Source organism: Mixophyes fleayi, chromosome 5 (assembly GCF_038048845.1).
Source record: "Mixophyes fleayi isolate aMixFle1 chromosome 5, aMixFle1.hap1, whole genome shotgun sequence".
NCBI classification, from domain to species: Eukaryota; Metazoa; Chordata; class Amphibia; order Anura; family Limnodynastidae; genus Mixophyes; species Mixophyes fleayi.
Window position 1 is genome coordinate 229,138,479 of NC_134406.1, and position 72,089 is coordinate 229,210,567.

Consider the following 72,089-nt stretch of genomic DNA (forward strand, 5'->3'; position numbering starts at 1 on the left):
TGTATAGAAGGCTCTTTGTGGGATGAGAAAGATGGTATAGTCACACTTGTTGGAATAAGAGAGTATGCCAACCAGCTGGTGCACACGTAGGCTGTGTCTTACCTTATGGTACATCCTTCCTGGATACCTTGCCAGTCCGTTGGACATATCTAGCTCAGGTTGTATAATCCAGTTTAGATCATCTCAATATATTAAGATGTCATCCTTCAGCGAGCCTACTTGCTTCAAAACACTCTTGAAGAACTATTGCTGCCCATGGTTGGGAGCATTGAGATTTTTAAATCTAAATGTTGCAAACTTGAATTTAATTAGGAGATCTCTCCACTCCTCCAGTAATGACATTCTATATCTATGAAAAGTAAACATCTAGTAAAGAGTAGTGGCCACATTCTTGGTTTTCCCTTTACTATTGTTCAAGAAAGATGCACGGTAAAACTCAAATTGCAGAACGGAAGCACCATGCCCTGTTTTACGTGCATGCCCAGGAAGAACTCAGCATCAACTATGTCTGTACGGAATTCTGTATGGAGGCCCGCTATCTATTTTTTGGAATATTCAATCCCTTTGCATTCATAGAAATGATTTGTAACTTATTAATTGTGGGTTACTTTCCTCTACTGATCATACACCCTATGAGTTAGTGGCTAATGGTGATATTCTAGTAGGAAGGAATGGATCCTGAGTGTATGGGAGCATTGGTTGGGACAGTTGGAAATTGGGATGGCCAGATATGAAGAAATGGAAGGGAGAATGTAGGGGGAATTCGTTGTAAGATGAATGACATGTTGCAAAAAATGTTTCAGATAGTCATGGGGGTCATAACCATTCCCATGACCAGGATAATTAACTTGCAGTTAGATTTAAGAAAATCTAAGGGAACCAGGGTGTATACCTTTAACAAACAAATGTCATGTAAAAATAAAGAGACAAGTCTCTGAGGCTGAAGGGCCACTTTAATAGCTCTTGACTTATCTACAGCCAACCCAATTATTATGGTATCGAAGTCCTGCCAAAGCACCATCGATTCCCTGTTAGTTACTCATATGGTTGGACTAAAAAGCTTGAGACCTTATTTAAACATACTAATATTAATATTACCAAAAGCCTAGACCTTAAATGTTCTCACTTATTAATTCAAAGTTGGATGCAGGTAAAACAATTTTCCTTCTCATGTACAAATGAAAGTAGTTAATAAGTCCTGTTAACATACACACACTAACACATAGGCACTGTCAGTCTGAAAGGTGAATTCACAATCATAAAATCAGCAAAGACTAGGTTGTGCTGGCAACCATCATCATCACCATCAGTACGTATGTTTGCACCAGCCCTCAGGCACCTGCCGCGTATATGGCTACTGACAGGCATATCTGTGTCTCTGTGCAGGTCTGGTCTGCCTCAGTCACAATTACATGAACCAGCCATTACTGTACTCACTCTGCATTTTCACACTCCTTTACTCCCCCGTTACACCTCTCCAATCGTAAGGATGTCAGATGTGAGCAAATCTACATATGGTCATAGGCATAATTTTTTCTGTAGGCATGCGCAGTACAAAATTGCATATTTTACATTAAACAAACAGGTGTATGTTCAACTCAGCATGAGCCCCAATGTCCAGAAGCAACAGATGACAATATTAACCAATAGAGTTGTAGTCCTTTTCATTTTTTTAACTGTTTTGATGCATATATTGAGTTCACATATCAATTGCTTTTTAAGCTTAGTTCTCTTTTAACAAATCTTCTTACAGTGGGTCATATTAAGCAAAGAGTAAAATAAATGCAAATTGTATAGATACAGCTCAGAAAACAATTTCACTAATAACAATTGGTCCTTGCAATAGTGTATTCTTTGGCTACACAGTGGGTATAGCAAAGCACGCCAACATGTCACGCTCTATTAACAATATGTCATAGAAAGTTAAATGAAAAGCAATAATAATGCATACTTATTTAGTAAGTTCATTGAGAAGGAATAAAATTCTGATGTAATAACATTTTAGAAAAAGGTGTTTTCAAGTATAGGAAAGTATTGTACATTCCAAACATTGATGTTTTTCTAATTTCAGTAAATATGTTTCAGATATTATTTTTTCATGCTGACCTATAAACTTCAGAATGCTTATTGCTCCTAGACCTGCTGCAACATGTAATTCAACAATAGATGTAAATAAAAAAAAATCCTGCATACACTGTCATAAAAAAAACCAACACATTTTTATTACATTTAACCGACCCCACACCCCTCAATAGCATTTTTATTAAACCCCTAAATTCCCTTGTATGCCCCCAATCTGTCTCTCTAGATGCAAAGGATATCAGGTGCAAGTTACTTTCAACTCTAATTCAGCCAAAATTTGGGAGAACAGCAAAGCCCATTTTTGTGGTGCAAATGGATTTGTGTCCAGCTGTACATCAGCTTCTAACTTGGAAGATACAGGCTTGTGAGCCACACCCAAATGTGCCTATGTAAGCCACATTTGGGTGTAGCTCACAAGCCAGCCCTTGATAGATGTAATCCCCTATATCTGGGAGGTGAGTGCATCTCATTTTAATTGCATTGTAATGGTGTTTAAAGTATATAGATCAGTGTAGGTGATCTTGACGCTCAGATACAGGCTTAAATGTTTTGTTCAAAATATGAACTAGTACCTCATGTTTTCATTTTGCTAGATACACCTCGATATGCAGTGTTAAGGAAAACCGCTAACAACTGTCTTTTTGTTTTGTATACATATATGGGCATTTATATTGCCACGCAGCTGGTACCATATACAATATAGGATATACCGAGCGCAGGCTTATTGCCATTCATGATCCCGCAGTCATTTCATCAAACCGCAGGGGCCAATTCATGACCCACCCTGCACACTGTCCCCCTCAGAAAACACTCTGCCCCCTCTTCTGCACGCTGTCCCCTCAGAACACACTCTGTCCCCCTTTCTGCACACACTCTGTCACGCTTTCTGCATGCTGTTCCCTCAGAACACACTCTGTCCCCCTCAGAACCCACTCTGTCCCCCTTAGAACACACGCTGTTCCCCTTTCTGCACACACTCTGTCCCCCTTTCTGCACGCTGTTCTCTCAGAACACACTCTGCCCCCCTCAAAACACACATACTCTGCCCCCCTTTCTGCATAAACACAAATCTACTTACCTGTTTTCTTCTCTTCCACTGGCAATCAGCGCCTCTCACTGCAGCTCCTCACTGACACAGTCGGGACGTGATGATGACATCGCGCCCGACAGTCAGTGAGGAGGGCGAAGGGAGCAAAGGGGAGGAGTGGCTAGGAGGAGAGGGGAGGAGGGAGCAACAGTGTGGAGGAGGGGGGAGGGGTGGCTCTGTGTGCACATAATAAATAGTTCAAAAAAAATGTTTAAAAAATTCTTAACTGCTGCCTGCGCTGCAGCCCCTCACCCACACGTCCCAGCGCCCCAGGCTGCAGCCTGATCAGCCTATTGGTTGATCAGGCTCTGATTAGATGCAATTAATTGCAATGTACCTTAAATTCAAAGGAAGCATTTGCATAAGATTCTTCTTGTAACAAGTTATAGAGCATAGTATATATTTTAATGTTTGGACGTGGTTTAACGTAACTTTGTAGATCCTATAAAGTTATCTGTGTAGCAAAATGAGTTGCTTCTTCTCTCATATGACCAATGAGTGTCAAACTTTTGCTATGTAAATTCTTTTGGTTGAACTGATTCTGCTATGGGAATTTTATTCACCAAAGTTTGCTTGAATCAAGGCTGATTTGTAGAGTAACACAGTTTTACCAAATCCAAAAAATGTTTATGTATTTCAGCTTTGACCAAATTGATTCAATCATTTCTAGTACTTGCCTCCTTGCATGTCCTCTCAATTGTATTTTAAGATGTGTGTGTAATTACATCTATTACCCATACAAACATCATGGGACTTCCATCCCTTTGTGTTGGCGGAGGTGGAAATTGTAATGCCACCCCTCCCCCCGATACACTGGTCAGTGACCATGCTCTGTATTAACTGTTTGCAGAAAAGGTGTGTGCAGTGACATGAGTCATTTGCTCTCCTTTCAGAAACCAATGTATTACTAGAGTAGTGGGGTAGAAGAGGGAGGATACTTCCGCTCCCTCTCTTGATGCTACTCCATTGACTCCGCCAGTAGCTGTAGTTCCATTGCACTGGTTGCAGGAAGGAGAGCTCATGACACCATGGTCACCGCACTTCTTCTGTCAGTTAGTTATAGCAGAGTGTGACTGCTGACATGAGTGTGACTAGAGCTGGTAGCAGCAAGTTGTGGGCCCAGAGAAAATGTAAAAATATTGCCCCTAGGATGGCACCACGTGAGACAAGATTGTCACCACATCAAAGGAACTTTTCTGGCAAATGTGAGTTTTATAATAAAAAGTAAGAAAGAATAGGGGGCATTTATGAAACTTGGTGTAAAGAAAAATGTTTTTGTCCCCCATAGCAGCCTAATAGATGAATGACTTCATTTTTTTAACTGCTTTAGAGAAAGTACAATCTTTCCTGTTTTCAGAAACGTCCTCCAATGAAGGGAATTATATACAAGTAACTTAAAATATCTTTTGTTTATCTCATTTCTTCTCCTATTTGGACACCAAAGAAGTCATTAAGAGAAAAAAAACAGAGACAGAGAATAAGTCAGCATGTTGCCTTGCACACAATTATTGTCTTAATGTTCTTTAATACAATTCAAACATACAAATATGTTATTAATATATTTATGAATTAAATATCGTAGTAAAAATTACATCCTGTGAACTTTGCACATTATGTTAAATTGAGAATTTTTCATTTAAAGCTGCACACAAAATGATGCCAGATGATCACTGGGAAATTCCAGTGATATACAGGGCTGTTTAAAGACGTTTGTGAACCAGAAGTATCATCAAGTTCTGGGGTCTGGACGTCTGCGCTTGTGTGTGTAGATGCTGTGTTTAGTTTGCTGCCTGACGGAGTTCACAGGGTTTCCGGGTCTGTGGGTACTGGTTATGTGTGTTTTGTTTCTGTGACGCAACTGCGTATGTGACTGGTAGAGGTATGGTAATGTAAACTCTCAGTTTTTCTTACCTTGGTCGTTTTCTGAGTTGTCTTCAGACCCTGTTGTGTTGCTTAAGAGTGTTGTTGTTTGTGCTTTGTTATTCCCTTTTCCTTGTTTTTCCATTCTCTGTGTCTCTATGGAAAGAGAGGGGGGGTATGAAAGAGGGGTTGGAGAAGTCTTGAGGGTTAAGTGGATACTTAGTCAATATACCTTACTGATGTTCCGGTTAGGAAGCTGATGTTTATAGTTCTTCTACGGTTTTGTCAGTTATAGCTCTTTTTTGCGTTATAGCTCATTTTTCTCTCTGGTATATTGCTAAACCGCTGTGGGGTTAAAGTGATTATAGCTCTGGTATAGCTCTTGTTGTATGTAGCAGTATACCACAATGATTATAGCTCTGGTTGTTTAAGCTCTTGTCGTGTACAGCCCTGTGTTTGGCAGTGATTATAGCTCTGGTGTAACAGCTCTTCTGTCTCCTTTGTGGTTATAGCTCAGGGTATATCTTGTATGTAAAATTGCAGTGTAAAGTAGAGGACGGTGATATGATATCTCTAAGGTATGTATGTACTAATGTGATAATAGGTGTATTGTAGTCTATGTGTGTCAACTGAAGTGTGTGCTGATAGGAAGGTAAGTGCTATATGAGTGGTGGTATGTGTAGGTGGCATATGTGTAGTTAATGGTGTATGGGGTTGTAAAGCAATGGGCATGGTGTATTGTGTTGCAACCCCTTAATCTAATCCATACCTGAACTGCACTTTTTAACCATGTTGTTATCAGGAAGTATCAGTGATGTAACTATAACATCTCCTTGGAAAAGTACTTCAGGGGTTAAATTCCAACTCCACAGGGAACACTCAGGAGTTAAGTGAATTAAGCTACCATTGTTATTTCTGTTTGCTCCCTATTTTCCACTAGGGAGCTCTACAGCCAGCCAGGAACCTGACCCAGTAGGGGTCACCTGAGGGAAGACACCTGGGGAGGTAGGGGAGGGGGCTGGATAGTGTAAGCAGCCTACCAGTCGAGACCTTTTGCAACTCACCTGGACAGGCAGATCCCAAGGTGGGATTAGGAGGTGATAATAGACTACCCTGAGAGCTGGACGTGTGTGACTGACTTTTGGTTAAGAGGTGATGCTCTGCCAGAGATGTGCTGTGGAACATATCTCACTGGATTTATTTGAACTGATTTCCTCATTGGTTGGACCTGCTTTCATTACAGGCCGTGCTGTATTTAATCCTGTTCTGCAGAATAAATCATCCTTCTCTTTTTCCCCCTAATACCGTGTCAGAGTGATTTGGGAACCACGAATCTTCACAGGAGTGTGAGAGTATTGCGGTGTTCGGCTATTGGTTTGCTCTTATAAGAGCACTTTTTCAGGTAATTATTTGCCCTGTTTGGTGGTATCTGAGGGGGGAGAGGGTGTTTGGGTGGTAGTTCAGTGTTGGTCAGCGGTGATCTTTCCTGTAGGTTTGGCTGAGCGGCTTCCTAAAACTTCCGGTTTCTTGTGGAGAGCACAGGTGCCGGTAAGCTCCACTGTTTCTTTGCCTTCAGGTGGGTAGAGTGTACTTGTGATTCAGGTACATTCGTTCTGTTCAGAGGTTTTATTTGTATATCCAACGCGTTTTATCCACTAGGGACTTCGTCAGGGAAGTGGTGGTGCCTCATGAGGCTGGTCTTTATAGTGGGAGGTATGTCAGCTGTCAGCTGTCTAATGGCATGAGGTGTGGTGGGGAGGTTAAGATTGGTGGAGGTGTGGACGAGGGGGGGCTTGATTGGACTAAGGGTTTGCCATTTGTAGGGTTTACATTCCTTTGTAATATTACAAGATAACTAAAAACTGTATCCTGCAAATAAAGTATCCCACATTTTCCCTGAATATATTTATGTTTCTGCTGATACAAATTATGCTAAGTGAGGAGTTAGTCACTGTTTCACAAGTTGGGCAGTGGGTTGTTCACTTCAAGGGACATATGTAGGTTTAGAGATTTGAGAAGGGTCATGGTTTAGACTTGGATTTGGACTAAGTTTTAGAGAGCTTGGTCGCAATATAAATTTACATTTTGGACTAGCGGTTAAGTGAAATGTTATGAAATGATCAGCAACAATTAGTAGTATAATTAGGCTATGGGTAGCTTCTTGAAATTTTTACATTTCTAAAGGTCTGTTGCTAGGAAGTAGAGTATACCTGCTTAATTTTATTCCATATCTTAAAGAAATCATGCACTCCATAAAATTAATAAAAAAATTGACTTCATCACCTTTTTATAATTAAGATCCTTCTTTCAGTGTAAAAAGTATCAAGTCAGTTTTTAAGATTTGTCCATTGAAATATGTTTTAATTATCATTTTTCTAGAGAAAAAATTATTTTCTTTTTTTTAATCTAGAATAGAAGGAATTATGTCTGGAATTCTATCTGGAATTTTTTGGTCATGGGACTATGTCACTTATTACAACTCTCCTTCTCCCTCCTTCCACTTCTGTATAGTGCCAGATCCTGCACGGAAGATAGCGAAGACTCTGGCACACAGGGGCAGAGATTTTGGTGGCATTCAGGGGACTCACACCAAACAGTGGCTTCACCACCTCTGATGCGCAGGCGCCTATGTAACTTAATTATTAATTTTTTACTCTTTAAAAAAGGAGGCATGGTGGCTTGGGCAGCGGTTCCTGTATTTGCACACCCGTACGACCACCTGGTCAGGCCATGCCTTGTGAGCTTGGGCAAATACTATTCTTTTGTTAGCCTATGAGTCTTTTACTGCCAGAGCTGTCATAAAATATTCAGTAAAATAAAAAAAAACATAATTACATGACACTACTAACACACACTACAATAGTCCACTTTACTTAATATTGCTGAAGACACCACTGACCCTGGAAAGAATTGTGTATATGCTCACAAGATTACCTTTTTGTTTACATGTTTGTTGCAATGTTTACTTATTTCTAAAATGCTCAGTGGCATTTATAGTTTTATGCTGTTTTCAAATACAATTTACATTTTAAAAGGTTAGCAACTCAGATTGGTGATGTTACTGTGCAGACTCCTAAAATATCTGGTGGTTTTGTAATTCAGACCACCCAAAATCTGTCAGCTTTACAATAAAGACACCAGACCTAAGGTGTTTTTTCTATACAATCATCTGATCTTTGATTTCTCTAAAATGCAGACCTTCCCAAACTCTACTGGGGTCAAAATGCTGACCCCAGATCTCTGCTGGTGATCAATATAAGACACCCCTTTGGTCTCACATTGTCATTCCAAGTAGACAGCTCTTAGCACTCTGATTGATGGATAATTCCAGATGACTACCAATCAATGTGCTTGGAGCCATATACTGAGTAGGATAGAAGCCATTATCTCCATTAACTGTGCAAAGAGTTCATAGACGTACCTGGTGGTCAAGAGGCACACAGAAGATTTTCTCCAGCTGTTCAAGTTGTGTGTACAAGGGTCCCCTAATAATGACATTCTGGACACTGGGAGGCATCTTCTGTCTGCCTCTTAACCAACCGGCATGGCCATAAACTGTGCAGCTGGAGGTAGACCTGCCCATGACAAATTTTGCCAGGAAGGAGGCATACATCTCCTGCCATCACGACCTTGTGTCACACATAAACTAACATAATTTAAGAAAAATAAGGTAACATTAAATTGCATTAAGCTAATATGTCAATACAATCAATGAAGTTTAAAAAAAAAGCTCCAAACTATTGCTAACAAATTCCCTATTTCAGAAACTTATGATGAACACCTAAAACCAGATGATTCGTGTGCTTCATCTATAGTAGTTCTCTTTCCCATGGAGTTGCATCTGCACTTGTAGCCATGCCTTATTATACACATGTTAGAGGATGAAAGATGTCTCTGAGAGTGGAGAAAGCATGCTGACAAAATGTACCAACAGGAATAACTATATAGGCCAAATCTCCAAATTGATTCATGCATAACTACAGTTACTCCCAGGTGGCTGTCTTATTATATCAAAGGTTGTGAGCCATGGAAATTGAATGAAAGCCACCCAGACGTGAGTATTGGTCAGAAAATAGGCTGACTTTAACACTGAGTCTTTTTTGCATACAACGAGAAGCGGAGGGAGCATAAAATAAATATTTTAGTACACTAGGCAAATGGTACAACTTTACCTACAATGAAACAGATTCTTCCATAATTTCATAATATAATTTAATGGGCATTTGGACCAAAATACTCTAGAATATTTTTACATTACATTTAAACAAATAAATAAACACAAATTTGAAATAGATCATAACATTTGGACTGGTGTCTTTTATCAACCTCATCAACTATGTTACTATGTATGCTAGAGAAATATATTCTTAACAATATCACTAAAGAAGAAAGACAACAAATGATACATTTTGTGGATTTCATTTAGATGATAGACACAATGTATTATTTAAATCAAACTAGTAGATGCATTTTAAAATATTATTAGAATAAAAATGTGAGTTGCAGATGAAGCATTTTTCCCTAGTTATTGACTTGCCTCTCCTGGGAAGCAATTAGGAAACAATAATTAGCAGGTAATGAAGATGAACCATAACTAACAAATATGACAGTCAATTACAGTATTCTTATTGAAAAGGAATGTGTTAATTTTAAACAAGATGCACAGCAATTGTTACGATTTGTGAATACTAAATATATTTTAATGCATCTACTGAACTATTATGAAATAGACTATGGAAAACTAACCATATTAATTTAGTTCAATAAATTAATGATGTTTACTGCAGAATAGAAGCATATCTTTCCCTATATGAAAAGTACATCACACAAAGTAGAATGCTTGCATTCATCATATATTCTTTATGACAGTTTATAACAGTGTGTTACATCGGTTTATAATAAATAAATAAATAACGGACAATGAGTGGATGAAAATATTCCAAAATACCCATACATATTCACTCAGTATCTCAGTAGTGGAGACACAATTAAAAATTCTGTTAAAATGATAAGGACTCCTAGTCAGCTACATAAATTGTCATCTGCTATTTCAGCTTCCTGCTGGAGGTGCAACTCTTGTACAGAAACTTTCCGTAATAAATGGTGGGAGTGTTCCAAACTCAATGCATATTGGCACACAGTGTTTAATCTCTCAAGGGAGGTAATAGGTTCAAAGGTTCCAGAAGACTCACAGTTTTGGCTCCTTCTCTTCCCAGCTCCTCCCTCTCCAATTACAAGAAGTCCCTTTTGAGACATTTAAATAATCCCACTAAGGCACTTATCCCAGTACACTGGAAATCCACATAACCTCCATTCATTAAAGAGTGGTTTAGCCGTATAGATTTCTATCTGTATATGGAGGAAATTACCATGGCTAATAGATGAGTTTTCTGCCATCTAGTTTCAATGTCTAAACTTTAAAGATACACCCACATACAAATCTCACTTTATTTCTTAATATTAGGCCCCTTAGAAGATAGTTCATGCCTGGTCTTTGCATAGTACAGAATACTAATGATTGATTTTGCCAGAATGCCTAGTGAGATTTCAACTAACCTCTGCACCCACACAAACACTTCCCCCCACCTACCCATGCTGCCTATTAACATGATTATCCCTCATGTCCAGTGGCGGAACTACCATTGGTGTGCCATTGAGATAATGGGGCCCGCGGGGAATGCAGAGGCATGGCAGATGCAAAGGGTTGGGAGTCCCGGTTCCCTCATCCACACTCCTCCCTGCACTGGGGTCCACAGTTCACTAGTTCCAACTCTGCTCATGTCCTTACCCCCTCTCTGTGTTTTGTTCGTCTTTTCCATTCTGTCTTTTTAAAAAAAAACAAAAAAACAGTTACTCCAATATTGTGTTTGTTATATAGCTACTATGATGTTGTTCTCAATTTCATATGTTTAGTCTGTTATTCTTTCACTTTGTAACCCTTGTCTGGTTTTCAAATTAGTTAAAACCTTCATAGAACTAATTTGTGTAGATTTCATGTAAACATGGTCTGTATAGGAATATGTCAGTTGTTGCTATCTGCAAGAACTGCTTAGCCTTGGCTACACTGGAGAATGCAGTTTGATTTATTGTAAGCTTTTACACACAGCAGAAAACATCAGGGCCTTATTAAGGGTTCAGGCCGCCCTAAGCTATTATGCTCGGAGCACCCCTTTGCCTTCCACGCCAAGTTAATAAGCAGTAGGCAAGAACAAATTTGCCCTGAATTAAAATTTGTTTTATTTTACAGCCCACCATTGTTTACATTTGGGCATTTTCGAAACTCATTCCACGTTTTGAAACTCATTCCCCTTGGCACGTGTCACAGCAATCTTTGTCAGAACTGTACAGTGGAATAGAGACGTGAACGACACTACTGAGAGTAAAGGTGTGAAGGTGAATCGGGGCTGTCACAACTGTACCTGTTGTCGTCCTCATCTCTCCTACTCGCTTATCCTCAAGCCCTCGCCCGAGGATGACTCATAGTCCTCAACCTTTACCATGGGAATACATCAAGATTAAAAACTTGCTATATTTGTTTTCATGTTTTCTTTTTACTTTGAAGAACAAATAATCTCTTATATTTTAAAATGAATTTAAGTTTTTGCCCCTCCCTGTCACAATTTTGCCACCACTCCCACAAACTTTGCGCCCTAGGCTGCAGCCTAGTCAGCATATTGGATAATCAGGCCATGGTGAACATATACACTCTCCCCTAGTTTGACAATATTACATAGAATAAAAATAATAGCTTAACCATGGATTTTAGAAAGAAGTACAATTATAATGCACTATATACTTTAGCACCACAGATTATGCCCTTAAAGACACTTATCATGTGTGACAGTAAGTCAAGCCTAACAAGAATCTCAATCTTGTATTATAATCCAGGGTAGCGCTAAAGAAATGCTTGCCTGCAAGGGGCAAACACAAGATTTGAGGAGGGGGGTTTCCACACCACGTCACCAGTGGGAGTGACCAGCATGTGTAGGGGCGTGGCTATAATTTTACACAATCAGTAAGGCACAGCATTCCTTTGGTTCATCTAAATGCGTATGCATTGCTATGTCCAGTGTACAGCTAAATACATGACACTAAGAACTGAATAATAAAACCATTATAATTACAATAAATGATAAGCAAAGTGACACTGTGCAGTCATAGTGAATGTGGCCAAACATCATACGTGATGCTTTGTACTGAGAGATTATTGTAGATTATTCTGGTTATATATACAACTAAATGCTTCTAAGCTTAACAGCCTAGATGCTGCATACAAAGAATCATTCTTGAAACTCAAGACATCGCAGCGCGCTCCTGTACGCTTTACAACATTGCTCTTTAACATTAATGTCATGTGCTGTATCTTTTCCCATGGTAACAAACCCTGCTTACTGAGTATTTTTAAGTAAAATCCTATATAAGATGCTTGTCAGTTTATCATTACTCTATCACACAAGCTGAATTCTTCAGACATAGTCAAAGGTTATACTGTACAGACATTAAAATCACTCATAGGTGGTCTATATTGTACTTTTAGGTGATATACTGTTTTGTATGCTGATGTTAATGATATTCAGTGTTTGCTGCCTCATGGAAAATAAATTTGAAATGATGAAACACATTTTTGGCACAAGCTGATTAGCAATTTACAGAGTTTTGTGGCTTGTTTCAACTGGCAATTATCTAACTAGAATAGTCAGACTATAACGCAAATGCATATCTCCTATCTATCCCAATTAAGGCAGGATAGGGTCACACTTGCAAACACACACACAGGATCAAACACACATACATGTAAACTGTCACATACACAGACAAACAGACTCACACAAACACACAGACATGTAAACTGTCACATGCACAGACAAGCACAGACTCACACATACACAAAAACACACACAAGGTCAAGCACACAGACATGTAAACTGTCACATACACAGACAAGTACAGATTCACACATACACAAACACACAGACATGTAAACTGTCACATACACAGACAAGCACAGACTCACACATACACAAACACACAGGGTCAAACACACAGACATGTAAACTGTCACATACACACTCTTACCTTCTTCTGCCTCCTGCATCACACCCATGCTGTCCTGTAGGAGTAAGGGGCATGGCCAGACTGCCGGGCAGAGAGCTGTGCTCACACAGCAGGGGAGTGGACTGGGAGATGATTGCAGCTACAAGCAGTAGTGACTGGCCCAGAGAGAGGGGCCATTGTAAGCATACGGCACCCCAGGCAGGACAGGGGTATTAGTGGACTATGAATCCCCCTCTGGGTGCGCGCCTGCCTGAGGACATAAACTGATGTCCAGAATTATCCATGTGTCAATTTATGTATTAAATCATTATTTTAATTCCATTAAATAGGTTCTTAATACTCCTGGTGTAAGATTCAATTTCCCATGTTGTTCTAAAGAATTTTAGGATTTTATCAGATTGAAACTCATACTAGCACAACTTACTATAGCTGTTTACCCCCTGGGGTTATGTTTGTGCCAAGAATAATTTTATATACAACAGGGTGAAATGCTAATTGGTGAAGATGCCTTCATTTTATGTTTTGTTTCTTGTCTGCTTATATTGTGGACTTTACTAACTGAAGTGCACCTTGGGATATAAATGTGAATGTTTTACCTGTTTATAATAGCTACATGACTTCAAATGATTACATTTCCCATATATTAAGCCAGCAAATGACTTTTATTTAAAAGTTTTCTGGCTAGTGAGTTCCAGCCTTTCGATTGTTTCTTAGTTTAGTTATTTATGGAATTAGAAATATTTAAACTGAATATTCTTTTTTAAACAGGTTTAGATATCTATGTAAGCAGCATTGTTAGTGATAATTCACAAATTGGATCTCTTTGTGGTGAATTCTCCCCAAAAAGATTAGCTGTTGTATGAATGGTAAATAGAACACTTAATGGAGGCAGCTAATTTGTAGAAAACCATTGTTGTGACAACAAAGCAGTACCAGGGAAAGTCAAGTCTAAACCAGTGGTGGGCCACTGCGGCCCCAGCTCTATGCTCCAGAACTGACTAATTGTTTGCTTTGTTTTAAAGCAGAGAACAAGACTCAACTGAAGCAGCCAGCATCCATGTCACGTGACCAACACATGGAGTTCATACACAATATCCAATCAGAAGAGGAGGAAGGAGTGCAGTGTATTCTGCACCACATTTTCTCCCCCTCTTCCTGTGCTGGCTCTCACTGTGATGGTAAGTATTTTAAACTGTAGATCAACCATAAGAGGGAAAAGGGAAACATGTGGAGTCATCTGAGTGGCATATAGAAGGGTCTGAGTGGCATGTGGAGTGGTCTGAGTGGCATGTGGAGTGGTCTGAGTGACATGTGGAGTGGTCTGAGTGGCATGTGGGGTGGTCTGAGTGGCATGTAGGGTGGTCTGAGTGGCATGTGCAAGTATCTGATTGGCATGTGGGTGCATTTGGAAACGTCTGAGTGAAATGTGGGATGGTTAGGGTGGCATGTGGGGACATGTGTGGAGGTCTGAGTGGCATGTGGGAAGGTGTGAGTGACAAGTTTTTGGAGTACATGCAGGATCTGAAGAACTGTGGAAACATTTCATGGTAAGTGGGTGTCTGTGCATATGAGGGAATTTTTGGAGTAAGTGGGAGATCTGAGTGAAATGTGGTGAACTTTTGGAGCAAGTGAAGAGCATGTGGGGTTTTTTGAATTTTTGAATGAGTGCTGGGGGGTGTGCTGAGGTTGTTTTGAAGTTATTTCATTCTCGAAAGTAAGAGTATTGTGAGGTCTAGAAAATCCACAATTACCAGTGTACTAAAATACAGCTGGATTCTACTGCTGAGTGGGCTGGTAAGGGGACATCCTGCTTCACTGTGAAAACATTCTCATAAGAATATTTTTACAAAGTAAAAGTAACTATTAAGTCTCTATTAAGTCTGTAATTTCAATCTAAACCAGTGAGTTCTCAAGATGCTATTTGGAAGTTGTTGAAGTTAAACATTAATTTTAAAGGTTTACATGAGATAAGTCACAAAATATTAAAAATAGCAATTCAATTTAGAAAACAATATAAAAAATGATCGGTTAAATAATTGTTGCACTCGTACAATGCAATATTGGTTTACAGTTTAAAAAAATGAAAAAGAACCTTTGTTTTAGTAGTTAGAGACAAGGGTAAGTGTTGAGTAGAAGAGTAAAGATATTTGGAATCCATGCTAGACAGAAATACTGAATGGGATGATTAAGTTATTAGATTACATAATATGTTGCCTTGCAAATTATCTGTTAAATCTAAAGATGACAATTTGTTATATTAACAATGTATTCATTAGTCTATTGCAATGGCCACCAATAGGCCTATCCTGCCAGAAGCACTGATTGACACTATCACTATTCAGTTTGGCCAAATATGTATGGCCAAATACGGCAAAATCTGGCTGTTTGGCTAAAAACCCAAGTAACTAGTTCCTTTCTGGTTTCACTAAGGCCATTTAGTATTGTTGAAAGATGACTTCACAGTGAATGATAAAATGTACTTTAAAAATTGTAAAATAAAAAATACATTTTAAGGGGAGGGACAAGTAATTTAACTTTTTCCTATTTAAGAACTCCCTAAGTGTCCCTTTTTGGTAAAAAAAAAATTGCAGATTCAGCTTACCTTTTCCTCAATTACTTATTTATTTATCTTTGCTTTCGTAGAATACTAAAGAAATTAAAGAGTAGAAATAATACATTACTTTTTCTTGTTTTTTTTAAAAAAATAAAAAATTATAGAATCTATAAATAAATTCAGTCTCTCTCCTTCCAACACAATAAAATATGCAACTAGAAATTAAAGTCTGCTTGAACACCACATCATTGATGCTTGAGGAAGCCCTAAAGCAATGTTATGGTCCGAGCATTAGCTAGGTTTTATGTTATATTAAAAATGGGTTCTTGCTTTCCTCGCAATACAAACCTCATCACATGTATGTGCTTGGGAATTACAACACACTAGGTCAACTTGGTTCTGGCATGTTCCTTGGTCTATCACAGACCCATGTTTCTTCCTGGCTCCCACCATGTCCTATCGCGTGAATTACACAAAGCTGAACAGATGGAGGGTCTGGTCAGCCGGGAAAAGTTAGCATATCATAGACGGTTTCAGTAGATAATAGACAGAGAAACTAAAATATATAAATACTATCAAGAAAAGGGAGAGTTGCAAAACATAAATACAATTACAATATTACATAAATTATTATTAAATACAATAAATCACATTTAAATTTAAACTTATATTAATATTGATAACAGAACAAAAAAGAAAATGTAATTTATTTTAGGAGCTAAATGAAAATCTTTCAGTGCAACAAACCTTTAATACACTGAATTAGAATTAAATTACACCCACTGCAGAGTGCACAAGTGGAACTGCTATCTCAACTGTTCCGCCAAGATGATGCAGCTGTAATGGATGGCCTGCAAGCCCTGGACACTACTACTATCTCACTAACCAGCTGCCAGGTCATGTCACTCCTTTAAATAGGCTTGATTGAAGGGGAATTAACATTTTGACTTAATTATCATCAAAAGAATAGATGGCCTGATAGAGGACCACCCAGAGACATGAGAGGAAAGATAAAGAAGGAGGAGAACAGCTTGAGAGGATAAGAGAGGAAGTGAAAATAGGTACTCAGCCTCTCCCACAGCCCCATGCCAAGCCTTCCAATTGTGAGAGAGGCCTCTGAAAGGCTTGATTAGATGACAAACAAATGTTTCTGATTACTTATGGTCAAAACAATGGACAGCCTTATAGAGGGCCAAAAGTAGGAAGTTATGGCTGGGATTAAATTAAAGTATCATAAGGTGATCAAAGGGTTATTATATGTATTGGATGGTAAAAATGTGGCAAATTATATGCTGATAATGTAGAAGGTAAAAATGACATTCAATATTGATGTAATAATGATTATTTATAGTAGAGAACATGTAGCTAGGGTGGTTGGAGTTGTTACATTTTCCTAATGCTGTGCTAGGAAGAATTGTAACCCTTGGAATGCTGGAATGGAAACACATCCAGTAGGAGAAAACTTTAAATGAGGGCTCTCCTCCTGAACTCAACTAGACAAGGAGAAAACAACCTATGTAATTTGGTGTCTGGCTTAAATAAATAGCAGGATGGGCCAAGGCTGAGACATAGGCTAGGTACACACTGAAGAATTTTACGACCGACGTGTTATCTGAAATGGCTTTACCTTCATCCAATCAATGCGTACAAACTTGTTACATTTTACATGATTAACGAAAGACCGACCGTCCGGGCAGCGACTCTTCACAGCCAGATTATCGTGAGCAAACTTTAGAATTTTGTAATTAAATTATTTCACACCTCTTTATGTTTCAGTATCCTGCAATGGTAGAACAATGGAAAGTTATTGCGGAAGAATTTGAGAGACAATGGAATTTTCCAACCTGTGGCGGTGCCTTTGATGGGAAACATGTCCGAATTATGCCTCCATCCAGCAGTGGATCTTTTTATTATAATTACAAAGGATTTTTCAGCATCATTCTAATGGTAATAGTGGATGCGAACTATGAATTCTTATTTGTGGGCATTGGTAAAAATGGGAAAGTGTCTGATGACGGTGCATTGGAGCAGACTACCTTTCATGCAAAACTAAAAAACAATGAACTTAATATTCCAATTGGAAGTAAAACATCAGTCATGTCAAAGAAAAAATAATCAAAAAAGCTGTAAAAAACTTAATGGAAATGGTTCAGTTTTTTTTCAGAAGCTTATGCCAGAAAGCACTAGCCACAAATCACCATTAAAAAGTCCAATGTTATAGTACTAATATAAATATGTTGAAACTTTTTATTTTTCAACTGTTATTTTTTTCTACAGAAATCAACAATAAATCTGTTGGATGTACAATGTGTGGTTTATTCTGTGTATTTTACAAATATATGCATTGATAAAGGTTCAATTATAAAACATGTTCAATAAAGGGTTACAGAACACAGGGGCAAGATGCATTACCATTAACACAGGTGTACTAATATGCAACCAGCCATATATAAAATACACATCTAAACACAACTATAGGAAACACAAAAACGTGTTATATACAAAGTTTATATAATTATGCATGCAGACAAATGTAACACACATATAGTGCACTTTTGTTAATGTGTATTGAGTGTACAATAAAGTGACACATATATATAATTAAGGAGGTAGACATAAGCAATACACATATAAATGAAACGTTGTTTTTTCGCCACATTACACTGACAAAGGTTTCTAATTAAAATGGCAGATATATGTTGTACGCATTAATTGCTTTACCGCTAGAAGCACCTAATTACCAAATGAGTAACGTGCGGGCACCTCACCACATGGGACTGGTACAGGCATCAGAAATTAGCATACCCCCCCCCCCCAAAGGACTCACAGCTTGAGGAACTATCGGCAGTTGCTTGTGGATCGATGGGAAACTTATATACACTATCACTATCACTAGGTGAGTTGGTTGGAAAATATAAAACAGTGCGACCTACCAGATGAGCCGACAATCGACACTTTGGCACAACTTTCAACCATCGTGTCACTATACACACTAACCCGACTTCCAACTGAATGGTTGTATGTCGTCTGATTTGCCTGATTATTGGAGGAAAATGCTCCAGTGCATACCTAGCCATACCAGCATTGCCCACTTTTAAGAGACAATTGAAGAAGTACTTTGAAAGCAATGATTGAGAGGCAATAGTAGAAAATCTATTGTGGCTGGATAGAGGAGGAATATGAGTCAAAAATATTAAAAGGACTGGTTCATTAAATGAGTAAATTACTCTGGAATTTGTTCCAATTGATCAAGTTTCAGAGAAGGTTCAAGATATAATGGTTTTGGTTTATTACTAAATTATACTTTTTAAGAAAGGGGACACTGGGGGAAATCACATTAATTCACTTAGTCTAAGAAAGCTGTAAAATGCAAGGAAAAAGACAACAAGTAGAATGAGGTTGGTCTGTTGATTAAAAGGGTTGCTATGGAGGAAGTGTAACATGCAATGAAATAATAAAATGTTGGCATTTAGGGAAGCACTGAAGCATAAATCTTGTGGAGGGCAGTCTTCATAGGGTATGAGTTGAGGAATGGGGTTGTTTTTGGGTTATTTAATAGTAGATGATGTTGAATATCATGTAAATAGATTAATGATGGGGAGCAAAATATCTAAGGATCAGTGGCAATAGGATATAAGGCCCAAAATAATCATACATTAGGGAGCTGTTAAATGATTAAATGAAATAATGCGATTGAAGATGGTCTAATATCTGAAGCAAGATCTTGATCTTGATGTGTTGGAGGAAAGCTATTTGTGGGTGACTTCCTTAAGAGATTATGTATATTAGTTCACAATGAGGTCTTTGTAAACTGGAATTTGACTGAATGCCTGTGGAGGGATGCAAGTAGAAGACATCCTGGAATTGGAAATTAGATATTAGTCAACTGAAAGTAAAAGAGCGACCTTTAAAAATGATATGGTATGAATAAGTGACAAATCCAAGATGGAACATTTTTTTTTCAGTTTAGTACATAAATCTCGAGTACAATAAAGTTCACTATTTCTTTCCAGCTTACTTTGGGGAAGGTGGATTTACATTTTACAGTATCTCGAGTTATGTCAAAGAGTTACATGGTTGTACAAGGCTTGTAGTTTCATGCACGGAGGCTGGAGAGGGAAATGTTGGGGAATTAGATGACAAGAAAATTGTCCAGCAGTTGCATGACTACATAACAGTGACAGTGATAGAAACATAGCCAAAAAAGGGTTTCTTCAAAGATGATGAATAATTGTGGACTGCTTTTGGATTCTAAAAATAGATAAGTTAAAAGTTAATTTTGAAGGAATCCTTGATATCTGCTTTTGATATCTAGGATTCAGGCCCTGGATTTTCCATTCAGTGGGCATAGTCTACTTAGAATTCTTCAGATGGGATGAGATAATTAATGATTGGAAAATGGGAACCATGCAGGGTGGATAGACAAATGATCTTTTCTTTATTGTGAATTTTCTGGCTTAAAGCACCAGGCATGAACTGTAGATGAAGAGAATGGGCATCTATATATTTCAAGCTTTTAAGCAGGGCCCTCTTTGTCAGTTGCTTGATAAGCTTTAGCTATTAATTGGTAATAGCACTACATAGTATGCTGGTGCTATTTATATAAAAACATATTAATAAAAAATAATGAATTGTTTAGTAAGGTTTTTTTCCATGTTTTGGTGACTATTGGTGGCTTATTTATGATTTCGGTGAAAACCTTCTTGACCTGTCAACAAACATTTTAAAAGGTCATCAACTAAATGCTCAGAAAAGTATCAAAAGTTTAGCAATGTTAATACATGATAGTCGTTTCTCTGGAACAGGTGACTTTGGGCAGAGTTCATTTACAGGTAGTGCTGACATTGAGAAGATGGCAACCCTGAGAATATAAATAATTACAAGTGGGCAAATTACATATATAGTAGATGAGGCAACCCAGTCTGTTGAGGGTATGTTTGAAATGAAAAGATTTTAGTGAGGAGGAGAACCCAGCAGGGGAGGAGGTGGTTTCTGTAGTAGGATTAGTGTTGGTTATAAGGGACAGAATTTTGAATTGTTAGATACGGAATGGCATGTTAGGCAAGACACTAACCTTAGTATCTGTACAATAGCTTGGTATGAGGTGGGCCCAATTGGCAGTATATGTAATGATTTGGTTTGGATGTAACCCACTATGCTGCTAACAATTGATGCTGGCTAGATCTAAATCTAATGGGAATATTGGTTTTCACCACTGATGCCTGAAAACAGGTGATATACTTTGCTGCAGGAACCCTCCAGGTCTGTGTACCCAGAAATACCATCACTAGGCAGCAACTGACTATACAGGGAAAGAAGACAGAAATTGTGGCTAATAAAGAGGCTACAGTGAGGACAGGCAGAATATTTTCAGAAATGTAAAGTAAGCCAAGATCAGGGTCACAAGCAAACTATCAAGAGCAAGCTTGGTCAATGTTGCTCAGGCACCATAGAATAGTTTGAGGGGGTTTAAATAGAGAGCACCTAACCACAGCAGGTATCACCTTGTCAGAATCAACTATACAACACAGAATTTACAGACACATAACAAATGCTAAAGGCTGGGCATACAGGTGGAGAAGAACAAATCGGTATAGTGTTTGAGGCAACAGGAACACACGGATAGGCCTGTTATATTATAGTTGAGCTAATTAAAGAAGTAGAATTAAAGAAGAGGGTGAAGAAAGATAAATGACTGTATAAAGTGAAGCTCCTTTAGTGGTATCCCAATTCAACTACTGAATATAGCTAGTGACCTATTACTTGTCTCTTGTAGGGTTGGGATGGGCATAGAGGGCATGATCCAGTTCGGAATGCAAACTAAGCGTAAATTCCTTGCTTAAAAATAGTATGTAACTTTGATATAGTTCCACCCAAGTTTAATTCAAAGCATTTCTTAAGATTCACTACTATTTGAATAGTGGTGGAAATATGTTCTGTATAAACAGCGGTTATTTTCTTTACGCGAAGACACACATATAGATTGAAGTATTTTTTAGGAGCATTTTCACTATGTTTAATACATGCTCATTTACAATAAATTCAGAACGCACATAACTTTTATATGATCATAATTAAAATAACAACTGGTAAAAATGCAATAACAATAATTGATTTCTTAATTAATAATTGATTTCTGAATATGATAAAGTTTCAAATTTTAAAATGAACACTGAAAAAACAGAGGCTCTTCCTCTCAACAGGGTGGTGGATCATTTGTTTTGATGATGATGGACATATTTCCACATGAAAGGGATAATGAGGTTTATGTTTTTACATCTATGAAGTCTCTAAGAAGATGACCAGGGATTAAGTAATATAAATACCTTGCAGAGATAATATTCCTCAACCACCCTCTTAATCTCCCTTAGTTACCCTATTACCACCCTCTACACAGCTAACACAAGCCAACAACCCTCTGGCCAACATAGTTGTGTGACTGAGCATTCAGTCCACTAAATACTTTGTAACCTTTGCATTCTAGCTGGATAAATATTCAATATAATGTAGCACTTACCCTTGTGTATCAAACCATTGTCCCATAGATTGTAATCTTGCGAGCAGGGCACTCTTACCTCTTTGTATATCTGTATTACCTAGTATTATTTTATTACTGTTTGTTCCCAATTGTAAAGCTCTATGGAATCTGCTGGCACTATATACATAAATATATAATAAATATAGATATATAAATACTTAGTATATAATAAATATATAAATAAATAAATATATAAATTGATCCACGTGAACATGAAATAAAGTTAAATATGTGTTTATGGTGGTCACCATATGGTAAAGTGATTCTCGATCTTCCAGTGTAAGAGTGCTCTACTGGAAAAGACACTATTTACCAGGACTGCAGTTGCTATCAGTAGGTACTATTTAAAAGTTATTGATTGCATTCAAGAGGGCCTATTTTATGAGAGTCAAAGCATACTCCAATTTTATGGAGATTATTAGCTCCTAATTTCCCAGCCTGCACAGTTTGTAAGTGTTACTCATTGTCCTTATATTGCAGTAATGGCTTTGGTAAATTTGTACAAATGATTATCTGCTTCATGAGCCTGATTCATGTTCAGACACAACTTGCATGCAAGTTGCGATTTAAAAAGGAGCACGGAACTTGAATATACGCACAAGGATATGTGCAATAAAAGGTCACATCAGAACGCATACATAAAATGTATATTATAAGAAAAGAGCGACTTTTAACAGTATGATCATTAGTAAAATGTGCTTTTTTAATAAATTTAACATAAATAAAAATGCTTAATGCATACTGTGTATCACGCGCCGGGTGTTCAGGCAGCGCACCTGACACCCGGCAAAACTCACCTCTCATCGGCGCTCCGCTCCCCGCTGGGCGCCGCCATCTTGGATTCGGATCTGCGCATGCGCAGACCCGGCGATGACTCCAATTCTCATGCTCCCTGCTGATTGGTCCTTCTCACTGGCGGCAAGTTTAAAAGGCACCGCCTCTCTATCTTCAGTGCCTGTTCTTTGTGTTACCTCCTGGTGATTGAAGTGGCTTCCTGTTACTTTCCAGTGATCTACCTCCTTTCTGGACTGCAGAGCTGACGCTCATCTTCGGACATCTTCACTACGTTTGTCTTCAGAGCTGACGCTCATCCTCCTGAACTTTTACCACTTATACATTGCATAAATTATTGCATACACAAGTTCTATGCTATCTATTTGCACATATACATGTAGTTTTTAAAACAAAGACTATGCCGTAACAGTCATTGCTATCAGTCAACACTTACGCCTGCTCTGTAGCTGGTGCAGATGATACGGCTGGAAACAAGCGTACTTACTAGAAATCCAAGACTTGAATCGACCATATACATGGTCTATGTTAGTCTGCCCCTTCCCACCCCCGTTCCGTCTCTCAGGTCATAGGCTGACGTAAGGGTCATTTGCATTCAGACATGAATTGCAATTGATTGCGTTCATTGGCATTAGGTCTTTTTCTGAGCAAATGCACAGCTATTTCAAGCAAGATACACTATGCAAATGGACATATGTCCAGAGGGAGAACTAGTGAGCTGTGGGCCCCGGAGCAGGGAAGTGGGGAAGAGGGAAACGGGGCCCACAACTAGCTAGTTCCATGTGCAGCGGGCCCCATTATCTCCATGGGCCCCGGTGCACTGCATCTGCTGCAACAATGTTAGTTCCGCCACTGCATGTGTCCAAGCATGAATCAGGCCCATATATCTACTTATACATGTGTGTATATTCTTACAAATATTTTTATTCAAATAATTTATTTAATTTGATTTATCTGTGTGTTTTGGTTGCTGATTAAGGAAAATTAGAGAAGGTATTTTATTTAAAGTTGAAGCTGATTCTTTGTATTAGTAAATCCTAACATGAAATTTATTTTTGTATTTATGTTGTTTATCATTTTGGCATAAGCGTATCTAACAATCTTTATATGTGTGAGGTACTTCAGAGACACGATCCAGTACTGCTCTTTTCTTGTTGTATTTTGCAGTCTGTATTCATAGGAGCAAATAGTAAGTACCCCTTTGAACAGAGGCATAGGATACGGGCTACAGGTATACTTATCTTTATTTTTATTGGTCTTATTTAGCACCTGAAATTAGTTTACTTAGATGGAAATGTAAATCTTATGCAAAACATTTGGCATACATCCAACTCCATATGTGTCCCAGAACACCCAGAACCTTTGGTTTAATAAACATTATTCAACATTAGAGGTAATAATTCAAAAGTCTCACGTAACGTTTACAGCTCTGCAGACCATATATTTATTTGTACATTTAGTTTTAGTCATAGATCTGTCTAATTTTATTTGGTTATTTGGTTAAATAAAAGGGCCACATCCTTCATTTGAAAAACATGTTCACCCCATATATAAAGAAGCATCAAAGCATGAAAATTATGTAACAACTTATAACAGGCTAATAAAATAACTAGAGTATATATGTAAGCACGCTCGTTGGTAAAAATCTCGCTGCGAGTACTACTTCTAATAATTATCTCAGATTACTTTGGCTTTCCCAAGTTACATTCTATTAGCATTTTTTTATGAAATAACGTTTACTTTGAGATATAAGTAAGAATTACCAAATGGGTTTAAAAGGCGGAAAATAGTGCACGTAATATGACATTAAAATATATGTGTGTGTGTGTGTGTGTGTGTGTATGTGTATGTGTGTATAGATGGATAGATAAATAGTCAGATAGATAGATAGACAGAAAGACAGACAGACTGATAGATAGATAGATAGATAGATAGATAGATAGATAGATAGATAGATAGATAGATAGATAGATAGATAGTTAGATAGATAGATAGATAGATAGATAGATAGATAGATAGATAGATAGATAGATAGATAGATAGATGGATGGATAGGTAGATAGGTAGATAGATAGATAAATAGTTAGATAGATAGATAAATAGTTAGATAGACAGATAAATAGATAGATAAATAGATAGATAGATAGATAGATAGATAGATAGATAGATAGATAGATAGATAGATAGATAGTACTGTAGATAATTAGATAGATAGATAGATAGATAGATAGATAGATAGATAGATAGATAGATAGATAGATAGATAGATAGAAAGATAGATAGATATACATTAATTTTTATTGTGAGCTGACTGAATCATAGATATAAAAGATAGATATAAAAGAATTGAATATCGTACAGAACACAGCATTTTCCTCTACATTACATGAACAATATCAAAGCGGGTTAGTTATTACAACTGGAAGTGAGACGGCAGAATGGCAGGTGGTGCATGCATAAAGGGGCGGCATATTACTTATGACTGACAATAAAGCCTTTTCACGCTGCAAGCAGATGAAGTAATTATCTGTGAACACAATGAACAGTTAGTGCTAATAGTCTCAATGCTGCCAGTCACAACTCTTCTAGACTGCTGTAGATCTCAAGATTGCTCTTCACGGAAGAGATTGCTTTCAATTATTACATATATTTTCTATATGACCAGTGCCGTAATTGCCACACACTACTACTGGGCGATAAGTAATATAACTTACTGCATTTTTCATTAACTTAGGAAATTCACAAGTCCAAAAAAGTTTATTACATATGTTCTGTCATGTTATGTTTTTATTTTTCTAGATGTTTGAATGAGTATTTGTGATGACATTCAAATGTAATAACTGATAAATCAACCTGACTGCAGTGGGGGAACCTTGATCAGGGTCCCTCTGCTGCTCTCTGCCAGGGTTGGGAAGTCTTGTTGGTCTGGGAGGTGGACTTCTGTGGGAATATGGCAGAGAGAAAATTATTGGATAGCAGGGAGGAGGAAAGTGGCATCACATTCTACTGCTATGTATGTGCTACTCATTTTCTTAACTGAATTCATGCACAGTTCCTAACTGCCTCCTATAACTGAGCTTTTCATTTTTCTTTTCCGGTTCTTCAGCTTCATACAAAAGCAGTTACAGCAGCTACAGGAGACTGTCCTTGAGGTCCTGGAGATATGTCAGCCTGTTCCTGAATGGCTCCTGTCCAGGTTTCTTTATTTGTTGGGACTTCTGGTGTGTAGTCAATGGCTGGATCCAGTGGCATGAACTCAGGCATAATGCATTGTATGGGTGAGATGTCCCCAATCTCTGTAGTATCAGATAGTAGTAGAGGCAAGAGAAAGCTTCAGTCACTCAGTAAGCACCATCATTGATATTACATAGCCTCTGCTTCACTATTAGTTTTACCCCAATCTAAACCCACACCACAATCCAAACCTGTGCTTTCAGACTCTGGCCTAGTAGTGTCAGTTTCAGGGAGTGATTTGACTTCAGCTATTGCTGTAAGTCTAGAGCACAGCTCTTGCATGACAACTGTAGAGAAGCATTAGGTATACACCTGACATTGTCAATTAAAAAACCTGTAAAGGGAGTTTTGGGGACACTGTCACTTTAGTGCTTACTGGGCTCTTTGAGAATGTTCCCCTCATTTTTAAAAATATCGATATTTATGGAGGCTTAGTGAGGTGGTACTATTATGATGCCTTTTGATAATGGAATTACCTACATCAATGCAAGCCATATAAATATATAGATTCATGGCTTTCTATCATGTCAGATAAATATAAATCTGCCCCCTTTCATCTACCAGCTTGTAGAACGCAGGGCAGCGGACAGTAGACCCATGTCAGGGGTGTCTGTTGATACTTTAACGGAGGTCAGTGTAAATAAATAAGTATAAATTCCAGCATGAGTTTTCTCATTGCACAGGTGCACATTCATTCAGTAGGTGCTTTAGAAATGTAAGGGGGTTTGCAGTGGGAGACCCAAGACACTAAGGTTAAGCGATCAACAATAGTAAAGTCAAAAAGATGGCTCTATGGCTTGCTAACAAGGCTATTACCTTCTGGACTTTAAGATTGAGGAGATTTTGTAGACCACTGCCTCCCCATGGGCTCTGAAATCCCCGGTAATTTTTTAAAGGATTTAATTTGTCTTTAAAGTGTTAGACTAGGCAGGATGGAGTCTGGCAAAAGGGAAGTTTGTCATATTTTGAAGGACATACTTTTTTTACTGGTCTTGGAAAGTCCCTTGGATCACCCTCTCAAGATTTTAAACCCTGATCAGAAAGTTTGGTGTCCCCCTATCAGTTTTTTGACTACCAGAGCAAAAGCTGCTGAATTTAAAGGCATTTATTTCCTCTGTGCTGTTAGTTGAAAAGACTACCGTTAGACCGTTTCAGTCCCTTTTAGGGTACTCAGCAATTTCTGAGCAAACGGGACACCATATCATTATTCACTTAGCACAGTACAGTGCCTTGTATTGGTAAATCAAATAAATAAACCTGGTGGTCTAGAGTGGTCCAGGATGTTAACCCTCCTTTTAGCTACTCTCAATCATTTTGGAGCAAAGCAAAGTGTTTTGATTTGCAGAACATTTCACCTTTAGATTTCTCTTTCTGCTTTTTACAAAACGTTTAAACCAATTCTCAACTACTGCATCAAGCCCAATAATAGCATTTCCTTAACCATGAATAATAAGCAAATGAGCAGAACATATTTCTATACACAAAGAGGGAGGGAGAGACATTGCTTGCGCTTTAGGACAAACTTTTACATTTTCTCATAAAACACTGCTTTTCAAAGCTCATTTGTATCTTAACATATCACAATCCTGGCAGATATTAATGTCCTGATTGGCCTAGATACTCCACCTTGTCACCATATTGATGCACAGATCCACGTGCTTCCCATATAAACAAGCGCATTCATAAAAATACACATGACATCGCACAATGTCTTTTGCACTGCTGGCTTGTATTTTTGCAGTTACATAAATTATATTTACTGCACTCTCTTGGCCATTGAAACCCCTTAACAGCAATTCACTCAGTGCCCATTTACACTGCCTCATTTCAGTGCTATTGTGACAAACCTGACTAAAATGTTTTTCCCATTGGCTGGTTACCCATTGGCATTTAAATCTTGCACCCGACTTGCATTCCTAAGGCAAAGCATGCAAGCACATAAAAATTAAACCCATTCTATTCTACATGCCCATAACCATTTATGTTCATATTTGTGTCTGCATGCGTTTGCTTTGTGATTTTTGAGCACTGTTTATTTCATTTCAGTGGGTTCAAAGAATGTCACTGGTCTACAAAAAAGTCCCAATGGTTCATTTATTCCTATGGCTCATTCATGTCATCAAGGCACAACTCTGCCAATTTTGAGTGTATCGTGCGCAAAATCACTATGCGTATGCCCAGAACCGTACTATGCCAGTAAATGCAGCTCTGGTTGCTCTATCTTCGAACGCAAAGGACACTTACTACAGTCTACGATTTTGGGCGAGGAAGGGGTGTTTGCCATAGTCAATGCACAGTAAGGGCATGCCAAACTCAAGCGCATGCAGCTATGTCCGAATAAAGCTCTGGGCATCTCAAAGTTACTTGTTTTTCTGCCCTATCTCTTGCTCCAGTTACAGGGCTAGTCTAAGTCCTATTTACTAGTGATGGCAGACTTGTATGCATGCTATAACATGTGTTTGCATTCAGGAGCACCTTTAAAAAATTATGTTATGTTCAGCAGTCATTAACAGCATCTTAATAAATGTATTTCATGGCAAACATCCTGCAGTGTCTCGTCTAGTAGAGCACAGCAGAACTAGACTCAAATTCAATGGCGGGCATATCTTGAGATCCGTGTGTTGATGAATTCGGGAGTGCAGAGAGCCGATTTACGTGCATTTCAAAGCAAACTGGCTGTGACTGGATCACTATTAAATAACTTTTGGTAAAAATTTATTTAAAGCAAATAGCGCAGGGCACTTATTTATGTAATTGCACGTGCACTTATTTTTTTATATTGTTTATATTGTGGGATAGGTAATCATTATTTCTGAGACCAGGGAAGATATTCATCTCTTGTCTAAACTTGCTATAGGATATGCCTATTTCTGATATATATATCTGTACAATGAGCCTGTGTTTACCAAGCCTTTGGTGTATTGTCGTTTGGGGAAGTGGCTTGTTGTGGGTCCTTTTGTTGTTCTGTGTGAATATGTATTCCGAACGGTCTGATGAAAAGCCACATGCTACTCAGGCCTTTTGATGTGTGAGGTTTAACTTGGAGACAGGAAGGTTTCATTTAAAACGTGCTGCTACATTTCCTGCATCTCAAACAAAGATGCAGGATATCACAGCAAGGTTTTTAAGAATTTCATAGCTAAGTATAAATATTAGTGGCTTTTCAGTGCATGGAAATCAATGTTTTGGTAAATGGGCTTACATCCTGATTCCAAAAATAGCCTATTTCAGAACTGTATAAAAGATAAGCTGTTTGAGCATGTATCATTCTTCTGACTTCATCTGACCTGATCACCCTGGTACCTTCAAATAGGGTGAGAGAAAATAAACATCTTGCATCAAAGACCTGCTTGGTAACATCTTCAATATCGCTGTCTTCCTGTGATCTACAGATTAGACCCAAATCTAATCCGTTCTCCGGCTGTGTCTGAGGTTTGGACCCAAGCTTTTCCAGTACCACCACTCTGCCTGCTACCCATGCAGCCCTGATTAGTGTGATAGGCCAGGGGGGATCCATTCACAGCAACCCGGATCCATAGTAAGAGGTCCAGAGTTACCAGCCCAGGTACACCAGCAAAGAGGTACACTAGCAGCGTCAGTGACCCAGAAGGAACGTGGTTCTGAGTGCCATAAAAGGAGGCAGCATTGTAATCCCCTCCTACTGCGGCAAGAGGGAGCTTTTGGGATAACGAAAGGGAACGGTGGCAAAGTAAGCCCAGCCGGGTCCCAGCATCAACAGACAGGGTGGCATAGGCGGTCCATCCTATCACACGTGTTGCGTTACTTGATGAACCAGACCCTACATGTAGAAACCCCATTAAAATGGCATAAATTGGCATAACTGGAGTCGCAAAACACTGTTAATTGTTTTTTCAGTGTGGGACTGGTCAGTGGCAGAACAACCATTGATGCACCTGTTGCATGGCGGATGCAGAGGGTCGGGGACCCCAGTTTCCTCCTCCCCTCCTCCCTGAATCGGGGCCCACAGCTCACTAATTCCGCCTCTGGGTCTACTAGTCTTTGGAAGGGTAACGTTGTTAATTTTTAGGCTGGTTCTGCTATGACAGGGGAACCGCATACTGCAAGCTTCCCTGTTAATTGTGGAAAACAGTCCAGTCTGTCTAGTGTGGAGGTCATTTTCACTCCGCAACAGCAGCCCAGACTGCTTTCCCCCTATTTTAGTATGAACCAGGGTATCTAGCATTTGGGCTGATTAGAATTTTTTTTTTGGGGGGGGGGGATTTCTGCCTGACTTAATGTATGAAGCTTCTCCCAATACTTTCAGTATCCCATTCATTTCAATGGGCATTCTACATGTATCACACAAGCAGGAAACCCCATTGAAATGAATAGACTATTGAAATTAATGGGGAAAGCTCTGTGGCACTTGCGTTCTTGACATTTTTGCAAACTGATAAGCATGTCTTCAGGGCACATCATCTATGAATATACCACATGTGAATGACATATTTAAAATATGCACAAATGCAAACTTTTTAAATGCTTTTTTTACATGCTGATTTTTACCCAATTGGTAACCAAAATTAGCCATTAATACCGCTTTCATACTGCCGCCCTGGCAATATCCCGAGTTTTTCAAGCCGGGTTTTTGCCGGGGCTCGGAGCGTAGCAGCTCAGAAACACCATTCATACTGCACCTCGGACCCAGGAATTTCCCGGGTTGACCCCATTCATACTGCACAAGTCTGTGCCCTGGCAATTTGTGGGAGTCATCACCAGAGCAGTTTTCATTGGCTGAAAAATGGTGATGTCATTGAAAGGTGACTGGTTTAATAGTGACTAGTGAAATAAAAGCAATTTTCTCCAACAAACTCCGATTCTGCTTCAGCTTGATCTGCACTCCACCATCCACCATTTCTCCTAAACTCCTTCTCGAATCTTCCACGGGCTCCCACTGATGACATCATCCTCCAGAGACAGGCAGACAGCCAATCAGCTTGTTTTCTGTGCAACCTGGGTTGAAAAACCCGGGTTGCACCATTCATAGTGCAGGCAACCCGGGTCCGACCCGGGAATTACCCCTCGATAAATCCGACTTGTACCATTCATACTGCACCAAGACCCGGGTCGTTTGAGCTCGCCCCGGCAAAAACCCGGGATTTTGGTGCAGTAGGAATGGGGTATAAGCAATCAAGAATAGAGCATTCACACTAAAGTTAACACATCAAATAAATGAAGAACATCTTAGTTTAATGGACATCTAAATTAACCTCATAATCATTTTTCAGTACTCATATTCATTACTCAGCAGTCATATATGACATGAACAAGTTATGCAACTCCTTATAAATGCAATATGTTAAATTAATGTAAAAGAGAGGAATATAATATCAAAACTGTGTTCAAATATCTTATACAGTAAAATAGCAGACATATGCTAGACTAAGATTTATTACTAAGGTATCATAATAATTCTGTCTAGAGCATAGAGAAGGTCTCTATAAAACATTTACGATCCTGTGGAAGATGATTAGAGGTCTCTGTTAATTCTCTTCAAGATGAAAGTTGCTGAAGGGAACATAATCGGACATTGCAACATTAAGTGGAAATAAATATTGCCAGCAACACAATTTGGGTAGTTTATTAATGTTCTGAAGTATACCAATGCTGAAGCATGACATGACCATTTGTGGGAACCTACTAAACCAAACATGTTTCCTGAAATGTACAGTCTGCACCTTTTGCTGTTCATATGAATATCATGTCCATCTAAACAAAATCTAATTTTTGAATTTGGACACAGAATCAAACTATTGCAATATGCCTGTATTTTAGATAAGGTGCTCTAAAAGTCACAGAGTTTCCTAACAAAAGAGTTAAATTTTGCTCTCCTTAGATGCTGCCATCTTTATGTTCTAACTCATATATGAACCCATATATATGCCCAGAAATAGGCAGTTGACATCACAAAAGAAAAGAAAATGACATTTGCACTGGGCCTCCACAATTTTCCACATTCACAAATCATCCTTAATGTCGGCATGTTTCAAGTTACAACATTAATTTAGCTCCCCTGAATTATTGATGCTTTTATTGTTAGTGTTTGTAGATTTTTTTACATTTCTTTTCAACATACTTTTATCAACATAAATATTTTCTTTCATTAAAGAAAGCAGTATGGGGCTGCAGCCAAAGGCTCCCACAATATTCAGGTGTATGACCTATTATACATTATAATACTTATTATATGATACACAATGCATTATTCAAAAATAAATTTTTCTCCAAAAATGAATGTTTGCTTACAAGTTTCAACTTATTTAACAGAAATGGTGGTGGTGGTGGTGGTGGTGGCAGTGGGGGAGGTCATGTGCGGGCTTGGGATCAAAAAGTAAACAAACAAATGAATGTAAATCCCTGATATTTTTAGTACCAATATTAAACTGCAAAATAGGGAGGTGTTCACAGGTTTACATTATGTGAATGTAAAATGAGGTGCACAAATCTGCATAGCCTACGTCACGCTGGCCACTACCATCACTCTCACTCACTGTCCTGAGATGCCAATAACAGAAGGGTTATTGCAACTGTACAAGTACCAATGTAATATCTCATACCTTCCCTATTGAACAAAGGCTTTTACCGCCAGCATAGAGGCATCGCCAGTGATACCACTTTGTTAAGTATAGGAAAAAATAACAAATCCCTATATGTTTTTAGCCAGCAATAGGGTTTTTCACCCTATGATAAAATCAGCCCCACTGTGCTTAAACAATATATCCTGTTTTTTGCCTCAGCCCTCAGTACTCAATCTCAGTTAAGGCAGAGTTTATGCCACCAACAATACACCCAGGAATGGTCCTAATAAGTATAATGACTACCCCTCGCCTTGCCCCACTCATGCAAGATCTGTCACAGAGAGTCACAAACCTCTTACACCTAACAGCTCTGGTACAGCTTTCCTGTCTTTAACTTAAAGACATACAGAATTCTACAAAAGAGTATGCAAAGCATCATTTAAGAATTTAAATATTTAAAATTAGGTAATAAGGATATTAAAATGATGGTATTGTTTGTTTTAAAACCCCCTACTTTAGTATTATAAGGAATATCTCACCCATGAAATGTAAAGATAGTAGTTACCTTGGAGTCCTTTGTCTCAATAAAATGTATAAAAGCAATTAGCCTTTGGCCTTCTGTATTTATAAAGTGACAGAGCTGCTATAAATGATATATTATCCTATATGTCTCTGTGCAAAAAATCACTATATATACTGTATATATATATATATATATATATATATATATATATATATATATATATATATATATGTGTGTGTGTGTCTATATGTGTGTAATGGAAAATGGACATTTTAAAAAAACGTACGTTTTGCAATTCTACTTTTTATTTCAACTACTTACACAACTACTTACACAATACACAATTTAAACTTTGTCACTTAAATAGGACGTGTTCTTTTGTCCCCTGAAAAGAGCATAACACCTGAATACCTAATATAAAATAGAACTATCCGAGAGTGAAAAGATTTGTTGGAATAGATATCTCACTGACTAAGTGCTTTGGTGGCTCTAGTAGAGCTAATCTTGGAAAAGACAATTACATTCCAGTCAGCTCCAACATAATTATTATTAATAACTTCATTTACATATCACCTTTCTGTAAATGTAATTGCAGGTCCATTGATCATGTTTGATTCTGTTCTTAATTCATTGTTCTGTTATGTAGCTTTTTTTACAGTAATTATAACATAATTAATTTTATACTTACCACATTCAGTATGTACAGGATATTATACTTTAGATTTCTATGTTGGTTTTCTTTCCACTGGAAATCTATAACTTGTCCAGAGTCTATTAGAGATGTATGAAGCCTAAATATTAGTGAATGGCAGCAAAATGTGCATTTTTCTATTTCTACTAGCTAAACACTCTGATAATCCCAACACTGATCATCGTCCAAGCACTTCCTGTCAGCCATCTTACCATCTATGTGGGAGAAGCAGGCAGCAGAAAACAGTGAGTTAAAGCTAAGCAGGGTAAAAGGTAGCAACAGGTTTTTTTGTGTGTGTTTATTCTATATAAAGTTCAAGGTGGGGTTTGTTTGTATTTAGAGAAGTGTATTATATTTTTGTGTCACTTTTGCAAGTTTAGTAGTTAATTTATTTGTTAAGCTTGTAGTATAAAGTTTTTTTGTTGTTTTTATTTTGCATTAGTTTTTTTATAAGAATGAAGAGAAGGCTGAATAGGAGCTGCCTTGTCCTTTGGCCAGATAAAAGTAGTGACCACAGAGAAGCAAGTCAGGCAGTTTAAGCACCAGCACCTGCTTTCGCACCCAACGGTAGCACAAGAACAGTATCTGATATTGCATTACTTGTAGCTGTGCATATTCAATGCCACAGCAGTGATTAGCCACAGGTTCTAGCAATTCAATGTTCTCTTTCCAGACGTGGCAGGTAGTCTCAGCGAATAAAACCGTGTTTTCATCCATATCTACCACTATGTCCCAGGCTGAATCCATATGCAATTGCTAAAACACGCCCCTTACTGTACATTGTCTATGTTAGAATACCACTTCCTTTCCCATTACTTCTCTTCAGGTGTAAAGTGCTGTAAGTGGCAAGAAGTTGCAGGACTGAATAGCTGCAGTTGTGTATGATAACGTTCTGAGCATGCCCAGTGTAAAAAACTGCAAAGCTACGCTACACTATGAAAAATGGGCATACACCTCACTCTAATAAAAAAACACAGTAAGGAGCGCCAGTCACTTAGGTTATATCAAATAAAAATGTAAAATTAAATTAGATATGACAGAATATACTCAGATTCTTGGTAATAATTAAAAAACATTTATTTACCTCCCACACTCCAAAAACATACTGGTAGGTTAATTGGCTGCTAACTAATTGACTCTAGTCTGTCTGTGTGTCTGCCTGCCTGTGTCTGTCTGTCTGTGTGTGTGTGTTAGGGAATTTAGACTGTAAGCCCCAATGGGGCAGGGACTGATGCGAATGAGTTCTCTGTACAGCGCTGCGGAATTAGTGGCGCTATATAAATAAATGGTGATGATGATGATGATTTAACATAAAATCAATAAAATATATTATGTGTATAACTATATTGTTATTATCTCCAAACTTATTTAATATTAATATCACCTATAGAATATGTACACAAATATATATGATGATGGGGTTGTCCAAGATGGTAATAACAATAATTACCAGATTATCAAATTTAATGTAAAAATCACATATATATTATATATATTATATATACTAATATCAAGTCCTATCTGGACATTGTTAGTAATTCAAACAGTACCTGGAGAGGTTGAGTGGCCAACTCGCCCCCCTCTCTAACTAAATCACTTGTTATGCGATGGACTGTTTGATATCCACGTGTCTGGAAATTCAAATATGCAGGCTGAAGTGTCCAATCTGTAAATAAAACTCATTAAAGTAAGCCAATAGTTGGAAATCGAATGACATACATTACTTGTCAGGACCAATCACGGTCACCTGTGTATTGCTGCACATTAGGGCGCTGACGGTTTATGAGAATTTCCTTGGCACACACTGTGCACAGCTGACTTTAAGACTGAGTGTCCCTCCATGCAAACAGATAGCCTGATAAAATAGATGCTTCTCATACCAGATCTCCCATTTGGCAAGTCCATTCCAAATGCAGTAATCATTCAGGTAAGTAAAAACTGTGTTATTCACTTCTCTGTATGTAAGTATTTCACTCCAGGAAAATTTCCACATCAATCAAGGGTTAAATATAAAATACCACCTCAGTCTGCATTTCCTCACATTCATATATCAATAGTACCCTGTAACTGACGCGTTTCGTCACACATCTGTGACTTTATCAAATCAGATCCATTCTCTTCCTACCAGAATTCACTCAGTAACATTGGAGCCCCTAGAGAAAGGAGGACACCTCCGTTGAGGTTGTCATGATGAAATGCAGGTGCTTCTGCCAGTACTACAGCATCTTTGGTTTTTGCACAATGCACACAAGCCATAACACCTGGACAGCAGGGGCAGGGCAAATTAGTAGCCACAAGTTGTTCCTGTTCCTTTCTAGCTTGAAGGCAGACAGGCACAGATCCCTGACATTGATTGCTTATGTCTGTTAAGAGGTAATTGGCAAATAGGATCCAAACATGCTATAGTACAATCAGACAGAACATTTGTGCATCTCTTACTGTCATTCCAGTTATGGGATGTGAGACAGAGCAGTGAAGAGTTCAGCCACATACATCGTTGAGTTCTGATGCTGTAGGTTTTCCATACTCAGCACAACTAGGATTGTTTTTGTGCATTTACAGGTGTTGTTTTTGCCACTTAATGTTTCCCCATAATTTGCCCCTGATGCCAGTGTTTTGCATGAGTGGTGTCTTTGTTTTGTGTTTCTAGTATTAAAATACATGACTGCAATATACCCAGTGGATTAGGACTTATGACTATGTAATGTATTGTATTACATAGTGATCCAAGTCTTGTCATGCTACACATCTCAGGTCCATCTCAGGGTGCCCTCTTCATTCTTTGGGCTTCTCTTTCTGCAAGATTCACAGGGCCCATACTAGGGCGATAACATTCTCTCTATCATGTAGGTAACAGGTAATTTTCTCATTGTGTGCCACAAACCATTTTGAGAAATCAAAAGGAGGGTGGTGGCTTCTATATTTTAATTATTAAGTACTTCACAGCTGCTAATATGTGTGAAATTAATTTGGCTGAGTTCTCATCAACATCTTGAGGGGGATAACACAGGAGGTAAACGCGAGGATCCTTAATTATGGGGAAACCTAGACCTGAGCCTAAACCTATACTTAATCCCAGAAAAAGTATTATTTTGTCCACCAAATGTGAAAAAGTGCCTCTTTGTCCACAATTCCTCCAGCAGTGGGGATTGGCTGTATTAAAGATTATAGAAAGTTTATCTGGCATGTAATACCACCTGTAATACATTTTGTAGCATTCTCCTCGACCAAGACTGAAGTTGAGAAGAATACAAATGTTTCCCTAACGACTGCCAAATAGTCCTCCTCAGAGTTCAGCTTTAATGTTTCTTCCAATCTCATGTCTATCTTTGGGGACATAGAATCATGTGCCCAAGATCCTCTGTCCACAAGTTCTGAGACAAATTATATCCCTTCCAGGATCCAGGGTTGGGATCTCTGGTGGGATAGTCCAAGAGAGTAGGTGGGTTGTCCCAAATAGGGGTAATCATGGAGTTTAAGGTTTGACTTTGGGGCATATCAATTTATATATTTATTTGATAGGAATGTAGCATAGAATTTAACAACACTGTTGAGGAGTGATAAAGGATAATAACTCGTGAATTCATGAATATAATTTCTTGTTTATGAATTATAGTTATTACCGCCAATTAAGCCTCTTTAGAGAAAGGGTATCAGGGAATCAGCCAATGTTTTAAAGTATGGTATAGAAAAGCCATCAGGTCCTGGAGATTTGCCTCATTTTTGTCTTGTTATTAGTTGGGGTATTTGTTCAACTGATATTTTGTTGCTCAATTGCTCATCTGTTTCTCATGAGACTTTAAGGAGGCCTAGAAATGTATCAATTGTTCTTGTGTCTTGCAGGAGCTAACAGTTATGGATATGACCAGTGCCACACCATCAAGAAATAATGAATTTATGGTCATGTAGTCCAAGATCGCAGCTCTCAGGGATTCAGAAGGTTTCCAGTATCCTTCCACTTGTGCAGAAAGTGGATTTCCCTTGGTGCTGGATGACCACAAAAAAAGGAAGCAATATAGAGCGTATTGTTTTTTGGCATGCGCAGTTTAGATAAATAAATGTTCTGCTCACCTATTTTCAGTATAAAAGATTAATACAAACATCAATGTTGTGCTTCCGTAGAGCCTCCTTTATTGGTCACCATGTGGAAGTAAAGGATATATATATATATATATATATATATATATATATACATATATACAAGTTAACCCGTGCATGATACTCATGCAATCAAGCTACTTAAGGTGTTAAAAAGGTTCTTGTCATGCATTTGGGGCTAGGCTAGGCGTTACTTCCCGACGTAAGCTCCATCGTCTTGCTGTTCTAAAACCTCTCGATACACAACGTTTCTGCTAAACACCTCATCGCTGCGCTCAATCAGTCTTCCTTGAAGGGCAGTATTCATAACCTGCACTTTCACATCACTGCTTCTCCGTACTCGTGAAAATGCGACATACAATTGTCCATGACCAAACACAGGCTCTGGTAAATAAATACCCACACGGTCAAGAGTTTGAGCCCTCAACTGGTAAATTTAGCCTTTACTACCCCTCCCACGGGGGGAAGGAGGGATGATGGAAGTTAACTGACTTCACTATTATAATTTTTTTGTCAAATAATGTCAGTATACCAAATTTCAGGTCAATTGGATGAGCCCTTTCTGAGAACATAGTTTTTTCCACACACACTAACACACGCCGCTAGGCTAGGCTTATATATATTAGATATATATATATATATATATATATACAGAGAATACCAGTGTTATTCTTTGAATTATGTGTAAGAAGTGTATTATGCTCACCTCAATTAGTTGAGGGAACAACCTTGAAATCAATAACCAAAACTTGGTATTGTTCAGTATTCATTTATTCCTTTGTCAGTGCTTATTATATCAAGTTCTTACATATTTACAAAGACTTTATTTCTATAACATAAATTGGGAAAATCTCATTTTTAAAAAGAAGGCCATTGCATTCACAGTGTCTTTGGATATATTCATTGTGAATCCAGAGCAGTACAATAGGTATGCGGATGGTAAAGGATGAATTATGTTGTCCTTTTGTGCCAAGCAACAGAGTTCCATAAAACAGACCAATTTCTTATGCATTTCGTGAATGTCTCCTCAGAGTAAATGTGGTCACTTTGGATGTCTGAAAGACCTTTAAGCTACCAGTTAATTTCTAATTGGTTGAGCTCAGGGGTCAAGTGAATATCATTAATGTCTGTATATTCTAAGGTAAGGTTCAAATAGTACTAATAACACAAAACTATGTTACATACATATGTATTTTATTGAATAGAACATTTATAGTATCAGTCACAAATGCTGAATATATAGTTTTTATATAATAACATATTGTCCGCCCAGAGCTGAATATAACTGCATGTGACATTTCTATAAACTACCATGTTATTTATCCGGAGCCCATCCAGAGCCTATTATTATCTGGATATGATGTAATAATTACTATTTAAATAATGATTAATAATAATAATAGTAATTCTGTAATTATATAGTACCTTCCTCCCAATAGGCTCAAAGCACTTTACATTGTTGTAAAGAGTGAGGTAGCCATCTTGGGCGCGCTCTTCTGTTATTCTATGGAATCATTCATATCAGTCCATGTCCTATTGGAAATTTCAGTCTAAATTCCCTTACACACACACTAGCAAGCCATTTAACTTACACATAAGTTGTTTGGACTGTGGGTTGAGAAAACCAAAGCAATTGGAGGAAACACACGTGAACAGTCAAACGCCACACAAATAGGGTACTGGTAGGAACTGAAGCCATGACCTCACCGTTGTGAGGTAACAATTCTAGCTACAGTGCCACCATGCACAATGAAGTGCAATGTGTCACAACATTACACTACACAATCCCAGTCCCCAAAAGAATTAATATTTTGAATAAACCAACAAAAGAAAGGATAATTTCACCCTAAGATATAATTTTATAATTGAATTCCACAATCCGGTTACTTCGATTTTGTAGACTTGCTGTAAGTGAAGATGTTGACTTATGTTGCAGTTTTGTGTGTGTAGTTTACTGCCTCTATTGGAGTAGCCCAAAGGAATTTGAGCTACAAGGGAGCACCGCAGCAAAGTAATCAATATATGTGATGAAAATTTACTGGAAGAAATTTGGAACGGCGGAGATTCTGTTCTTTCTGTTATGCACCTGGAATAGTGGGACTTTGGAAAGGGAATTTCTCAAAGTTCTTGATATGAAAATACGAATAGAGATCACTTAAGCCACGGGATTGAAGTGGGTCTGAAGGACTAAATATTTTTCTTTATACTGTGTTGAAGTGTGATTAATATATTACATAATATAGTGACATCATTTGCTTTGTGTTCCAACTTGTGGCTCACTTGGATTGACTCAGATGTAAGTTTTGATGACTCTAATATATCTCTGTTTACTTGGTATGTGAATGCCTACTCTTCATGCTTTTAATTTGTGCTTTATCTGGTAAATCCTTTCATGATTAGATGACAATATGATATAGGTATTTTTTTGATATTTGAGTTATCCTATTTGTGTAACGTTTGAGAGGAATGTCACAAGGAACAGATTTTTGGATAATGGTTTAGTCAATGAAGCTGAACATATACGGATCAGTTTGACAAATGATGATGCAGATGTTTTACTTAAACAGGCAGTTTGCAGAAATTCCATATTATTATTAAACTATATTCTATCTATATCATCAGTTAATGAATTTACAAAAGCGGGAGTTTGATTTATCATTAGGAAACTAATCCATTCACATTATTTGGATTGGCGCTTATAAATGGTTTGTTTTTCTATTTTTGTCCTTAATGAGGGTTGGTAAATTGTTGCTTTTAGAATGCAGTTTTAGATTTTTAGAATTGTACTGTTTGGGTTATAATAAGATGGTGTATGATAATATTACTAAACAGAAAAGAGTAGTTCTCAAGGTATTGACGGGGAGCAAAAATATTATAATATGCCTGGTTGATAAGGGTGGAGCAATAGTCCAAACTTTTCTGATTATGATGCTGAGATTGAAAGACAATTACCAGATTACACTACCTATATGAGAGATCATTTTGACCCACAACTAATGTTAAAACCAAGGTTGATAAAGTTATAAATTTGGCTGAACAGAATGGTTGGATCAGTGACAGGATAAGTGAATTCCTGATGAGAGAAACTAAAATTTGCTCAATTTAGTACACTCTACTGAAAATACGTCTTTAAAAAATCCCCCAGATTGCTTGTTTGTCTCCTGGGTCTATATTCGGACGATTATTTATAACCATGTGTAAAGAAGATCCCCAGCTATTTGAGGGACAGTACTGATTTTTTGGATAGTTTAGCTGATTTGGTGATGAAACGAGGAGGATTTATTACTGGTCACAATGGAGGAGTGATCATTGTATACCATTATTCCCCATAAAGGGGGTATCAAGGCAATTAGTCATGCACTTAGAAAAAATTCACATGAGGGTCTACCAATAGAGTTTTTGCTCAAACTTTTAACACTGATATTAGTATGCAACTATTTCAAATATGTGGAAGCATACTACACACTAATTTCTGGAACCGCAGTGGGTTCTAACATTGCGTGACTTTATGAAAACATCTATATGGGCTAGATGTAACCCTCTATACTTGGGAGATGAGTGCATCTGGTTTTAACAGCATTTTAATTGTATTTAAAGCATATAAGTCAGTGCAGGACCTGCATATAATGAGGTACCCTTGATGCTTGGATGCAGGCTTAACTGTTTTGTTCAAAATATGAACCAACACCAATCATATTTTTGTTTTCCTTGATACACACATTTATGCAGTATATGCAGTGTTAAGGCTGGGCGCTGACAATTGTTGTCTTTTTGCATCTATATGGGTATCTATGAGAATAAGAACATAATGCCCAAATATAGGGCCAGAATTATGCATTATAGGAGATTTATTGATGATGTCTTTCTGATATGGAAAGGGACTCAGGGGAAATTTAGTGACATGAGTAGTGCCTTGAATGCTTTGGACTGTACTGTATGATTTAAATAGCAGACGCTCAAATCTAGAATGGGCTTTCTTGATATTAAAGTTTTCCATACAGTTGAGGGACTGGGTACAACACAATTTAGAAAACTGACAGACCGTAATACAACCTTATGTGCTTCCTCTCACCACCTGGTATCTCTTAAAGATGGGTTACCAATCTCTCAACTTTTGGTTTTACATAATAATTCAGATACATCTTTGGTTGAAGTGCATCTTAAAGAATTAATGTCTCTCTTCCTTGAAAGGAAAACTCAAGGACTAAAGTGAAGAGGTGTTTGGAGAAGGTACAAGCACAACATCAACAAGGAAAGGCTAAGCCTAAGCAGGTATGGTAGCGGATAGGCTGATTAACAGCACCCAATTTGATACAGGGTTGATCAATGTGGAAAGAGCAATAAAACGGCACTGGCCTAGAGTGGTTTTGGATCCTGTGTTTCAACAGTCACTTACGAGACCACCATTAGTGTCATGCAACATACGAGTTTTAAACAATTGCTCCTGTGATCTGACATTATAAATGATTCAAATAGAATTTATCCATGGCAAGGAAATGAGAAAGCTGGCTGTTATAGATGTCCAGACTCCACAATATGTTGGAGGATGGTATCAGGGACAAGTTTCCCACATCCCCTTTGGGGAAAAAAATAAGGATCCGCTATCGGCTCACATGGACGATGAGCCATGCTGTGTATATACTGACTTGTCCTTGCAGACTAATGTATGTGGGGGAAGACAGCAAGGAAATTCCATCCGAGCTGTCACATCATTAAAACCACCTGCCAAATATTGTGTGGGTCTCCCTTGTGCCACCAAAACAGCTCTGATCCATCAAGGAATGGACTCCACAAGACCTCTGAAGGTGTCCTGTGGTATGTGACACCAAGATGTTAGCAGCAGATCATTTAAGCTTTGCAATTTCCAAGCTGGGGCCTCCATGGCCTGGACTTGTTTTCCACCATATCCCACAGGTGCTCGATCAGATTGTGATCTGGGGAATTTTGAGGCAACACCTTGAACTGTTTGTCATGTTCCCCACATGATTCCTGATCAGTTTTTGCAGTGTGGCAGTGCACATTATCCTGCTGAAAGAGGCTACTGCCGTTAGGTAATACTGTTGCCATGAAGGGGAGTTTTCGGTCTGTAACAATGTTTATGTAGATGGTACATGTTAAAGTAACATTCATATGAATGCCAGGCCCCAAGGTTTCCCAGCAGAACATTGCCCAGAGCATCACACTGCCTATACCAGCTTGCCTTCTTCCCATAGTGCATCCTGGTGCCATCTATTCCCCAGGTAAACAATGCACACGCACCGTCATCAGGATGTAAAAGAAAATGTGATTCATCAGATCAAGCCACCTTCATCCATTTTTCCTTATTCCAGATCTGGTGCTCACGTGCCCATGCTTGCGGTAGAAGACAGGCATCAGCATGGGCACTCTGACCGGTCTGCAATGCACTGTGTGACACCTTTCTATCATAGTCAGCATTAACTTTTTCAGCAATTTGTGCTACAGTAGCTCTTCTATGGGATTGAACCAGACGGGATGGCCTTCACTCCATGTGCACATCAATCAGCCTTGACGCCCATGACCATGTCGCCGGTTCACCAGTTGTCCTTCCATAGACCAGTTTTAATAGTTGCTAACCACTGAATACCAGGAATGCTCCACAAGACCTGCTGCTTGGAATCTGGCTCTGACCCAGCCGTCTAGCCATCAGAATTTGGCTCTTGTCGCTCATATTTTTACACTTGCCCATTTTTCCTGCTTCCAAGCCATCAACTTCAAGAACTGACTGTTCACTTGCTGCCTAATATATCCTATCACTTGACAGGTCCATTGTAATAAGATAATCAATGATATTCACGTCATTTGTCAGTGGTTTTAATGTTGTGGCTGATCGGTGTAGATAGATAGATAGATAGATAGATAGATAGATAGATAGATAGATAGATAGATAGATATACTGTATATAACTATATAAATTTTATACAGGAAATCTACAGGCTTATAATGTCAACAAAGGGCATTGAGTACTGTTTGCACTTAGACACTTCCCATATGTTAATTAAAAACGATCTAAGTGAACATACCTCAAGGGGGTTGTGCTGTAAATATAAACAGTATAAAATATTGTGAAATTTAGTTTCTATTTGTTCCTATTCAATGCAATGTTATACACACAGTAAATTTATAGTTTACTTTTGCTTTTGTGTATCCTGCTCAAGGGATGAATTACGGAGTTATACATGTTGATTCATTTTTATGAATGTCAGCATTTCTAAATATTTTGGGATAACTGACTGTGTTGTTTGGTTACAATTCCATCCGCAACACTGGATGCATGTTCAAACACTACACTAGAACACAAGCAGAAAACTGTTTCAATGGCAAAATTTGGATGATTCTTTTCTGGATAATTCAGGTTTGTATGAAGTCTAAAAATAATACTGATGAGGTACTTGCTGTACTCATTCTCTACAAACCATCAATTTCCAAAATGACGCAGATTCAACAAACTTGAAAGGTATAATTTCTAAAGCTATCATTTTGGCTAAGTGCGTGTTTAGGGAGAATGCTCTAGGATGTGCTTGCTGTGATTTTTCCCTTTTTCTAATACTTTCATCAGTGATAGTTGGTGGTGCTAGCTGAGGCTGGCTTGGAATTCTTCTATGGAATTATTACAATCATTAACTGACAATGGCAGTGTTTGCATGTCAGAATCGTCATCAGGGACAGCTTCAGTTCCATAAAGATCAACACGTACATCATCACCATCATCACCAAAAATAATAATAACAATGCTAAATGTGCAATTAGCATGCACAACTTTATAGTTTGAACTGCCATCTGGATTGTCAGGTTTTGTATTTTTCTCCCAAAGGAAACTATGATGCCTTTTCATATGTTGGATCAGAGACGATATTCCCTGCTCTCTGGCAATATTAAGTGACCCTTATGCATGCCACTCAAAAAAAACTTCAAAACCAATGATATTTGGCTTGCAACAGTGATATACACTAGGAGGTGCAGGAAAAAATTTATATAATTGAGCCCTATTTCCAGGCGACGAACATCACAGGTCCCATATTTGAATAGCTCCCTGGCATTCTGCGCATGTAAATGTAGTGCACGGCAACTTGCACAGAATTCCCCAAATAGTGCCTAAGGAGATGTAGGCTAGAGACATCTGACATATGTTGAAACATGCTGACTAATGCCTTCATATTCTATGCCTGATTCTCCAGTGAGCATTAAATATTCATGGAATTTTTTAGCAAATTGGAACTAACTGAATTAATTGCCCAAATTTCAGATCAGTTTGCACATCTCTAGCCCTAATACTTCTTGGGTGATGTAACCTATTACATACTTGTCTATAGGCGCCATGCATGTAAAACTATTTTATTCCATAAAGCTCTTTCATGAATCAGTTTACTTCTGATCCTATGCATTATTTGGGTAATGGGACAGTGGGGTTAACGGTGGTTTTACGATTACCACAAATCCGACAAGGAGGAGGTCTACAAATAAAAGCCGAATGTAGAAAAAACTGAATTTAATTTAAGCAGACTTACCTTAAAAGCGACGGTGCAGATCTCAGATGGGACCACCAGGCTGACCGCAAGTTATTTCGAATGGAGAGGTGTCCGTCAGTACAGTTTGACGTCAACGCAACATGTGTCCTGCGTGGTCCTGGCATTGTCGCTTTAAATTAACATTGACACATGTCGCAATGACATCAGACTATACTGATGGACACCTCTCCATTCGGAATAACTTGCGTTCAGCCTGGTGGTCCCATCGGAGATCTGCACCGTCGCTTTTAAGGTAAGTCTGCTTAAATTAAAATCGGGTTTTGCTCCATTTGGCTTGTATTTGTAGACCTCCTCCTTGTCGGGGTTACAAGCATCGCTCAACCGTACCAAACCCGGGGTTAAAAGGTAGATGGTGTTATCGTGAATTTCAGTCAGGATGAACATTCACAGGTCTATTACCTACCTTTTTCAGCTAAAGCATTCTAATGTCAATAATGCATCCACAGTGGCTTTGACCATGTCTCCTTCACCGGCTGGCCTGTGTGAGGATACCACCCTTAGCTGGGATGGCAGTTACCCTCTGTGGGATTCAACTCACTCGGGTAGACCAGAATGTAACCAAAATAAGACTTTATTACGACAGCACAACACCACAAGACGTTCACAAGTTACAGGGTAAATAGTAGCATGTATCCTCCAGCAGCCTCTTGCAATCAGCACTCCAAAGTAATAATCTAAGTCTCTTTCAGAGTTTTATCCTCCAGCAATATTACCACTACCGTTTAGCAAAACAGTTATGGTGTCTCCCAGCCTGGGTTACTGGCTCACACCGACCCTGTCCTGGTAGGGTTCCCTCCAGCGGCACCACAATGCCTGGCCCAGAGTCCTTTTTGCTGATGTCTTGTACACCAGGATCCTCCAAGCTAGAATAGCTCCCTTGACATTCTGCTCTCTCTATATTCTTCCCTGTATACACAGGAAGTAGGGTCAAATGTCTCAAACCCCCCCTTACAGCAGGGACACTTTAGCTGCTAGACATACTGCTAGACATTGTTACATTGATTATACAATAGAATGGCTTAACTCAATTAGCTATTTGGGCTGGATACACTAAACATGAGGTTACAATATTACAGCACGCTTACTTGAAACAATAAGACTTTTGACACATTGTACCAGCAGTGTTACGCCATCTGAATCTGTGATACATTTTGATACAATAACATTTATATTGATACATTTCCAATGCTATTTCACCCAATATATTACTGTGGAGGCACATTGCATATCATTAGAAGTTCTAACCTAATTACCTCTCAGATTACCTGTTAACCTAGCTAATTAACATGGGCTGCCAGCTAGTTGACTCAGACATTGTTCTGATTACAAACCAAGGGCCTAATTCATTAAATGAAGAGGATCCTTATTTCAGTCTCCTGGACAAAACCATGATACAATGCAAGGGTTGCAAATGAGTGTTCTGTTTTTTTGCACATAAGTTAAATATTGACTGTTTTTTCATGTAACACACACATATCAACTTTAAATTTCAGTGTACAAATAAGCTATCAAGTATTTGTGTGTTACATGAAAAAACAGTCAGTATTTAATTTATGTGCAAAACAGAACACTCATTTGCACCCCTTGCATTGTAACATGGTTTTGTCCAGGAGACTGAAATAAGGATCCTTAATGAATCAGGCCCCAAATCTAAGTTGCTCCTCATAACAATGGGCATTTGAGACAAAGGGTAATTACATTAGCTAACACAAGCAAAATGACTAGTGCTGTCCTGTTATTTTCACACAGTATGGCAATATTATATTTTATATTTATACTACATACAATATTGCAGGTAATTACAAGGGCAAAATGTACCTAATAACATGAAATAATAATCCACATAACACACCAATGTTCTGGTGTATATACTTAGACTGGGCCAAGGATTAAAAAGTACATTAAACCGTGAGATACGGGTGTTGAATACAAAGTTCTCAGTACAGTAGTCTCATGCCTAAACTCCCACCGGTCGGCTACCTCTCTTTCTCATCCCTTCTTCCCTTCTCCCCCTTCCTCGACTCCGTCTCCGTTTCTCCCGTCTCTCCGTCTCATCCATGTGTCTGTCTGTCTTCCCCTCCCTTTAGATTGTTCGCTCCTTTGAGCAGGGCTCTCCTACCTCCTGTTTCCATCACTTTTAACTGCGCTCTCCAGCTACTCTGCTCACCGCCTCTCGATCCCTCTGCCCTCTGTCTCCTCTCGCTTCTCTCCACTCCCCTCAGTGACTCTCAACCTGTCATCTGTGCCCACCCTCTTGGGCCATAGTTACCTGCCTATACTCACTTTTCCCCTCCCTCCCTCTCTTTCATGCTGTGCCTGAGCCCCCAGAGTTATAGTGCTTACTGTTACTTGTACTGTGCTGTTTCACCTTGTACTGTGCCATTGTTTGTCCCTGTACGGCGCTACGGATACTTTGTGGTGCCCTATAAATAAAAATTAATAATAATAATAATAATAATACAGTAGCACTCCGTTCCCTCACAGCCTGGAAGATATCTGGCAGGGCCAGCACTTTTCCAGTCCACTGTCCGCAAGGTAAAGGAGAACAAAAGCGATTTGGGAACCCACTACCTTAATTTCCATACACATGTCATACATTTTTCTTAGAATTTAGAATCTTAATAACCCAAAATTAAGACTATTAGTATAAATATGTTCATTTAGCTGTTTGACACATAACATCATTTAAGAGGAGATTTAAATGTACTAAGTAATTTCCATTTCACATCGAAGTCTCAGGTTTCTGTTCTAAAAATATGGGATTTCTACTTATAATATAATTTATACATTCTAAATGAATGTTCATTGTCATTGTTTTCTGCTAATTCTTTCATTTACATAAACCGCAATATTTGTAATGAGATTTTGAACAAATAATTACCATAAAATTGCATTGTCCACTACTACTACACTTTATATATGAGAACTTTTCCTTTCCTCTGAATTTTTGAAATAACTCAATTTTCTACATCAATTTAATGAATCTCATGTCTCAGGTCTGCGTAGTTTTTTTTCACTTTGAGATCTCAATATCGTATATAGATTCAATTATCATCTATTAGCAGATTATTTAATTATCATCTATTAGCAGCTATTTAACTGCTAATTTTTGAAACACATGCAGTCACAAAAATTAATTGTACTATAACAATTTTATTTTGGTTGAACTTATGGTTTCCTAAAATAAATCTGTTAAAGGCACATACAGCTGGTCCTATTTTGCCTACCTACTGTAAGCTCAGCCCAATAAAATATTACAGGTTGTAGTCATTTCATCGGCACTTACAATGCTGACACACTGTACACCGAAGAAAAATAACGATTACTACAACAGCGACAAGCTCCAAATATCTACTTACCGTATAAGACACAGCCACTAGTTCCGGCACTTACAATTACCTCCAAATATAAAAAGCGATTTTCCCAAATATCTACAGTGACCAATCACGTCACTTCTAATGGTCACAGTGAAAATGGCGAATTTAAAGCGGCAATGGGTGGACCCACCGCCTGTATAATGTAATCCAGGCAGTGGGTCCAACCATTGCCACTTTAAAAGAACTGTTTTCAATGTTACCATTAGAAGTGACGTGATTGGTCACTGTAGATGTTTGAGAGAGTCGCTTTTTACATTTGGAGGTAATTGTAAGTGCCGAAATATCCTGCTACACCCAATTTTACAATCACAACCTGTAAAACCATTATATATAGCATAGAACATACATGCCTTTGTAAAACATATTTGGGATTATGTAGAGTTGGTGGCAAAGTGTGGTCGCATTTGCAACTGTTTCTGGACACTTACAATTGAAAAGGCAGATTGGGCAAGGATATGTAAGAAATAGCCAAAACACATTATGAGTGTGTTAGAGCAAGTGTGATTTAGGTAGACCTAGGGGTAAATGTATGAACCTCTGATTTCTGCAAGTCGCCGGAAATTTCCGGCGACTTTGCAGTGAAAATTTAAAGTGGCAATGGCTTTTAAAGACAAATTTGCCTCTACAGCCATCGCTGCTTTAAATTTTACCTGCAAAGTCGCCGATATCCGGCAACTTCCAGAAATCGAAGGTTCATACATTTACCCCCTAGACTCAAATGCATATGCACGTGTCAGGAAACTGGAAACTTGTAAACGCTTGATCACTGGTGTAAGTTACAAACTAGTATGATGACGATCAGCTAAGATACATCTGGCTCAATATACTTTTGCAAAATGTGTCTTTATTTGCAATTTATGTCCACGTTTTAATCGGATATTACATCCAGTTCTACATGAAGCCCAGTGCCTCACATGCTAATACATTAAAATGTATCTGTCTTTATTTCAATCAATCTAAAATTGCTTGACCAATAAATATCACGCAATTCACTGCACTCTGTTTATAGTGATGCTCATTGGGATTGATAATTATTTGCCAAGAAAGATAAAAGCCAAAACTAACAGCACTCAGATTAACAGCAATAATGGCTCAAATATACCACTTCATATCTCCAGGCTAGGAAATAATAAAAACCATAAATCTTAACCTTTCTTAATTCATTTAAAAGTCAGCTTTCAACTATTTAAACCTTTATTTACTTCCATCACTTTACTCACATTTGTAAGAAAAATATAATGAAGGTTTTTATTTAAATAGTTTTTTTTATCACTAATATAATCATATATTCATTACCAGTATTACTAAAATACATCTGTGACAGGTTTATAATACTTTTATTTATTTTTTAGAAAAAATGAAAATAGACACATAGGGTCTGATTCATTAAGGAAAGTAAGTAACAAAAAATTAGTAAGTTTTCTCCTGGACAAAACCATGTTTCAATGCAAGGGGTGCAAATTAGTTTATTATTTTGCACATAAGTGAAATACTTTCTGTTTTTTATTGTAGTACACAAATAATTGATAGCTTATTTGTACATTGAAATTTAAAGATGATCTAGGACATGCTCTACCCAAAATATAAATCTGCCATGACACTTTAAATTTACAGTCCCCTCCAATGCAACATAGTTTTGCCAAAGTGCAAAGTTACTCTTTTTTTTTGCTTTACTTTCCTTAATGAATCAGGCCCATTCTGTTTGCTACACAAACACAGGCTCACAGTTCTCAGCATGTCATGTGATGGCAGAAGGGAGAGAAGGAAGTTGTCAAAACAGACAGGGCTTAGATGGCATCCCAAAGCCTCCCTACTCACTACAACATGTATATTATGATTATGGTTGCCATGGTAGTCCATAATGATAAATCATTAATAGCAGTTTGAAGAAAAGATAACAAGGGAAATGGTAAATACCAGCATTATTCCTGTTGTAGTTCGGGTGTAAAATGTATACAAGAAAAGCAAAGGGAAAAGAAAACTTAAACAGGATATGTTGCAATATTGTTTACATTGCTATGCAACAAGTGTAGTCTGGGATTCTAAAAGTCACAGACAGAGTACCGCCGCTGTCCTATCGTTATCGGCATCTCAGGATGCAGATAGCAGAGGGTTTCACTGGAAAAAAATATTTATTAATTAAATAAACCATTGGAATATATTAAAATAAATATTTTGTTTTTTCTTTTATGTTTTATTTTTTTTTTAGATTTTTTTTTCTATTATTAATTTTGATTGAAAGTGGAACTGGAAGTCTGTTCACGGTTGTGCATATGCCTCCAACCTGGCCTGGGGAAGTGGTTCCCCCTTACCAGTGCCAGTCAGTATCACTTAGCTCTGTGAAATTTTAATACTAAATTGTGACAGATCAGAATTTTGTATTGCTGTAGTAAACAGTAGTAGAAAAATCTTTGATACTGCTGTATAATTACATATATAGGACCTAGGACTTTGGCACGCAGGTGGTTTGCACCTGTTTAGGTATCACCCACTATCGGAAATAAAGTCAGATTTCTAATAGCACTTTAAAAAACACTGAATAACTTCAACTTAATATTTTATTTCCTCCTGATGAATGGAAGGATGTGAAAGGTCCACTTCAAAACTAAAATGACTACTTTTTTTCTTGAGACTCTGTAACTATGTAAGACCTAAAATATACTATTTATATCACTGTACTCTGATGATCTAGCTTAATAACTAGTGGAACAATTCTGAAAAAATGTGTTTTTTTTTTTTAAAGTTGCTTGTTTGCTACGTAATGCTTATAATTACAGATGAGCGGTTCTGATTCAGAGAAATCCGACAGATCTGAGTTTTAGCTCGATTTTACGCGCCAATTTCGGATTTCAAAATGGGGCAAGAAGTAATTTCTGGAAGAATTTTGATGCAATACTTGCAAGAGTTTTGGATGGATATCGTCTATTTGTGGCCCTCCCTCATTTTCTGAAGTGCCATTTTAGAACAGACAGCGTGTAAGTGTTTGAGGGTGAGTGTCAACGTAGCTGCACACTCCAAAAAATGCTATATATTCTAATCTTTTCTATTTTTTTAATACTTATCAATTTTTAAAGGGTCATTCAATGACTTCTATATTTAAAAAAGGGTGTTTGTGTGTGAGGGTATTCCTGAGCATTTTAGACATTCAGCGACCACATGTAGAACAGTGCCATGCCACCAACTGAAGCAAGCCCATTAGAAAAATTAAACAGCAAAACAATTTAGTGTAAGGTGCAAGAGATAAAAATGTTGAAATGCTATGCACACACTAAATTTGGAATGTTAGACAGCATGCATCATAGAGTCTGAAGAGGCAGTAACAATCAGATGTCATTAGATGGACAGAGGCATCAGTAGATATTTAGACAAGTAGATACCCAATTGTAAAGCGCTACGCAATTTGCTTTCGCTATATAAATAAATGTTGATGATGACAGATGAAGGTGGCCTGCACACATACCAAAAACGTCAAAGACTAGTACTATGCACTTCTCGATGGGCAGAGCATTCATCGGTAGTCAAGAGCAGAGCATTCATACCTTGTTTTATTTATATGCTCTGTGCCGTAATTCTGCCCTGCTGAATCAATCTAGGGGACTCGTATTCATTTATGGAGAGGGCTGAAGAATCAGTCCCACAGGCGAAGCTGTGTCTACCCTCGGGGGTAGCAGCAGAGGTGGTCCCCAAGACCCATGTATATAAATTTGCAATGTATATAAATAATATTTATATATTCTATTAGTGAAGTGTAAGTAATATGTAAAACTGACAGTTCAGATAGGCCCATAGTTGCCCTTCCGGCACACGTATGTATAATACTCACTTTGATGCAGATTTGCTTGCCCAAAACATGTCTTGACATAGCATTTGAAAGTCCACATTCTAAGAAATTAAGAGGACAGATTTTGGCCCTGACGAACAATACATGTAAAGATAGAGATATGATGGATAACGATTTACAACAAGTAATGGAGTTGGAGAACCATATAGAGTTATTATTTTTAGAATTGAATGGGAGAAAGCAAATGCAACAATAGCAAAATTACGAAATCCTTCATTAAGACAGCTCGCTGCAGACTTTGTCAAAAATTAGTGACACTTGGGGCAGTTGTGAAGGGATCATTAGAAAATAGACTGGAAATGACTGAAAAAGAATGTTAATGCAATAAATAGTAATTTAGGAATAAAAACAGCTTAAAATTATATTATTTTACCTATTTTCCACCATTTTTAATTAAATCCAGATCCAAAACCAAATCCAAAACCTGTTGCGATTTTTTTTAGCAAAACCAGTTACAAAACCAAGACACGAATATATTTTAGCACAGAAGCCACATCGAAAATCAAAACACAGGATTCAGCGCACATCTCTACTTATAATAAAAAATTGTATTTGGATAATTTGTTTTAACGAAAGTAAGCCATATCTGGTGTGGCAAAAAAAACAATCTAAAACTTGCTTGAATAGACTAAGAAATTTTAAGAAAAGGTTATTCCTATTTAAACTGATGCATTCCAAAAAATGTAATTTAGTCTTTTCAAGAAACGGTAAAAAATATCTGGTCCTGAACTAGTTCAGAAAACAAACCTGTTTGCTTTTGGCTGCAATTCCTTGTACATATTCTGCTTTGTTCTACTGCTAGAAATATCTATCTGTATAAATATATATATATATATATATATATATATATATAAAGATAGATAGATATATCTAGATATATGTATATATATATATATATATATATATATATATATATATATATATATATATATATATACTCACATGATGTCCCTGAGGGAAGTACTATACTGAAACGTTGGAATGGATTAAATACACCCTTTTGATACAAACTACAATTTTCCTTAAATCCCTGAGTGCTGCCTCACCTGGAATCTATATATATATATATATATATATATATATATATATATATATATACGTATATTCATATATATATATATAATATTTGTAAGATGCAATTAAGATTTTTTTCCTGATTTTTAGGCCTGAAAAAAAACTGCATTATATTTTTAAATATTAATGATTACAAATCAATGTTTTTTTTATCTTATTACATTCTTAATGTTCTCAGCTTTCCGCACACGTAAATAGCAAGGCCGTGTACTACTGCCTGGTTATTTTTTATTAACGGTCATAATTGTCAACAAATCATAAACTGCCTCATAAACAACAGTCTAGCCAAGAATAATGGAAGCTTATAATTTTTCATCTGCTTTAGTTGAATACTTTACAGATGACAAATGACCTTGTCATTTGATGTTCTTAGAGCAGTTATTAATAATTATTAGCAATTAGTCATCCAGAGGGCTAGGGGTCATTCTGACACCAAAAGGCGGCATCTGGGTTTTAGACTCTCCATTGTTGATTCAGCTCCAGCCCTACAAGTAAAAACAAGAAGATATATTGCATCAAAAAAAAGCATATTAGGGATGTCTGTTGTTTTGAGTTACATGAAGAATAATGGCAATATGTGTTACAAAAGACTGTGATTAAGTAAATTCTAAATGACTGCCTGATTTTTTTTTTAAAGTTGAACTAAAATAAATGATATATTTTGTAGCTAAATTTGAAGGGGTAATTGTTAAGTTTAATGAAAGCATTTGTGAAATAATGCTAGCATTCCAAGTGTGAAAACTGTCATTTTCACCTAGGAAGTGTTTGCTGCAATGCAGAAAGAAAAATAAAAGGTAATCATAGATACAGTGAACTTCTTTACGGTAAGTAAATATTGTAAATCAGTTTATTGGGGATTTAGTTGTTTTAACAAATTATTAAACTTATGTGTTAAACTGAGAAGATGGTAATAATGTGTGGTAGTTTTCCTTAGCTCTCCTCTTCTTTAATGGTCACTCTTATGCTATAGATTGTTATAATTGTCATTCCAAAATACAATTTGAAGCCAAGTAGAGCGGCTCACATGCACATATTTTGTGTGGATCTAGAGTCCTTTATATTGTTGGTCCACAGCCCTTTATATTTATAAAACTATAATAATATATAATTTATACTTAGCAGTTTTTCTGCCACAATAATGGTTCAGCTTTTTTGTGCTCTTAGGAGATACCTCCATAAACAAGTGCACTTAGGTGTGTGGAGAAGCATAAAAATCAGTGCAATAGTGTGAACATCACATCAAAGTCAAGCATCTCATTATTTAAAAATGAAAGGAGTGAACATGTCCTAGAGCTTATCAGCACAGCAAGGAAATGTCCTAACAGTATTGTTGCCCCCCCTCCCCCCACCACCACCACCACATTCATCTCCTTTCAATAATCACACTTATCATTACAAAAGAAAATCCCTACACTCTGCTTTGCAGGAAACGTCCTAACTCTGTCCAACTCCTGTCCTTTGTCTGTGCAAACTTCTGCTCCACAAACTTTGGTGAAAATCTAGATTCACTTGTGCAAATCTAGATGCACTCTGAGACCAAGGGGTATATTTACTAAACTGCGGGATTGAAAAAGTGAAGGTGTTGCCTATTGCAACCAATCAGATTCTAGCTGTCACCCTATACAATGTACTAAATAAATGGTAGCTAGAATCTGATTGGTTGTTATAGGCAACATCTCTTTTTCAAACCCATAGTTTAGGAAATATACCCCCAAAGCTTATTTTAAACTGTGTACCAGATGTTTTGTGTTTCATATATACCATTCAACATGTATACATAAGCACACCTATATCAATATGACTATTTGTATTTATAAAGTCAATAAAATTATTTGTCACTGGCAGCCCTAATAACACCCTACGTTCAGGAGTTATTTGATCCATAAATAATGATTAATTCAACAGTATGTCAGCATAAAAACTTTAAACTTTCAAAGAGTTTTAAATTAATGACAGTGGACGGCAAACTCTGGCAGTAGTTTGTATCTTGCAGTGATGTTATCACTTAGCTTTCCCAAGACACCAAGTGGTGATGCAGATGAGTCTGCACAACATTTTCACATTTGGTCTGGTCTAAAAGAATTGCCCAAAAATTGTGACAGCTGTTCCATAAAATGAACTACAAATTCCATGAGGAAGGCCATTACCAGCAATTACATCAAAGTACACAGACTTATGTGATGGTGGATTCCAGCGAGGATGAATTAGTATTGTTTGAGGATGATGTACACACTGATGAGGGTGAATATGATGACAATGTAGATTGTAGGTGCTGAGATCTAGCTGAGAGAAGGGAGCTAGCTGATGCTGTATGCTTGGTAATATTTTGGGTAGAATGGCATGTTAGCAATTTTATATTTTTCTACAGTAAACTTTCACATTTTTTAGAGAGGTGTTTTTTTTCTTTAAAAAGTAACAAGTTATTTATTTACATTTTTGTTTCCCTGACTTAAAACTACCATGCACTTAAACATAGGCTTTAGCACATGAGGTGGAGGGATTAGAATCATCATGACTGAGATTGGAGAGTGGCAAGAACAATGCCACCCCTTCTGTTTCTGTATGAGCTATGGCACAGTAGAATGTCACTGGAGACTTTTAAGAACACTGACAGCCCTATTATTAGAATTTCTGTTTCAGCACTGAACCCTGCCACCTCTCCTGTTTCTGAGTGAGCTATGGCACAGTAAAAAGTAACTGCAGATTTTGAAGAACACTGTCAGCCCTATTATTTCTATTTCAGCAATGACAATTAGCAATGGAGCTCTCCTCTTTGTATGTTACCTATATAACACCGTACAATTTGACTGCAGATTTAGACCAAGACTGCCAGCCCTATTATTTCTATTTCAGCAATGACAATTAACAATGGAGCAATGGAGCTCTCCTGTTTGTATGTTACCTATATAACACAGTACAATGTGACTGCAGATTTAGACCAAGACTGCCATTCCTATGATTTCTATTTCTGCAATGACAATTAGCAATGGAGCAATGGAGCTCTCCTGAAACTCACTGGAAACTTTGAAGAACACTGCTACCCCTCCTCTTTCTTTTCTACCTATGACGCTGACCAACTGCACTAGAGACTGCCAAGAACCGTGCTACCCTTCTGTGTCCCTCTGTGAAATGGCGCTGGATCGCCGTGGAGGGCGGCACTTATAGAATCCAAAACTTGCAAGATCCAATGACGTAGCGATGATGTTTTGTCTCGTTTTCAATTCCAAGGGCATGCAAAAGTACTCAGATCTGCTAAGCTCGGGTGTGTTCAGTTCTCGGGGAACCAATCCTAAGCATCTCTAATATGTATATTACTAAATCAGGTTAGGAAAGTTCCATTTTCTTCATCCTGTATGCAAATTATGAATAAATATTTATTTTAGCATCCGTCCAATGTAAAATGCATACATATTAAGTTGAGTATTGGCAATTTTATGTAATCTTTATTGAGTAAATATATTCGGAATGTAAACATTTGAATCTTGTAAACTACTGCTGAAAATGCTTGTTTTATTCCAGAAAATATTCTCCAGTTTTTTTTCATGCTAACTTTACCATTAACATTGGAGATGCAGTCCATTGTATATTATATACAATAATCCTGTTGTATAAAATATTTAATTTATAGAATAAATGCTGATAAGGTTTATACAAGAAAACATTACAATTAATGTTTTTTTTCTATTTTTTTTATTTTCATTTGATGCCAAATGATAGAGATTATTTATAAGGATTGTTCACCTTTGGTAAAATAATGCTGTTGTCCTGTATTGATGGAAAGGTTCTACCGATGATACACTGCTGTGTTTGTTTATTCTAGAATCATTTCAAAACTATACAGTAATATGGATTGATTAATTAATTAATTAATTGAAGCAGATGTTGGATACAGAAGAGTTTCAGTTCATGGATCTGGTGTCCCTTTTACGATAGAAAAAAATAACTCAAATAAGAAGCAAAGTGTGTAGAGAGGTGAATGGTAACTGTTTGCTTTTCCTTAAATGTCCTCAAAAGGACCACTCTATCATCTATAAATAAGTGACACTAAGGGGTAGCGCAGGGCGCACATAATTACCTTTAGCACGATAAATTGTACCGAATTTTCTGCTCGCAGCTCTGGGAGCAAAAATCAGTGTTGAAGTTACCGTACTAACGGTAATAACTACGGTAATAATGTACATCAAATACCATAGTAACAGTAGTGATGTGCGCCCCATGTTGTTATAAAGAACAACATGGGGTATTGAGTCTCCCCCTAAATAATACAGTAGACTTTTCAAATCCTTTCCTTAATAATATATCACTTATTTTTTTAAAAAATCAAAGCAATATATTTCCACTGTCATATAATTGTGTTTGCTTTCATTTTTTTGCAGCACAGTACTGATCACCTTTAGAGAAACCCTCATACAATCAGAAATTAGTACTGACACAGCATGTCATTCTAAGAAAACCAAAATGTGTGAATAAGTAACCCTTACCATTTTATAATTAGTGTTTTATGTTTATTTTATTTTTATTGGGGGAGGGGGAGTCCACTGAATCAATATATATTATAGAAAGTAATACTACATTATTATAAACAAACAGGGCATCCAAAAGACATGAAGATTTCTCATTTCATAAAGGCTTTATAACAGGCTGTCAACTGAAATAAATCAATTCTAGCTATCTGCTATCTTTACTTGTGTTAAGCATCATGGAAAATAAGCACTGTAAAGTTACATACATAAATGGCAATTTAGTTGTTTCAATCAAATTGACAGATATCTCACAGGTGTATGGACATCATAAAAGGATCAAACCTACACTATCAAAATAAAATTTGATTGGAATTCTACTTACAGCCTAGAAAATTCTGTGTTGTGATAATGACATTGACGTGTGCAGAGCCATCAGCTACCAGGTAACATTGGATCTCTCCCAATCTGTTATCTTGCCAGTCCACAAGTAATGGGATCCGGTCATTTTGGCCTTCCCTTGCTGCCAAGTTATGCACAGATCTAATAAATAATGACTGGACTTTAAATATACATATATTTGATAATGCCTCATATAAACCCATCAATTGTACCTCTATTAGTGTCATTGTCTGAGCCTGAGTTCAGACACCAATACACATAAACTAACTGAGTTTCCAAAGGTACAGTTGCACCTCTAATTGGAAGGCTTGCAAAGTTAGTCTACTGATTATAGGGGGTTAGAACCCTACATAAACGAGGTCAGAAATTAATTAGACTTCAAATAATTACTGGATAAATTGTTGTGCTGTGGAACAAGTATATACATTTAGTCAAGTAGATAATCTTAAAAACATTGGTGCACCCAGAGCCGGATTAAGAGGGGGGCTCTGGGGACACATGCCATGGTCCCCCCGGTACTCTCTCATCAGGGGACAATGAGGTGTTTGGTGGCTGGCCTCCCCCCGGGACCTGTCACCTTCCTTAATTTGATCGCAGATCTAATGATCCATTCCAACCCCCATCCCCATATGTATTATTTAATGGCAGTATGTTTGCAGGAAATAGATATATTTATTACACGTAAATACTATTAATTTATTGTCGGGTGGGAGGGTATCTATGATGTAATTTGGGTGGGAGGTAGGCTATTAATTTAATTGTAGACTGTGGGTCAGAGCTAATTATTTAAGGATGGGTGCTATTAATCTATTTGTGGGATGATAGTGGGGCCTAATAATTTAAGGTGAGGTGGTGGGAAATTTAACTTAAATCTCTGGTGGTTTGGGGATATTAATTGAATGTGGAGCTGGGATTGGGGAGGACGGCTATTTATTAGATGTGAATATGAATTATTTAATGCCGGAGGTGGTTGTGAGAATTAGTTATATTTATTAAATGTAAATGCAATTAATTTATTGTTTGGGTTGTTTGTAGGAAGGGAAATAGGTTTATTTAATTTTAGGGCTGGTTAGAGGGAAATAGATCTATTTCTCAAACATGGATACTATTATTTTAATATTGCAGCTGGAGGGAGACCTAATTGTTAAATGTGGGTGATATTGATATAATACCGGGGCTGGTTGAAGAATTCCAGGGTCCAGACAAGCAGCAACTGAGTTAAAGACACCTGCAGTCACAGGTAATGAAAGTGACAAGAACAAGTAGGAGAAAGCAGGACAGTCTGCCAACTGTCCTGAAACTGATGGGGTAGTCCCGAAATTAGGTGACTGTCTCTGTTAGTCATGATTTGTCCAGCTACAAGGACAATTGAGAGGTATGTCCTGCTTCACATTGTACTGCTGGTGAAGGCAGAACTGCATGCAACTTACAGTAAAGCTATTTCTCTAAAATGTGTTTAAAATGACATCCATATTACATCATAGGGTCCCCTGTCTTAAGTGCCCTGGGCCTCCCAGAGCCTTAATCCACCACTGGAGGTGTCCCTTTAAATTCAAGGGGAAAGTAGACCAATGTCAAGTCTTTTAAATGAATACATAATTTGTTGAATATTTAGAGAGTATAAATGGCCAAATTTTAGATATATCACCAATAAGTAACTAAGTATTCTTTCTGTACTAATGGAGATGCCATATCTAAAGCCACTATGTTAAGCTTTAAACCCTCTCCTTTCCAATACTGAATTCTGATTTACTTAATTTAAGAAAGAATACTTTGGATGAAATCTTGGACTTCATCTTATCCACAGTCATTTTGTACCATTACAGAATCAAATTAATATGATTTTTCACAGAGCATATGTTACCCGTAACAGATTGCATTGTATGGGACATACAGATTCATGTTCCAAACATGAAGCCAATATAGGCAAAATAGTTTTTTTTTTTTACATATGACATGGCCGTGACCAGCTTCTGGAAAACAACACTTTTTTTCAATGTCAATTCCTCGTCTACTGCAATTCACACCACAGAAGGTTGGCTATGGGGTTTGCAAGACAAGTATGTTCCTCTGAACAAATGTATACTTTATTTCATATTACTCTATTTTAAGCCAGGAGAGGAATATGTCATTGCCTCTTTGAGAAAAACTGTTATTAAGACCAATAATTCTCATTGTCTCTAATTAGTTAATGGATCTCTCAAATTCTATCAAATAACATATACTTCTAGTATTTGCCCCCAGATATAGATAAGATGTGGTGAATATGGGTAGAGTGTGCAAATGCTCCTATGACTTGATTTCTGATGTCGACTTGCTGTACACTTGTATTAAGTCCCGGAGTAATTCATCCAGCATAGCATTAACAAAAATTTCCACTGTGCAAGGTTCATAGTGATAATGCAAAACATATATATATATATATATATATATATATATATATATCTATCCCTCCTGATGAAGTTCAAACTGAACGAAATGCGTTGAGGCTGTTCACTATCACCCACTCCTGGTACATTTGAGGCTATACTGTCTTCCTGATCTTTGAGAGTGATCCCTTTGAGAACTTCTGTGTGGAGCCCATTGGTACAAAAGTGGAAGCTGCTCAAATCAATTTATAGGCCATAACAGGTGCTTGAAAGGGTGGGGTTATCCTGCAAGGAACATACACACAACATTTTTTCCCCCAGCACACTGCTATAGCCAGCAACAGATCTGCCATTTCTACTGTAGATAAAAATGCAAAAGTCTTTGTTGCACACATTTGCAAATGTATGTTTAAGCCATCTGCCACGCCAAGGCGCTTTTGCTAATAGGATGGTCCTACTCTAAACAATGAGAGTCCCATATATTTGGGCCATACATATGTGTTTTTAAATTGAGAGCCAACTTACCAAAGAGGTACCCCAGAAGCCTCCAAACAGCAATTCAGTGCCAGTACCCCCTCTCAGCTACTGACACCAACATGCCTCTCAGACAAATACAAAAGTGGAAGCTGCTCAAATCAATTTATAGGCCATAACAGGTGCTTGAAAGGGTGGGGTTATCCTGCAAGGAACATACACACAACATTTTTTCCCCCAGCACACTGCTATAGCCAGCAACAGATCTGCCATTTCTACTGTAGATAAAAATGCAAAAGTCTTTGTTGCACACATTTGCAAATGTATGTTTAAGCCATCCGCCACGCCAAGGCGCTTTTGCTAATAGGATGGTCCTACTCTAAACAATGAGAGTCCCATATATTTGGGCCATACATATGTGTTTTTAAATTGAGAGCCAACTTACCAAAGAGGTACCCCAGAAGCCTCCAAACAGCAATTCAGTGCCAGTACCCCCTCTCAGCTACTGACACCAACATGCCTCTCAGACAAATACAAAAGTGGAAGCTGCTCAAATCAATTTATAGGCCATAACAGGTGCTTGAAAGGGTGGGGTTATCCTGCAAGGAACATACACACAACATTTTTTCCCCCAGCACACTGCTATAGCCAGCAACAGATCTGCCATTTCTACTGTAGATAAAAATGCAAAAGTCTTTGTTGCACACATTTGCAAATGTATGTTTAAGCCATCCGCCACGCCAAGGCGCTTTTGCTAATAGGATGGTCCTACTCTAAACAATGAGAGTCCCATATATTTGGGCCATACATATGTGTTTTTAAATTGAGAGCCAACTTACCAAAGAGGTACCCCAGAAGCCTCCAAACAGCAATTCAGTGCCAGTACCCCCTCTCAGCTACTGACACCAACATGCCTCTCAGACAAATACAAAAGTGGAAGCTGCTCAAATCAATTTATAGGCCATAACAGGTGCTTGAAAGGGTGGGGTTATCCTGCAAGGAACATACACACAACATTTTTTCCCCCAGCACACTGCTATAGCCAGCAACAGATCTGCCATTTCTACTGTAGATAAAAATGCAAAAGTCTTTGTTGCACACATTTGCAAATGTATGTTTAAGCCATCCGCCACGCCAAGGCGCTTTTGCTAATAGGATGGTCCTACTCTAAACAATGAGAGTCCCATATATTTGGGCCATACATATGTGTTTTTAAATTGAGAGCCAACTTACCAAAGAGGTACCCCAGAAGCCTCCAAACAGCAATTCAGTGCCAGTACCCCCTCTCAGCTACTGACACCAACATGCCTCTCAGACAAATACAAAAGTGGAAGCTGCTCAAATCAATTTATAGGCCATAACAGGTGCTTGAAAGGGTGGGGTTATCCTGCAAGGAACATACACACAACATTTTTTTCCCCAGCACACTGCTATAGCCAGCAACAGATCTGCCATTTCTACTGTAGATAAAAATGCAAAAGTCTTTGTTGCACACATTTGCAAATGTATGTTTAAGCCATCCGCCACGCCAAGGCGCTTTTGCTAATAGGATGGTCCTACTCTAAACAATGAGAGTCCCATATATTTGGGCCATACATATGTGTTTTTAAATTGAGAGCCAACTTACCAAAGAGGTACCCCAGAAGCCTCCAAACAGCAATTCAGTGCCAGTACCCCCTCTCAGCTACTGACACCAACATGCCTCTCAGACAAATACAAAAGTGGAAGCTGCTCAAATCAATTTATAGGCCATAACAGGTGCTTGAAAGGGTGGGGTTATCCTGCAAGGAACATACACACAACATTTTTTCCCCCAGCACACTGCTATAGCCAGCAACAGATCTGCCATTTCTACTGTAGATAAAAATGCAAAAGTCTTTGTTGCACACATTTGCAAATGTATGTTTAAGCCATCCGCCACGCCAAGGCGCTTTTGCTAATAGGATGGTCCTACTCTAAACAATGAGAGTCCCATATATTTGGGCCATACATATGTGTTTTTAAATTGAGAGCCAACTTACCAAAGAGGTACCCCAGAAGCCTCCAAACAGCAATTCAGTGCCAGTACCCCCTCTCAGCTACTGACACCAACATGCCTCTCAGACAAATACAAAAGTGGAAGCTGCTCAAATCAATTTATAGGCCATAACAGGTGCTTGAAAGGGTGGGGTTATCCTGCAAGGAACATACACACAACATTTTTTCCCCCAGCACACTGCTATAGCCAGCAACAGATCTGCCATTTCTACTGTAGATAAAAATGCAAAAGTCTTTGTTGCACACATTTGCAAATGTATGTTTAAGCCATCCGCCACGCCAAGGCGCTTTTGCTAATAGGATGGTCCTACTCTAAACAATGAGAGTCCCATATATTTGGGCCATACATATGTGTTTTTAAATTGAGAGCCAACTTACCAAAGAGGTACCCCAGAAGCCTCCAAACAGCAATTCAGTGCCAGTACCCCCTCTCAGCTACTGACACCAACATGCCTCTCAGACAAATACAAAAGTGGAAGCTGCTCAAATCAATTTATAGGCCATAACAGGTGCTTGAAAGGGTGGGGTTATCCTGCAAGGAACATACACACAACATTTTTTCCCCCAGCACACTGCTATAGCCAGCAACAGATCTGCCATTTCTACTGTAGATAAAAATGCAAAAGTCTTTGTTGCACACATTTGCAAATGTATGTTTAAGCCATCCGCCACGCCAAGGCGCTTTTGCTAATAGGATGGTCCTACTCTAAACAATGAGAGTCCCATATATTTGGGCCATACATATGTGTTTTTAAATTGAGAGCCAACTTACCAAAGAGGTACCCCAGAAGCCTCCAAACAGCAATTCAGTGCCAGTACCCCCTCTCAGCTACTGACACCAACATGCCTCTCAGACAAATACAAAAGTGGAAGCTGCTCAAATCAATTTATAGGCCATAACAGGTGCTTGAAAGGGTGGGGTTATCCTGCAAGGAACATACACACAACATTTTTTCCCCCAGCACACTGCTATAGCCAGCAACAGATCTGCCATTTCTACTGTAGATAAAAATGCAAAAGTCTTTGTTGCACACATTTGCAAATGTATGTTTAAGCCATCCGCCACGCCAAGGCGCTTTTGCTAATAGGATGGTCCTACTCTAAACAATGAGAGTCCCATATATTTGGGCCATACATATGTGTTTTTAAATTGAGAGCCAACTTACCAAAGAGGTACCCCAGAAGCCTCCAAACAGCAATTCAGTGCCAGTACCCCCTCTCAGCTACTGACACCAACATGCCTCTCAGACAAATACAAAAGTGGAAGCTGCTCAAATCAATTTATAGGCCATAACAGGTGCTTGAAAGGGTGGGGTTATCCTGCAAGGAACATACACACAACATTTTTTCCCCCAGCACACTGCTATAGCCAGCAACAGATCTGCCATTTCTACTGTAGATAAAAATGCAAAAGTCTTTGTTGCCCATTGGTGTTTGCTTCATGAAATATCCAGAGATCTACACTGTCAAGCAGTATTCCCTTTATCCCAGGATTTCAGATAAGCTTTTAAACATTATATACATTGTGAGTGTGCATTTTTTATGTGCTGAATAAATTATTTGTATATAAATACTACATTATATGGCTCTTTCCTCTTATAATACATCAGCTGAGTGGAGTTTGTGAGCTGTGACTGTGCTGTGACCATTGATCCAGATATATTATATCCACGCAAGCTATCTATACATCTGTTCCTGACCTACTAGGCTGATTGGAGGCCACGTTCAGGCATTCCAGATACAGATAAGCTGTTTATTTATACCTATTTGGTACGCTGCCACCTATTACTTTTTATTATATTTCACGGGTGCCTTTGACATTCTTTCTTTTGCTTTTCTCTGTCTCGGTTTCGGTATATGGTTGGAATCTATTGGAAACTGGACGATATTGATCTTGCCAGCTAGACATATATTGAAGTCTGCATGTCCGTTATACTACAGTACTTATTGACTGTCTTGGTGATTTAAACCAGCTAACACTGCTCTATTTGGTGCCACTATTCCTCCTACCTTTGTATATATTGATGATTAATTGATCGGAGTACCATCCGATATTTGGGAGTAAGGCTGCCTCTTTTATGAAACAAGTGTTTATTTCTATTTATTTTTATTGGACTATATTGTTTTCAACTCCCTTATTTGGTGTCTGAGCGCCATTGTTTATTATATCTGCTGTTACAATATATATATATATATATATATATATATATACTGTACATGTATTTTATGTACAGTAGACATTAAGAACATCCTCATGTATATTATGTAAAAAAAAATTGTTTATTTTTAATGTTTTGTTGTTAATGACTATATTATTAACAGGTGACTTTAATTTATTTATCTGGGCATTCTTTTGTGACTTTATATTCCACATATGTATTGGATGTTACAGCAGACGGACCTAGACCCGTCTTCATCAACAGACCTATATTCAGATCCGCTCCTTGTTGAGTACTACTGTGCATATATCCGATGTAAGTTTTGCGTTTGTTAATGAATCAGGCCCGTAGACTGATTCCAGTAGACTGGAGGTAAAGTGGGTCCTGCTTGCAAGAGCTAACATTCTAGAAGGGTGAGGAAACAAATAGAGACAAAGGGGTTGGTGGGAAGTGAGTCAAATGGGCAGGTTGAGGAAGTTGCCTCAGGAGGTGTCGAGATAGGCAAGCATAAAGAGGTGAGTTTTAAGGAAGCACCTGAAAGATTGGGGAGAAGTCTGGTCAAATGGGGCGGAGTGCTCCAAGGTGGGGAGCATCACAAGTGAAGTCCTGCAGGCAAGTCTGTGACGTGATGATAGGAGAGGAGGAGAGGCAGTGGTCATCAGCAGAATAGAGTGGGCATAAAGGGGGGTATATCTTGACTAGGTCCGAAATGCAGGAGGGGAAGGTATTAAAAAAGGGAGTTATAGGTGAAGGTAAGCTTAAATTGTATTTTGGATTAAATGGTGAGCCAATGGAGGGCTTTGAAGAGAGGCATATTTGAAGAGGAACATCGGGAAGTGAAGATTAGACATGATGCTGCATTCAGGACAGGATCGGGGGGACATATGCCCCTCAGGCAGGACAGAGAGAAGGAGACTGCAATAATCAAGGTGAGAAATGACTAGATCATGGACAATGGCTTTGGTGACATCCAGGGAGAGGAAAGGGCGAACCTTGGCAATGTTGCAAGGGTGAAGGTGACAGGATTGCGCAAGGGACTGGATGTGGTGAGTGAAATTGGGGTGGAGTCAATGATGACCCCTAGGTAGTGTGCATGGGTAACAGGAGATAGGATCACGTTATCAACTTTGGAAAGGAGGGGAAATGACAATGGGTTTTTGGAAGATGACATGTTCAGTTTTGGATATGTTGAGCTTGAGGTAGCATTCAGCCATCCAAGTGGATATAGCAGAGTGGTAGTTCAACACATGGGAAAGGATCAGAAGGAGAGAGGACACATGATGAAGGGTAGATTAGAGTGTCGAAATGTGATTAAAAAAAAGTGATAACTTCATAATCCTTACAGAAATAATTTTGAGGATAAATAGCATTCATTTTAGGCACATGAATTAATAGTAAGATATATTAAATTACGTTAAATATGAATTGGCCATCATATATGTTTTCAATCCTTTAAAAGAACTCTGTAGAAACATTAAGAGGTAAATAAATACAAATCATCTGATAAGACGTTACCTATTTTCCACAAGAGTGCTAGTAAGTTTGCTTGCAGAGCTCACCATTCAATAGAGATACCATATTTTTTTCTCATTTTGTCTATAAGCCCCGAATCTCCTCCCAAAGCTCTCCTGTCACTATTATTGAGTTTTAATAATCTTGTCTCGAGGGTTTCACATCATATCGGTAAAGACCACAAATATGACAAAGAGGATCTCTGATGTTACTCACAGCCTGCACAGTTGAGTAACATAAAACTGTCTGGTGAACAGATTCACCCATTAAAAGTTTTGAGGTTACAGTCCCTTTAAGGAGGTGGCATTTTTTAACTCGCCAATACAATATAACGTCTTCACATTTTAAAAGCAATAAAGTCCTTGTAACTTACATATTACAATAAAGTCCTTGTAACATACATATTACAATAAAGTCCTTGTAACATGCATATTACATTATTTTTTTTAAAAAAAGATCAGATGGATGACGTATACAGTATCTGGTGCATCTGAAAATACATTGCAAGGAGTGGTAAAATAAACAGGGCATAGAGTGTTTGTTAATGCAAAAAATTTAGCCATCAATGTGCCCAGACTTCTCTCCTAAGGGAGGATGTGTAAAAGATGTAATTAGTACAAAAAACATCTGCAGAAAATTAACTATGCATTTGAGTGGAACATTTATTTAGAAGTAAAGCAAATAAAATAGGAGTCAATTTGCTCCTAAATAAACTAGGTGACAATGCAAAGGGTGCAAATTATGATTTTGTTTTATTTTTTGCACGCTAGGAAAATATTGGTTGCTTTTTCATGAAATAATATGAAATACTTGATAGCTTTATTTTACACTTAAATTTAAGTTGATCTAGGACAGACCCTATCCAAAATATAAATCTGTCCTCATTTCTTAAATATACCACCCCCTGCAATGCAACATGGTTTTGCCAAGGTGCAAATTTGCTCCTTTTTTTGTTTTGCTCCCAACTCATGTTCAGGCCTATGTAAGTTATTTACTAATAAAGTGCAAAAATATTAATGTGTAATTACTCATAGCATGTGGATCATTTGTTTTCATAATCTATCACGCACTAATGTGATCAAAACCTAATTGCTGACTGATATAGGTAACTGAACATTTGCACTTTGGCACATTATTAGTAAATTACTCCCTGTATATAAAATGCAACATAAAGTAAAGGGAGCTCAAATGTACCAAAACATAAATAATAAAATGGAGCATTTCTCTCCTATATACATGCACACCTACATTTTTGCAAAGTATGATACATGGTAGGCATAACATTACAATCAATATTTGTTAAAATATATTTTACATAATAATTTGATATATACCAACATCAATGGACCTTTCCTTATGCATCATAAATAAATTCTTAAAAATGTGAACTGTGAGCATGTTAAATTCGAATGACACAAAATTCTATATTAGAATATCTATTTTTAAAAGTAATAAGTTGCACTTACAAATGTGACAATACCAACTTATTAACAGGCTTAATATTGTACAAAAATGGATGTAGAGCATGCTTTTTATTGTTTATATTTTTGTGATTTTTAAAATTGTTAACACAGTAATAAGCATGTAATACGAATACAGTTGAATGTTTTTATTGAAAATAGGAAACAAAACAAGTTGTTTCAGAAAAATGCACTTTAAGGGAGATCTCCTGGTTACCAAGTACAAAATGTACACCTCCTCCAGGAAACCTCTGGACTGGACCTGGATCATTAGAGCAATGTTAGCATCTTTGAACGCTACGGCACATACAGATTTTAGCAGCGGATCTTATATTACTGATAAGGTTATTCAATGAGATTTGGGGAGTTGGTCCAGTTTGCAGATTCCATTGCTCGGTATATTGCTTCTCCTATTAACCCCGGGAGATTTCATTTTAAAAGCCAGGCAACCTTTATGTCTATGTCTTTAAAAACATGGAAGCCTTGAGCAAATTGGTTTTATAAAATATGCTTTAACTGAACCTATGCGAATGAGGTTTACACTGTATTTCCCACTAAATGAAATTAGCAAGAATGCTTGGCAAATGTTACTAATAGTGAATACCAATTCAGGCTTGTGCTTTATTTTCCGTGCAAGTATGTTGGTTTAGTACCCTACATAAGACTGTAAAATGAACGAAGAAACAGTGAGATGTAAAAATAAGATATTTATATTAATTGAGTCATTCCATCAAAATTTAAACAAATTTTTATTTAATGAATCGTTAGCAGTGATAAAATTCTTGCCAAAATAGAATTTTTTCCAAGCAAACCATTCCAGGATATTTAATGACAACGTGCATGTTGTTCCCTGGTAGAACACATGAACATTTGTATTTAGGTATTATAAAAGAACACTCAAACCAAACAATGAAAAGCAAATACTTTAAACACATGTTGAAAATAATATCCACTGTACATTCACAAATGTTAAGCCATGTGCCCCTTCAAGATTTAAGGTTATACATCAGTATTGGACTAAATGACTGTTATCAAATACACCCATTGGTCTGTTAAAGATGGATATTCCATTGGACCCTTCGCACTCCAGTCCAGTCCAGCATTGTGTATACAAGTTATATATAGCATAGGTCAAAATGAAAATGTACAGGCACATAACACTTACTTATTTCCAGTCTGATAGCCTAGTGACCTAGAAAAGCATAGACTGAACTAATGTAACATTGTATATGAATCACACATAACATATGGGCCAATTCAATTGCGCAGAGAATAACGTGGCGTTAACAGTATTACCGTTAATACGGTATTTTTAGCCTGGATTTCATCTCGCAGCTCAGGGAGCCGCGAGTAAAAATCCACAGTTGAAATTACCGTATTAACGGTAACACTGTTAACGCCACGTTATTCTCTGCGCAATTGAATTGGCCCCATAGTGTCATACATAACTAAAAATATAATAAAAAAAAGTATGTAAAGGATGTTTGATACAAAAATATTATATGCATGTAGTAATCAAAAATTATTATTATTGTTTATTTATATTGTGCCATTCATTTTACGCAGCACTGTACAGAGAATATGTAATCATTTACATAAGTTATTGTCCTATAGGGGCTAACAATTTTATTTGATATATGTAACATATTTTCATATTTGATTATTGCAGGGGGGTTTTTTTTGTATGTAAACGTGCATTTAGTATACAAAATGAGGTTGTTTTTATTATCCTTAAACTTCCAGCTTTTAGCTCATTGAAATAAGCATTTTGCACTTAGCCTGTATATATACAGAGTGTAAATGGGGAAAATGCTTAAATTGATTTCTTTATATACAATACTTATACTATTTATTGTCCTATGTGTTGATCCAAAAAGGATGATATTTGCAATTTTTAAATACACATATTAAATACTACTTCAAAAGCCAATTTTATTCCTATAAGATATTATGTTACCATATTCTTTATCAAAACCTTATTATTTATCAAACATCACTGCAATCCACTCAGCCATGTAATAATCACCCCATATTTGCAATTTTACACTTTGAATGGTTTATCCCTTAACTGTGTAGCATGAGGAAGGTACTTACCCCTAGCTTCCAAATGCTGTATACATTATGGATAGATAAACTTTAAATTCTGTAAGTGAAGCGACATTAACATCCTAAGGTTTCGAGAAGACCTTAAACCCTAAATAAAATAAACAGCTAACACTATATTCAAATGCAAACATTAGAACCATTCATCAGGATCTAAAAGTTGTGAAAATGCTAAATATTGTTTATTTGTCAGTAGATAATGTTCTTTTTTTCATAAGTGTATATGTTCAATTATTATGGTCAGAATATTATTTGAACTGCAGAGTGCACAGGAATGGTATGTGACTTTCTGTGTCCACAAGCAGGTAAATATTTAGCTGCAGTTAACCAAATTATAACCAAAGCCTATACTGTACTATAAAAAGTAATAGTACCAATGTGTCTTGTGTCTGCTTTAAGAGCCTGTCTGCACACTGCACCAGGCCTTTAATCCCAGGACTTAAATAATTCAGGTAACACTTGATTACTCTAGAATGGAACATCAAGTGCTTCTGAACAGCACAATATTAAAAAGCCTATCTATGTTAGTACTAAAGTATTTCATGAGTACATAACTATACCACATTCATCCAACAGTAACAGAAATATAAAACAAGTGCCAGTTTATTTATCAGTTAGAAGGGACTCACATAGGCAAAAAAGATCAGCTAGAAAATTGCTATACATTTTCAATTACCTTGTATCAAATTTCCCTTTGTACTTCTTAAAACAAAATTAGAAAGATACAGTCTGTGTGTTGTGTTAACACTGCATCTAGCATTAGTTCTCTATCATACAGTAATAATACCTTGATCATCTTTTTGCTTAATTAAAAAATGATTTAATAGATGCTGATGTTATTTTAGTTTCTTCTATTTTAAAATAATAGGCTGGTCCTGTAAGAATCAGTATTATACAATGGTGTAATGTGGTGTGTGAGTTCATTGACAATAAATAAGCAAATTGCTTTCAGACTGTGTATAGATTCAGCATTCTACAATTCAAATGATGTAAGTAATGGCGTGTGTGAGTTCATTGACAATAAATAAGCAAATTGCTATCAGACTGTGTATAGATTCAGCATTCTACAATATAAATGGTGTAAGTAATGGCGTGTGAGTTCATTCACAATAAATAAGCAAATTGCTATCAGACTCTGTATAGAATCAGCGTTCTACAATATAAATGGTGTAAGTAATGGCGTTTTATTGGTGCAGTCTATGTTTTAGGATACACACAAGG

The 72,089-nt window shown here is 37.6% G+C and overlaps 1 long non-coding RNA gene across 1 annotated transcript; it reads left to right on the forward strand.

Moving 5' to 3' along the window:
- The first annotated feature begins 26,071 nt into the window (after nt 1-26,071).
- LOC142157841 (uncharacterized) lies at nt 26,072-42,325 on the forward strand. The gene is made up of 3 exons (XR_012692655.1): nt 26,072-26,189; nt 34,106-34,200; nt 42,245-42,325. It is a non-coding gene; the product is annotated as an uncharacterized LOC142157841 (long non-coding RNA).
- Nucleotides 42,326-72,089: the final 29,764 nt, after the last annotated feature.